Below are 72,089 nucleotides of genomic sequence, written 5' to 3' on the forward strand. Positions count from 1 at the left end.
ATTCTTCATTACCAGTACTTAAGCACCAGAAAAGTGCTTACAGAAATTCAAAAACACTATATCACATTGCATTAGTCTGTCACTCTCATGAGCTCCATGTTGAGCCTTCCTCTGCTTTGTGATTACACTAACCCTAACCCAAGTGGGACCTCTTGTGGGTGAAAATAAACATTGCATTGCAAAGCTTTTAGTCAACTTTGTTGATCCAGCACAAGATTATTTTAAAATGCTGCCACTCTGCGGTATCTCCTAGGAGGCTGTCGTAGCACTGACAGTTGTCAGTAATTTTATTCTTGGTATCTCTTGGCATCTTGAAATGTATGCATTTATGCTCTCATATTCTTCTTCTATCTCTGGCTCTCTCTCACAGCATGTCTTCTATCCTGTCTTCTTTCTCTCTCCATCTGCCATCTGTCCCAACCAGTTACGACAGATGGCTGTTCCTGTTAAAAGGGAGTTTTTCCTTCCCACTGTCGCCAAAGTGCTTGCTCATAGGGGGTCATATGATTGTTGGGTTTTTCTCTATATGTAATATTGTAGGGTCTGCCTTACAATAAAAAGTGCCTTGAGGCGACTGTTGTTGTGATTTGGTGCTGTATAAATAAATCTGAATTGAATTGAACTGAACTGAAAATTCAGTTTTAGTTGTTTAATGCCAAATCACAACAGTTACCTCAAGGCATTTTATATTGTAAAGTAAAGACCCCACAGAAATGCAGAAAAAATCTAAAAATCAAATGGCCTATATAAGAAAGCACTTGGTGACAGTGACAAGGAAAAGCAGGAAGAAAACTGCAGCAGAACCAGGCTCAGGGAGGGGCATTCATCTGTTGAGTGTGAGGGAAGAGAAAAGGATGAAAGAAGTACACAGGACAATTAACGTTTTCTGTGGATATAGTATCAGTCTTCAACTCTGTCTTTTGCTGTGTCATAGAATGTTTGCAGCCTGTTGTCAGTGTTTCATAGGATTAGGTTTCATTGTCTGGATTCTATATGGAACATTTTGTATTTTGCTTTTTCACATTTTTCAAAACAGGTTCTTACTTTAGGTTTATTTATAGCATTTATACTCGGGGGTTTAAGTGGCGTGGAAGGAGTGTGGGTGGAAGGAGAGCAAGCATAAAGTGAGCAACATTTTTGAAGTGTCAGGTAATTTCAAATGCAACGTTTCTATCAGCTTAACAAACCTCAGCAAATGCACAATCTGTTTGTATGTGGTCTGCAGTGTCTGCTAGCTAAAGGTACAGCTGCTGTATTTCCCAGGGAGGGGAAAAAAATGAGCTAACCTTACACAGAGGTGATGGAAGATGTAAGAAAACAGGACAAGAGAGGAGAGGAAGAAAACTTTATATTTATAGGTAAGGACTGCTCAGTGACACTTGACAAACTGTTTATCTGAAGTTAACAAAATGGCAACACTTCATGTATGTTCAGATTTTGAGACATCCTACAAAACAAACTAAGGTGCTACTTTGTGTTATTCAAATTTTACATGAAAATACTTAGTAGTTTTGCACAGGAAAAACAGGTTAGCATGCAGTACTGCAGTGAATTCTAAGTAAAGCACTGTGTTGAAATGATGACTGACTCTAATTTACTGAATGCCACATATATATCTTTATACTCTATACAGTAAATAAAGATATTTCTCTGTAGGAAATCAACCAAGATAATTCATGAAATGTCTGCAAACATCTTATTGATTTCAGCAGGTTAGCTGTTTACAGTTTTACCCAAAGAAAATCTACTGAAGCTAACATTAGAAATGATTGTGAGTTGAGCCAGTACAACAAGTTTTAGGGTTCCCCCACATGCCAAATCCTACTTTAACGACTGACTGTTTTAATTTCCCTGTTCAGGTGTGGAGGCCAGTGAAGGAAAAGTCACCCTCAGAAAAAAGCTTTGTTTTTTTCTTTTCTTGTTTTTTCAGTTCTCTTTCACTGTTTGTGTTCTGTGTAAGAGATTCAATCTGTGTTCATTCATTAGAATTAGAATTTAAATTGGAATAACATATTTATTTTCATGCTCAAATCATTTTAGCATCATATTAATGAAGCACAAGGTTCAGGTACCTTTGCATAAAAACAGATGGTGGAATTGTGCATGTGCAAGGTACTTTTTACCTTCTTACTTTAAGTACACTCTAGAGCCTGCACCTTTTTACTTTTATTAGAATAACGAAGTTCATTCAGCTTTTACTGGAGTATTTTTAACACTTGTCTCTGATCCTCAGAAAAAAATCAGAAAAGTCTGGACAGTGAGTTACTACTTTCTCAAATTTATTATAGTAATCGGTTACTTAGAATTATATGAAGATATCTCATGGTTAGATTTCTTTACACTATAAGGAACGGGAGTTTCACTGGTCTGGGTCACTTAAGGTCAAAGTGAGCTATATGAGGCCCAAATTGAGTTTACATCGTTGCCATTAACCAAAAGGTATAACAATATAGGAATGTAGAACCCCTGGTTTAATAAACAAAGACATCTCATAGAAGACAATAAGACTTTTCAGTAGCCTTTCCGTTTCCTGCTGAACTTTGGAGCCCCTACCTGATCTACACAGTCTTTTATACAGGTGAGAGGGCCGTTCAGGTCGTAGCAAATGCCAGCTTGATTGGGACAGCTTGACTGAGTTCAAAAGCATTATTTACAACAAAGATTTGTAACAGAAGGTGGTCTCGAAGAAGGTCTGAGTGGTCTGAGCTTCTGGAGGAGTAAACACAAGAGTATTGGGAACAGCTGATCCAAGTAGGCTATGGCTAGGACTTAGCGACAGTTGGGAGGGCCAGTGCCTGGACCAGGAGAGCCCATTGAATGGTATTTTCCAAGTCCCAGGTTAGTGCCCCCACAGTGCAGATTGATGGGAGGACTTTTTTAGGCTCCATCTTATTGTTGTTGTCAGCCAACTGGCAATAGTATCCGTTGAACCCAGGCAAAAGCATATGTTACATTTGAAAAAACACAAGGACCAATGTGCCTGTTGAGAGTTCAGCCTTTACTATTCTTCAAAAAGGTTAGATTCTTATGATTAGTAAATGACTGCTCGGCCAACTTTCAGTGTCGGCCAACGTTGCAGTCTCTTTTTGTTGTTACTGATTATGTAACATAGTTAAATAGAGTTGAAGTTAAATCCCGCTAAATGGGACATTGGCGCCACCTACTGTTGAAAAAGTCACCCTGCAATATTCACAAAGGGTCCAAGGTTCTTTATTTGTCACATGCATAGTTATACAAGTATAACACACAGTGAAATGTAGCCTGACACGCTCCTCGACATGTGCAAAAATCGGGGGGGGGGGGGGGGGGGGTGTAGAGGAAGAACATTATATATATATAAAACACCCAGCACGCCCCTGCGGGCGGTTTATCCTTCAAGATCGGGTCCTCTACCAGAGGCCTGGGAGCTTGAGGGTCCTGCGCAGTATCTTAGCTGTTCCCAGGACTGCGCTCTTCTGGACAGAGATCTCCGATGTTATTCCCGGGATCTGCTGGAGCCACTCGCCTAGCTTGGGAGTCACCGCACCTAGTGCTCCGATTACCACGGGGACCACCGTTACCGTCACCCTCCACATCCTCTCGAGCTCTTCTCTGAGCCCTTGGTATTTCTCCAGCTTCTCGTGTTCCTTCTTCCTGATATTGCTGTCATTCGGAACCGCTACATCGATATATATATATATATATATATATATATATATATATATATATATATATATATAATGGAATGCCCTTTAGGAAAATATTATATATATATTCCAACCAAAGTATGAATATATAGAATGATCTTTTGAATATATAGAATGAAGCTTGAATATATAGAATGAAACTTGAATATATAGAATGATCTTTTGAATATATAGAATGAAACTTGAATATATAGAATGATCTTTTGAATATATAGAATGAAACTTGAATATATAGAATGATCTTTTGAAAATATAGAATGAAACTTGAATATATAGAATGAAACTTGAATATATAGAATGATCTTTTGAATATATAGAATGAAACTTGAATATATAGAATGATCTTCTGAATATATAGAATGAAACTTGAATATATAGAATGATCTTTTGAATATATAGAATGATCTCTTGAATATATAGAATGAAACTTGAATATATAGAACGATCTTTTGAATATATAGAATGATCTCTTGAATATATAGAATGAAACTTGAATATATAGAATGATCTTTTGAATATATAGAATGATCTCTTGAATATATAGAATGAAACTTGAATATATAGAATGATCTTTTGAATATATAGAATGATCTCTTGAATATATAGAATGAAACTTGAATATATAGAATGATCTTCTGAATATATAGAATGAAACTTGAATATATAGAATGAAACTTGAATATATAGAATGATCTTTTGAATATATAGAATGAAACTTGAATATATAGAATGAAACTTGAATATATAGAATGATCTTTTGAAAATATAGAATGAAACTTGAATATATAGAATGATCTTTTGAATATAACTTGAATATATAGAATGAAACTTGAATATATAGAATGATCTTCTGAATATATAGAATGAAACTTGAATATATAGAATGATCTTCTGAATATATAGAATGAAACTTGAATATATAGAATGATCTTTTGAATATATAGAATGATCTCTTGAATATATAGAATGAAACTTGAATATATAGAATGATCTTTTGAATATATAGAATGATCTCTTGAATATATAGAATGAAACTTGAATATATAGAATGATCTTTTGAATATATAGAATGATCTCTTGAATATATAGAATGAAACTTGAATATATAGAATGATCTTCTGAATATATAGAATGAAACTTGAATATATAGAATGAAACTTGAATATATAGAATGATCTTTTGAATATATAGAATGAAACTTGAATATATAGAATGAAACTTGAATATATAGAATGAAACTTGAATATATAGAATGATCTTTTGAATATATAGAATGATCTCTTGAATATATAGAATGATCTTTTGAATATATAGAATGATCTCTTGAATATATAGAATGAAACTTGAATATATAGAATGATCTTCTGAATATATAGAATGAAACTTGAATATATAGAATGAAACTTGAATATATAGAATGATCTTTTGAATATATAGAATGAAACTTGAATATATAGAATGAAACTTGAATATATAGAATGATCTTTTGAAAATATAGAATGAAACTTGAATATATAGAATGATCTTTTGAATATAACTTGAATATATAGAATGAAACTTGAATATATAGAATGATCTTCTGAATATATAGAATGAAACTTGAATATATAGAATGATCTTCTGAATATATAGAATGAAACTTGAATATATAGAATGATCTTTTGAATATATAGAATGATCTCTTGAATATATAGAATGAAACTTGAATATATAGAATGATCTTTTGAATATATAGAATGATCTCTTGAATATATAGAATGAAACTTGAATATATAGAATGATCTTTTGAATATATAGAATGATCTCTTGAATATATAGAATGAAACTTGAATATATAGAATGATCTTCTGAATATATAGAATGAAACTTGAATATATAGAATGAAACTTGAATATATAGAATGATCTTTTGAATATATAGAATGAAACTTGAATATATAGAATGAAACTTGAATATATAGAATGAAACTTGAATATATAGAATGATCTTTTGAAAATATAGAATGAAACTTGAATATATAGAATGATCTTTTGAATATATAGAATGATCTCTTGAATATATAGAATGAAACTTGAATATATAGAATGATCTTCTGAATATATAGAATGAAACTTGAATATATAGAATGAAACTTGAATATATAGAATGATCTTTTGAATATATAGAATGAAACTTGAATATATAGAACGATCTTCTGAATATATAGAATGAAACTTGAATATATAGAATGATCTTTTGAATATATAGAATGAAACTTGAATATATAGAATGAAACTTGAATATATAGAATGATCTTTTGAATATATAGAATGAAACTTGAATATATAGAATGAAACTTGAATATATAGAATGATCTTTTGAATATATAGAATGAAGCTTGAATATATAGAATGAAACTTGAATATATAGAATGAAACTTGAATATATATAGAATGAAACTTGAATATATAGAATGTATGAACCTCATTTTTAGAGATGATGTGTTTCTGAATTCTCTGCCTTTACAAAATGGCATCAGCTGAACTATTTCAGTACTTTTTAGAGCTTGACAACTGTTTTGCGACAGCTGTTCAAACTGCAAATGGTAGAAATAATTTGGAATTTATACTACGTCACCTTGAAGAACACGTTTTCATTATTGCAACATTTCTAGTGCTCATGAATAATGTTCAACAAAACGTTTCTGGGAGAAGATTATGCACACTTCTTGAGGGAATTTATCAATCACTGATGGAGATGTCAACTGAGCTAACACTTCGAGCAGAAGCTGAAGCACATGTTATGGGCTCATTATATCATTCTACATCTCAAAGAGGAAGGCCAAGGTAAGTGATAAAAATGGAAACAAATTCATTCATAATGTGTATGGCACTTGAAAGAGTCAAGAGATGGCAAACAAGATAATGAATGCAAGAAATAAGAAAGAAGTTAACATATTTCTTCTTTTGTTTCTAACTCTTTTAGGTACAACATACCAGCTACTCAGCTGACTGACATGCGAGACTTGGGGTTTAGTTGGATGGCCATATCTCAAATGTTGTCAGTAAATGTTCGAACACTGTACAACCACAGGATACAACTAGGTTTAGTGGACTATGGAAATTTTAATAATATTTCAAATGTGGATCTTGATCATCTCATTACTGAGATTCTTACACATACCCCTGGCTCAGGAGAATCCTACATTAGTGGTAGTTTGAGAGGAAGAGGAATCAGAGTTCAGCGGTGGCGAGTGCGAGAACGTTTAAGAATAGTTGATCCAGTGGGAAGAGCTTTGAGAGGACGGAGAGCAATTCAGCGGAGGGTCTACAATGTCACTGTCCCAAATCAAGTGTGGTATGCCTTTTTTCACGTCTTAAATTTGATTAATGTTAATTATTACTTCCTGCATTGTAGTAATATAATATTTTGTTTGTGTTTTAATAAACAATGTTGTATAATGTCTGAGTTTAAAATATTGTTTATCTCCAGAAATAGTTTACATGACAGAAGTACAATGTCAAAGTCATAGACCTTTATTTTAATGTACATCTAGTGTCATAATAATAATATATTTCTTCTTATTCCAGGCATATTGACACAAACCATAAGTTAAATCCTTGGGGGTTTGTGTTTCATGGAGGAGTTGACGGCTACAGTCGCTGCATTACCTACATGAGATGCTGCACAGATAACAGAGCATCAACTGCTATGCAACTTTTCCAGAGTGCCGTTGATCTCTTTGGCCTCCCACAACGTGTCAGGGGTGATGCTGGCAGTGAGAATATTGATATTGCACGGTTTATGATTGAACATCGAGGGCCAAACAGAGGAAGCTTTATGGTTGGACGAAGTGTGCATAATCAAAGAATTGAAAGATTGTGGGGTGAACTAAACAGAGTTGTGTCAGCATACTTTAAAGACCTTTTCCTCTTTATGGAAAATGTTGGGATTTTAGATAGCACTGATCCATTTCATATTAGGGCTCTTCACCATGTATATCTTCCAAGAATTAACAGATCTGTGGATGAATTTGTAAATCAGTGGAACCATCACAGCTTAAGGACAATGGAAAATCACTCCCCGCTGCAGCTGTGGACTGTTGGAATGTTGCAACTTCCTCAGCATCACAGACCGCTCAGTCAAGTGCACTTCAGACATCGTTCTTACCATCACCAGCAGTTGACGGCTGACTTGAGGCAGATCGACCCCTTGAGTGACGATGGAAATCATGGGATAGAAGTTTTTTTGACAGCATGCCGCATGCTTCAGTTAAGTTATTAGTAAATTTGTTTGTGTTAATTAAAAAATTAATTTGAGTGCCAGACACTAAAAATTGTGAAATATCATGATACTGAAAAGGGTCCAAGACTATTATTTAGGTAAAAGAAAGGTAAGATAAAAAGACTGGTTTTATCTTCATATTCACTTGTGCCATTTAAATCATAAAAGTAGACAAATAAAGTGTTTAGACTACACTTTTCTTTCATGACAAACCATACTTGTCACAGTACAAAATGTTACAGTATATGTTACATATGATTGTATGATGTACTAATGTATCTGTTAATAAACAGGAATTATGATTCATTCATTAAATAAAATATGTTATACATTTTAAACTCTTTAAACTTTTTTTAAAGACACAAATTACATAAAAAGTAGAAACACAGAACACTTTATTTGTGTATTTCCAGTACCCATAGGAAGGAAATAATATTCTGCAGTAATAGGGCTGGTCTTAAAAAAACAAAATGAAAGAGGAAAAAAAACCCAAACAATCTACAATGAGCCTGTGTTATCAAGTAGTATAGTAAAATATGCAAACAAAATCCTTAAAACACTCCCTGCAAACCAGGTTATGTTTATTATCATTATCATTATTATTGTTTATAATACTTTGATAATATATAATAATTTGATAAGATTGTAATGTCATATAGTGTGATATAATGTTCATATTTCAACCTGTAACATAACCAGGTTTGACCTAACCAATGTCTGTCACATTTATAGACAACTTTGCTGCCAGTGTTGGAGATACTGTCTTTCTACCTTTTAGTATGTAGGGTTACTGTAATACTTTTCAAAACTTTACCAAAACCTAACAAAAACATTTTTAAACCTGTGAGTTAAGCTAAAAGTTAAATGATATTAATACAAAGTTCTGTGTAAAGCATAAATGTTCAAATGGGACACTGAAATAAAGCTTAACTCATCTCATTTGAAAATTCACATTATGTGGAATAGTTGAACACAGGAAGCATTTGAGAAAACTTAATTCTATATAACAATGAGATTGTGGCATATTATTTTGCTCACTGCAGGGGTGCTAAATAATGTAATGTTACTATGGGTCATACCAGAGACAAAACATGCCATATAAGCAGGAAAACAAATTAACTACAATCAAAAAACAAAAAAATGCCCCACATGTATAAACTGAAACAAAATTATTCTATCCATTCTCTTCGGCTTATCAAATCCATGTCTGATTTGAAAGTAGTGTGCACTGCATGAACTGGTATTTAAGCTGTAATTTGAAAGACACACATGAAGCTTATTTAGGCTATACAGTCCTACTGCTGTCCAGGGTGTACTCTGATGCGGGGTTAACAACATTAACAAAAACAAGAAAATAAAAAATGCATATGCAAAATAGAAAAAAACCCAAATCCTCATCATGTCACCAATCCTTAAGAAAACACATCATGCTCTTCCAAATCCTGGTGAATTCCGTATTGCAAAATCCATGTCTGATTTGAAAGTAGTGTACACTGCATGAACTGGTATACGAAGGATATTTTCACAAGTATTGGCCACTGGAAATCTGCAGTTAGTGACGAACTCAAGGCTTGGCTTTGGAGAAAAACCCAGGGCTGGTATGCTGTCACATCCAGTGCAGAAAACAAGAATATCTTCCAAAGAGACATCATTTTCAACTATAAGATAGAAAAATACAAAATCATAATGATATTCTGACTAAGACTACTGATGTACAGATACATTAAATTACCAAAAGATTAAATCAAAAGTGAAACATGTATATATTTTTAAAAGTAAGCTGTAATTTGAAAGACACACATGAAGCTTATTTAGGCTATACAGTGAAACCACAATGTCAAAAAAAGAAGTTAGTGGAGACCACAACATATTAAATGTACGTGGATGCAGCAATAGCCTATTATTTGTACTCAGTATACAGGATTGGTAATAATTTATTTATTTAGTTATCCTCCTATTTATCCTGTTATTTATTTATCCTGTTAATACACTGAAGTCAAACTGAAATCACATTTGGATACAATGTTCTTTGTAAACCCAGCACTTGCATCAGTACTATCTATCTACCTTTTTTGTTATGGCATCTATGTCTGTAATTTCATGATGCTGCTGCACAAAAGTGAGAATTTTGATTTATGGTCAAACAATGTGCCAAGTAGTAAACTCACATTCTGCCTCCTGAAGATAGTCTTGCCAGAAAGCCAGGGTCCGGCACTCATCTTGAAATGCATTACTCCCTCGTTCGGAGTGAATGATCTGGAATAGATTCTCCATATCAGTTGCTCTGAGAGCCATTCCAGCTTTCACGAAAAGGCACTTCATCTGAAGAGGGTATGTCTGTAGAGCATCTAGGACACCTAGAGACCTCAAGCCATCTCTGAACCTAGCCAAAATAAAACAAAATCAAATTGTATTTTATATTACTATTATTATATTTGTATTTGATTGGATTTGGAACCTGTATCATAACAAGAGGTTTTGAGGTTTTATCAAGAGACATTTCTGAACTAATTACATTTTACTTTCCTGTGGATTGCTGTATCAGAGGTGAAGAACATTTTTCCCCTTACAGGGCCAGACTGTGTTAGATACAGATAAAGAATGCCTATACATGGAACAACTGAGCTGAAATATGATACACAGGGACCTGTCATGAATTGGAGTAAAAGTGACAAATTGCTTTCAAATACATCTGGTCTCTTGTTCCATTGGCATACCTTTTCTGTCAGTCTACAATCAACCCAAATGCTACTCAATTTGAATCTATTTTTATTTACATATTTAAACACATGCCTACATCGGCACAGATACGTTTTATGTGAATTTTAATTTCATGAATGAAAGATATCTGTTTTGTTATGAACTGTACTAGCATGGAGCGCTACAGACCTGTACCACCCAAACAGGCTAATACCCGTTTCACAACACAGTGACTTTAGTTTGACAGGCTTAATTTTTTACCATTACAGTATGTGTTTAGACATACCTTTCAAAAGGTGCACGGGTCCGTTGAAGGACATACCAGTGAGCCAGATCCAAAGCAGTTTCTTGTTTGTTTTGAAGTGTTATGCAAACATTGTGACCAGCAAGACTGATCAAGCTGGCTGCCTGTGCAACTGCATCTTGCAGCTGTAGATCATTCTCGGCCTGTATGATCTAAAAACAATATGAGGAAATTATAAAATGAATTATTTGACTCTACTATTTAGTAGAACATACAAAACTAATAGCTTCAGTGTTTAATTAGTACATTAACCCTATGAAACCCCATAACCGATCAGGAGGCTGAGGTATAAGTTATTAAGCTGGAAAACAAGTGCAATCATTAAATTCTGAAAACTGAAACTTGGAGTTTCTTGGGCAGTAACCAACAGAACCATAACCTGCCACACACATTTTTAGTTCTTCCTTCTTGTAGCCATTAAAATGTTTGATCTTTTACTAGAAAGGTGCAGGACTCGGGCAAGAAAAATTAGGGAAGTGTTAGTAAAAATGTTGGACAAGCAAAAAAAGACCTACAATGAAATTGAAAGAACCAAAGGAAAATATGCTCACCGACTGCACTTGTGACCTTGTTTCCTCATCAGTAATATGATCAGTGCTGACTTTTACATTGTCTGGACCCTTTTGAAGACACTCATAGAAGAGTTCAGACAAGAAACATGGACTCTGTCCCCCGTGGGCAATTGACATTGCCATGATCTGGCCAGCATAGTAGTATCCATTATCTTTCATTGCTGTTAACAAATAAAATAAAACATCATCTCAAAAGCTTGCATCATTATTTTTGTTACTGTGGCATTTTTTATAGTACAAGTTACCAAATATTATTTCTGAAAAAAATATTGCCCATACAGTTGCACCCATAATAGTTTGGATAATAACAAAATCATCTTAATTTTGCTGTGCACCACCACCTTGGATTTTAATACCAAACAATCAAGATGATACTAAAGTGCAATTCCTTCGAGGTATTTTATTAAAAAATGGCACCAGCTGATTAGGAATTACAGTCAATTTTATACATTATCCACCATTTTTAAAGATGGTTGCTTTAGACAAGTGATTGAAAGCTAACACCATTTTATGTATTATTTTTAATACAAGGATTAAAATTCTTTACAATTCTTTACAGCCTTACAGTCAGATCAGGTAACTGAGCTGGCTTGTTATGCTTTGGGTTATTATCAATTTACACTGTCCAATCAATTTAGCATTTGCATTTGGCTGAATCTGAACAGATTGCCCTTTACACTTCACAAATCACCAGTGCTATCATTGACAACAGTAGTGGCTTGGTTCTATGGCAGCTACTCATGCCCGTGTCATAACACTGCTTCCACCATGTGTGACTTAAGCTATTCTTTTCTTTACTATGCTTTTCTCCTTCCATCATTTTGGTTAATCTTGGTGTCATCTGTCCATATCTTCATAGTAGTATAGCATAGTTCTTTTAGATGTTTTCTGGCAAAGTCCTTCCAGTTATTTACTATTGCACCTTGTTGTAAAACATCTGTGTTTCCATTCATAAGTGCATCTCTTGATTGTTGAATTACACCATATCAGTCATTTGAATAATTACTTTTGAGAAATGAGAGAGCATGTATAAAAATGACCAGAATTTCTAAATATGTAGTACTGTTTCAAACCTTTCAACTAAAGCAGACAATCTTCCCTTCAGTCAATCTAGGTTTAATTTTTTAAAATCCTCTGTGGTGGTACAAAAATTCTGTCATTGCCAAAAAAATGTGTTTAGTTAACTGTATGAGATACTAAACTCGTACATGTAATCACAAACCAATTGATGTATAATGTATTGATGTAAAATAAATCAAATGGCAACAATTAATAAAATCATAAGTACCTTTAGAATTGCACGTAAGAACTTTAGCATTGGGTGGACCTTCAAAGATGCCAAGTTTGTCCTTGACTTCACAGAGGCAAAGTCGGAAGAACTCCCGAGTAGGTCCTCCATTGTCAACAGCACCCTCAGATATTCCATAGTCATCAGTAAACTTCACATCTATTTTTTTCTCTGGTGAAAAATTGGATCTGCCCATGGCTCTGGATGCTCCATCCCACACATTTCGCCTTATGATGTTGAAGCGTACAGTGCTGTCATTATTTACTCTAGTAACAATCTGCTCCAAGATTCTCTCTAAGCTCTGGACGTCACTGAAACATACACACACACACAAAAAAAAACAGTAAAGAAATATACTAGTCTCAATGGCAATAACCCACCAACAGAATAATGATGTACCATTCTTAAGACTGTAATTGATATTTAACAAAAAAGAGATACAAATCAAGAATGTTTGTGATAATGGAAAAAAGATTAAGTTTAAGTTAAACTAAGTTTACATTTTTATCTTGTCATAAATACACTAGTATTTATAAATAGTATAAATACACTATATAAATACAAGCAGAACAAGAAAAACAACAAGATCCAACACTGACAACCAACCTCCATTCAAAAAAGTAAAAATAAACCAAAACATATATCAAGTAAAATATAAGTAATCTGATAGCCTTGGTAATCTTCAAATGACAACAGAAATCACAGGTTGCAGTTCGTAGTTTGCTTATTCAAACTGATCCAAAACTAGACAGTAGATGACTCCTTTTCCGCAACAAACATAAAATAATGGTTAATATGTTGACCTTTCAACATGTAAAAGTTTGTGTTGTACTGACCTTTCACTTGCACTTGAGTCTAAAGACCTTGAAATGGCTTCTTGGAGGTCGGGGTCATCTGACAGGTATTCTTCCTCAAACAGGCCAAGATATGTACTGCAAAGCCAGAATGTTTTGTAAATTATTTAGTTAAATTACATATAAATGATGTTGACAGAATTACATTATCACAATACATAGATTGGCCTCAGCATTATTAAAGTTGTGTGGGATCATCTTGACAGAGAACAGAACAAAAAGCCTGGAAAACTATTCCTGAACCATGCTTAAAGAAATTCAATAAAAAGAAGACATCACCATCAAGAAAGCTTGGTTAAGAGAGTTCAAGCTATGTTGAAGACTAAAGTAGCTCATATCACATTTTGAATTTTAAGCTCATTAAAATTCTACAAGTTTTGTTCTACTCTAATATACTGCGCTTCCATGTCTGTTTGTAGACAGAATTTTGTAGACTTCAGTAAATCACTGCGCTTCTTTCCTATTTTTCCAGCAAAATACAAAGAAAGCAGGGGTGGGTCATGACTTTTGCACAATATAGCTCAAAAGATTAAAAGATACAAACATGTACAAAACACATACCTGTAGGATGTGCTGGATAAACTTGGCTGGGTAGGTCCATTGGACACACTGGAGGTGTTACTAGAGAAGACACGTGTGTCACCAGTAACACTGGCAGAAGAACCCACTGATAAGCCAGGTGTGTTGTAACTGACAAAGGCAGATGTTCCACTGGAGTAAGGCTCATCCTCATCAGTAGCAACGACAGCAGGATTGGTGGACATTGTGAGGGTGTCAGCAGAGATGGAAGATTCAACAGTACAAACATCTTGGGTAGCAACGCACCAGATGACCTCATCATCAACAGACATGGACTGTGCGTTAACAATGGCAATGGCTGAGGGAACTTCTTTAGAAATTTCAACTGTGAGAACACAAAGAACAGGAGTTTAACTTTTGAATAACATCTAATCACATTTATAGCTTTTGCTTTTCATGTATTTAGGGGTACATTTCTTCCTGCTCAAAATATTAAACTAAATTTAAATATGATTTTAACAAAGACTTGACACTTAGCTAAAGACACAATGCCTAAGATGACTAAGTAACAGACACTGAACCAACTTAATTTACAGTTTTATTTGGAGCGACTTTTAGATAGGAATATTTACCGCATTTGTCAGAATTCAACGTTTCTGTGAAATCCTGCCTGCTTGTATGGCTACTCTCTCCATCAGAATATGTCTGTAAATTAAAACAGATAATACATTTCATTATACTGACAACAAAATGTCATAATAAATATTAGTAATATGTTTATGTATTATGTATTAAAACATAATACAAGTGACAATGTTTAAGGGAGTTTAAAATCCATCTTTGCCTTTTTCACTCTCATTTTATGAAAATACATACATTTGCTGAAATGATCAGGATTACTTACTGATTCATTGTCCTCACATAAGATGACCTTGTCAGGTCTGACATAAATTGACTTCTGATGAAACAGTTTTTTCACAAGGTCTCCATTCAAAGTCTGTTTGGAAGTGAGTGATGGCTCAACTAGTTTGGTGTGGCATGCCAGCAAAATCTGTAGCCTAGGGGAGGAAGAAAACATAGTGTATATGAAATTTTTGTTAAGGCTAACAGACTACAATACAATACAATACATTAAAAGGCTTAATTTTTGTTAACTCTAAAAGATATCAATCCAGTCATCTGATCGGTGCTCCCAGATCCTTTTTGGAAATACCCAAAGTTGACCTTTAATAGTATAATAATCTAAGTAACAAAAAATATATTTTTTTTTATAAAAAAGGATCTAATGCTTACCTGCATCCTTCAACAACTGGCTGGAAGGCAGTCCTTATTGCCTGCATTACTTTGTCTGAGTCCCAGTCACAGCTAAACTCCAGTGCAGATTTTATATGTCCATTTTCAAAAAGCCAAGCTTTTTTGTTACGCCTTGGCACATGTGTAGTTAGATGGTCTGGCAAGAGAATCACTTCTTTGGTGAAAGACTGAGCCACAGAATGTGACCTGCTTAGTTGTGCTGGAAACCTAATGGAGGATAAAGGCAAATTAAACATTTCTGCATGTTATATTACACTTCTCTGATCAATGAAGTACATTTAATTAAAAAAATACACCATGCTGTACACATGTCTAATCTGCATTAATAAACACCCTCTAGCCCCATGGTAGCTAGGATAGGCTCTTGGAATCCTGAATTGGATAAGTGGAAGAGAATGGATGGATGAATGGATGGATAGATGATGGAAGATAGTGGGATGGATGGGTGGAGAAACTTAACAATCACATAAACAAATGTCTTCAATTCACGGAGTACTTTTTGTTGCTTTAAAAAAGGTTTCATTAAATTATATACTGCCAACAACTATGTATTGTAACAACTGATGTGCTTTGCTTTTACACAATGTTTGCAGATTAAGCTTACGGGACGTGAAATATTATAGAAATGTTTCCACAATTAAACAAATTAACTGTTGTGCACAGTTTAGTCTCCACGTCCACACGCTGTCAGTCTATCGCACAGTTTTTTTGTTTTGTTTTTTTGTGATATTTTTGTTTACTTAGCTTCGTCGAGCAATTGAAACCTACGGGCTATTACTAACCTTCCACTAGTAATTTCAGTGCATTTAGTTCTGTTCTTACCTCTTCTGCCTTGGGCCCTTTCGAGTAAAAGGTCTAAGATTGTAGATGGGACCTGTTGTGGGGCACTCCTGTGATGTGGAAGGCACGTTCTCTATAACGTTAGCTGGATAGCCAGGGGTTATCTGACCGGAGAGGTTCACTGCATTTGGTCTTCCACGATGAAAAAGTGAATAAATTTCTTCATCAGTAGTACGATGCGGTACACTAGTACAAATATTAGGTTGGCCAGAACATGCATTTGCCAAGGTGTTAATTAGCTCCTCATTACTTAGAATTTGAGCCACAAAATTCCGTGCGGACTGGCTCATAGTGCCATTCCTCGCAGGTACAAACAAGGAAAACACTAGATGGCGCAAGCACCTCCGTGACGTCAAGCTTCATTCTATATATTCAGAAGATCATTCTATATATTCAAGTTTCATTCTATATATTCAGAAGATCATTCTATATATTCAAGTTTCATTTCATATATTCAGAAGATCATTCTATATATTCAAGTTTCATTCTATATATTCAGAAGATCATTCTATATATTCAAGTTTCATTCTATATATTCAAGTTTCATTCTATATATTCCAGTTTCATTCTATATATTCAGAAGATCGTTCTATATATTCAAGTTTCATTTCATATATTCAGAAGATCGTTCTATATATTCAAGTTTCATTCTATATATTCAAGTTTCATTCTATATATTCAGAAGATCGTTCTATATATTCAAGTTTCATTTCATATATTCAGAAGATCATTCTATATATTCAAGTTTCATTCTATATATTCAAGTTTCATTCTATATATTCAGAAGATCGTTCTATATATTCAAGTTTCATTCTATATATTCAGAAGATCATTCTATATATTCAAGTTTCATTTCATATATTCAGAAGATCATTCTATATATTCAAGTTTCATTCTATATATTCAAGTTTCATTCTATATATTCAAGTTTCATTCTATATATTCAGAAGATCATTCTATATATTCAAGTTTCATTTCATATATTCAGAAGATCATTCTATATATTCAAGTTTCATTCTATATATTCAAGTTTCATTCTATATATTCAGAAGATCGTTCTATATATTCAAGTTTCATTCTATATATTCAAGTTTCATTCTATATATTCAAGTTTCATTTCATATATTCAGAAGATCATTCTATATATTCAAGTTTCATTTCATATATTCAGAAGATCATTCTATATATTCAAGTTTCATTTCATATATTCAGAAGATCATTCTATATATTCAGAAGATCATTCTATATATTCAAGTTTCATTCTATATATTCAGACTTTGGTTGGAATATATATAATATTTTCCTAAAGGGCATTCCATAATATACATATATATATATATATATACACATATATATATACATATATACATATATAAATATATACATATACACATATATATATATACACATATATATACACATATACACATATATACACACACATATATATATATATATATATATATATATATATATATATGGGTAATTCCTGCGAGGTAAGGAATGCGCAAATGTCGTATCATATCACAGGCTGTTAAAGTAATACAGTCTGACCCGATTATTTTTGTTGTTTATACATCATTTGTTGCGGGTCATTTCTCCATTCTTTATGTTGAACTGAGTGCACGTTTTTGTGAGATTTATTTATTGGGAGGAGAGGAAACAAAATGGGAGCATAGTTAGCTAACTCTGTTGTTGCTTTCCCGTTTAGATTTTGTGCTGATTGCCCACGACATTAAAAAGAGAGCATTCTAACCATTGCCTTTTTGTTGTGAATGCAGGTATGTGACTGTGCCACACTGTTTAGAGAATTTACATTGTTTCATGTACAGCTGTTACGTAAGGCCCAAAATGGCCTCCGTACAAGAAAGTAGTAGCTCTAATATTGACCAGTAACGAACCACCACACGCACACTGTAATGGGTTACACAAGATTTATTTGTTCTTTCTCCGGTAAAACTACTGGCTGAAGACACAACTCTGGCCAGGAATCCAAGGCCCAAAGCCACCGCGGTCAGGGTTGTTAGCCTGGTTACAAACAGGGGAAAGGTGGTCACTTGGAAGAACAAGCAGCCAAAACGTATCAATCCTGCAGCTTCCTCAAAAAGGCTTGCCACCCACCTTTTCAGGCCTGACTTCGTTCGAGGCTGGGTCTCCACATCACATCCTGGGAGCTGGAACTTCCCCAAAACTTGTCCAGTTTCCTTGTCAGGGGCACAGAGAGTCTCCAGTCCAGTGTTTGTTTTCCTGCCTTCCAGCACATCCACTCACATCCCAACATCCTCAGTTTATTTTAAAAGCAAAACCAGGCCAGGTTAAAAATCTTTTCCATTAAAATGTGCACACTTCATCCTGGATCTTCGAGGCTTCCCTGCTTCACCAGTGTCCTACTAAAAAAAACAACGACAACCCCTACTTCCTGTTTCCTCTCCCCTTTATAGAGAAGGGCTCCAATCCTCCCCTATCAGCTGCTCCCTGTATTCAACTCCAAATAGCTGGCAGCTGGACTAGAGTAGAATCTCCACTCCCACATGGGTGTCGCCCACACCTCACATCAAACACAAACAAACACCAAAGCATGCAATTAATACAAAACAAAATCTAAAGAAATGCCTACCCAAAAGCTTAGTGGGGGATTCTCTCCATCCTTTTCCACCATGCTATACTCTGTAACACACACCCCAACTTTTTCCTAGCCTGTCCTCGGGCACTCTACTAACTATATCGAGATGGGGGTTTCCCAAAATTTTCACGGGCAGATCCCCTTAGACCCTCCTGAATTGCAGGGGCAGACTGGTAGGAGGGGGGATAGTGATCTGACCCTGGCCTCTGCTGTGCCATGCTCCATAGAAGCAACCACTGATCTGAGACTGTTGCTATGTCATGCGTGGCTGTCGTCTCTGGTTCTGGGGTGCCATCTCCTGTTTTATAGTCATCTGAAGGTAGGAAAGTACATATGCGCAGGCGATTGCGATGAACCACTCTAACAGGACCATCTTTACCTTCCGGCCGAATTCTGTAAACTGGGTCTGTAGGGTTTGGCTGACCGACTATAATTTGGATCTCTTCCTCCCAGTGTGCTGCCAATTTACCTTGTCCATCCCTTCTTGTTGTATGGACTAAAACCCTTTCTCCTGGGAGCAATGGAGCTGCCCTAGCTCCAACATCATACCTGCCCTTCATCCGGCTTGCAGCCTTCTGACTGCTCTTCTCCACCATTTGGTATGCCAGCCTCAAGCGCTCATGATGTCTCTTAACCCACTCTTGGGTGGTTGTTGGCTCTGTGGATCTCTTCATCCCCATAGACAGCTCAACTGGCAGACGAGCATTCCATCCAAACATCAAGTAGTGGGGGGTATAACCTGTAGATGCATGGACAGAATTGTTATAGGCCTGGAGCAGTTCTGGTAAGTATTGCACCCACCGAGTTCGCTTCTCTTCCTCTAGGGTGGACAACATGTTTATTAATGTCTGGTTGAAACGTTCGCAGGCCCCATTGCCCTGAGGGTGATAGGCAGTGGTTCGACTTTTCTGGCAATTATAATACTGGCAGAGTTCTTTTATGAGGGCGGACTCAAAGTTGGTGCCTTGGTCCGAGTGCAGTTGTTCTGGACATCCAATTGGCTGAATAATGTGTTTCAACAACATCTTAGCTGTGGTTGAAGCAGTCTGATCCCTGGTAGGTATTGCCCAAGCGTACTTTGTAAACACATCAGTAGCAACCAAAATGTACTGGTATGAGTCTGCCGGTCTACTTAGTGTAAGGAAATCAACCGCCACAATTTGGAGAGGTGCGTGTGTCAAAACAGGAATAAGCGGGGCCTTACCGTCACCACGGCCTTTATGACGTACACACCGTTCACAGGATGCTGTCCAGTCACGCACTCTCTTCTCCATTTGAAGCCAGTAAAAACTACGGCGCAACATTGAGAGTGTCTTTGCCACCCCCAGATGACCATTCCTTTCATGGAAAGCCTTCCATGTTAATTGCTGTTCCTGCAAAGGAACAAGGATTTGATAATAAGCCTCATATGTGTTGGAATCCACTCCCCTGCGGACCAACACACCCTCCAACAGCTCCAGCCGTGACCATTGTCTCATGTAATTTAAGACTGCAGTAGACTCCTGACGTCTCTCCTCCCCCGATGGTGTCCTTCCTTGGGCCATATAATGTCTCACTCTATACAACGTGGGGTCCTGCTCCTGTAAGCTTTTCCAGTGTCCTGGATCCCAATCAATGTTCACAGCCTGAACCCGTGCTCCTTCACCCACCCTCTGTGGGGACACCAGATCTTGGGGTTGCACCTGTAATGGCATTCTAGACAGAACATCAGCATTCACATTTTCCTGGCCGGGCCGGTACTTGATATCAAATTGATAATTTGCAAGTTGCGCTACCCACCGTTGCTCCACTGCGCCCACTTTTGCAGTCGATAAATGGACCAATGGATTATTGTCAGTATAAACTGTAAACAGAGACCCCCATAGATAGTCTTTAAATTTCTCAGTCACCGCCCATTTCAGAGCGAGCAGCTCCAATTTAAAGGAGCTATAGTTTGCATCATCTCTTTCTGTGGGTGCTAAGCTTCTGCTAGCATAGGCTATCACACATTCTTTCCCATCTTGTACTTGAGAAAGTACTGCACCAAGGCCCACTTTACTGGCATCCGTGTAGAGCCGAAAGGGTAATCTGAAATCAGCAAAAGCTAAAATAGGCGCCTCTAGCAGTTTCTGCTTCAGAAGATCAAAGGACTGTTGACAATTCTCATCCCAGTTTATGGGAATATTCTGTTTTTTATTCTTAGGTACTCCCACCAGCAATGAGTTAAGAGGCCTAGCAACACTTGCAAATCCTGCAATGAACCGCCGATAGTAACCGGCAAAGCCCAAAAAGGAACGCACCTGATGAATAGTCTGCGGGGCCGGCCACTTCTGTACAGCGGCAATCTTATCAGGGTCCGGAGCCACACCCTCACTGTTCACCAGGTGACCCAGGAACTTCACCTGCTGCTGGAAAAGAACACATTTATCAGGTCACAACTTCAGCCCATAGCTCTTCAATCTTGTAAACACTGCTTGCAGATGCTCTAGATGGCTGTTGAAATCCGGTGAGTATACTATCACATCATCCAGATATACAAAAGCAGACTCTGTGATTTGACTTCCCAAGCAACTTTGCATCAACCTTTGGAATGTTGCTGGGGCATTACACAAACCAAAAGGCATTCTTTCAAATTCATACAAGCCAAAAGGAGTACAAAATGCAGTCTTTTCTCTGTCAGCTTCGGAAACTTTCACTTGCCAATACCCACTTGCTAGATCAAGAGTGGAGTAGTATTTTGATTTAGTCAGCATCGTCAAGGTCTCTTCAATTCTAGGTAGTGGATGGGCATCTTTATGTGTCACTGCATTTAACTTGCGGTAATCCACACAAAATCTCAATTCCCCATTTTTTTTCCGTACCAGGACAATGGGTGCTGCCCAGGGACTTGTACTCTCCCTCACCACCCCTGATCGAATCATATTATTCAGCAACTCTCGCACTTCCTGATACATTTTAGGGGGAATTGGCCTGTACCGCTCTCTAATGGGAGGTGCCATACCTGTCGGGATAGAGTGCGTGATTACATCTGTGTTGCCATAATCCTCTTCGTCGGCAGCAAACACATCGCCCCATTTCCTCAAGAGACCATTTAACTTTTCTTGCTCCTCTATGGATAGGTTTGACTTCCCTTGTGTCATAACTTCAATATGAGGAGCTTTACCAGGTGGTTCCGAGCTCACCTGGTGTACACCAACTTCAACAATACCTGGCCTGGTTTGCTCAAAAGTAACTTCAAAAGGCTCCTGAATGTCAACATTTTCCGTGGAGAATGTAGCAAGGGCCTCGTAACGTCGTAACGTGATAGGAAAAGGGTTGAGGTTCCTTACTTTGATGGGGACTCAGCCTCTACGGACAATTCCTAGGGATCGAGCAACAGCAACTGTACTAGGCCCTTCCAGTGGCTCCACCAAAATACATTGTCCTTTCCTCAGTGTCTGTGGGGCCCTGGCCCAAATCACCTGCTCGCTGTGCTCAGGGACCATCACCGGATGGCGATAAGCTGGTCAAAGGGTCCCTACCTGTTGTACAGGGGCAGCTGCCTGAATTCTCTGACAGTCCTGAAAAGCGGATGCCCACGCTTGTTGAGTGTCTACAGTTGAGCCAACAGGCCAGGTCTGGGTCTGTATCTGAGGTTTCGAGAAAAGCATATCCCAGCATGGAACGATGATATTCATACCTAAGATAGGTAATGCATTAGGATTATTGGGATCATCCTTTGAAATCACAATTCCCATATCCTTCAAAGTAATGCCTCCCACCTGTACTTCAGCTAGCACATAGCCCACATAAGGAATAGCCAATCCATTTGCTGCCTTCAGCTTTAACCAATTGAGATCGCTTTCTTTTCCTGGCTCCTACTCACCAAACAATCTCCTAAAACAGGCTTGTGCCATTAATGTTACATTAGACCCAGTATATAGCAAAAATGTCACTTCCTTACCATCAACGAATACCTCTACTTGACGGCATGTCCCTAGAAATTGAGAGTGATTTAACTGGGCTGGACCACTGTCATCCTTTCCAGTCACCTGGCCCATAGTGACTGGATTTACTCATTTAAAGCCATCTGAGATGGAGTGCCCCGACACTCTCTTACCATGTGTCCACTGGCTCCACACTTACTACAGATGGGCTGCCCTTGTTCATCCCACTTATGCCGTGGTCGTTCCACCTACCGTGAGATTTGCTTTGTCGCTGGGGGTGGCTCAGACACTTCAGCACATCTCCTATACTGAGAGGAACTAAAGTTCCGCCTTTCTCTCTCACCTCTGGGAGCTGAACACGTCTGTGGCATTGGTGCTGGTCGAACAAATTCCCTCAGCTCCTCCTGAAGAGTATTCTTGAGATCCATAATTTGCTCCTTCATTTCTGCGAGAATCTCCACTTTAAATTTATCTTTCCAATTCAAGGTCAAAGGAGCTTGCAAAGAAAAGCGTCTGGACTTCTTTAAGTTACTTGAAGACTTATTTCCAATTCAAGGTATCCTGCCACTTTAGATCCCCTTTTACTACGGCACAAGCGGAGTCTTCATATAAACTATGCAGCGCATCTGCTTCCAATTGCAAAGCCTCTTTACGCACCTGTTCAAATGAGAGATTAGGGTCATGCCTTAACAGACGCCGTAGATCGTGCTGTATCTCACCCTCCCTGAGGCCCAAGACAAACTGATCACGCATGTGCAGGTCGGCACGCCGAGGGTCTTGTGGCTCTTTTGTTTGCAGGCGATGGCCTATCTCCCTTAAACGTAAAGTGAACTTTCTAATAGGCTCTTCTGCCCTTTGTCTGCACTCATAAAACATGGCACGCAAGGTACCCACAGCTGTTTTATCCCCATACAGTTCTTTAAGTTGAAGAAAGATCTTATCTGGCGTATCCCGCTCCACTTGCTCCAAAATAAGAATTTCACGTCGTGGTTCTCCTCCTAATGCACTCAGTACAAAATCACACTGCTGTTCTATCGACCACTTTTGAGCACGGAGCATTGCACTAATTTGGCTCGCCCAATCTTCATAATTCGTGTTAAGCCCACAAAATTTTGGTACCCAGGGCGCACCAATAAAGAATGGTGACACCATATTAATGGTTTCAGATAGCTCATCCGCCATATTAATCAGTCTAAGGCAGGTGGGTTTGTATACTGGTCACAAATCCTGTCGACAAACGCCAAATGTTACGTAAGGCCCAAAATGGCCTCCGTACAAGAAAGTAGTAGCTCTAATATTGACCAGTAACGAACCACCACACGCACACTGTAATGGGTTACACAAGATTTATTTGTTCTTTCTCCGGGTAAAACTACTGGCTGAAGACACAACTCTGGCCAGGAATCCAAGGCCCAAAACCACCGCGGTCAGGGTTGTTAGCCTGGTTACAAACAGGGGAAAGGTGGTCACTTGGAAGAACAAGCAGCCAAAACGTATCAATCCTGCAGCTTCCTCAAAAAGGCTTGCCACCCACCTTTTCAGGCCTGACTTCGTTCGAGGCTGGGTCTCCACATCACATCCTGGGAGCTGGAACTTCCCCAAAACTTGTCCAGTTTCCTTGTCAGGGGCACAGAGAGTCTCCAGTCCAGTGTTTGTTTTCCTGCCTTCCAGCACATCCACTCACATCCCAACATCCTCAGTTTATTTTAAAAGCAAAACCAGGCCAGGTTAAAAATCTTTTCCATTAAAATGTGCACACTTCATCCTGGATCTTCGAGGCTTCCCTGCTTCACCAGTGTCCTACTAAAAAAACAACGACAACCCCTACTTCCTGTTTCCTCTCCCCTTTATAGAGAAGGGCTCCAATCCTCCCCTATCAGCTGCTCCCTGTATTCAACTCCAAATAGCTGGCAGCTGGACTAAAGTAGAATCTCCACTCCCACATGGGTGTCGCCCACACCTCACATCAAACACAAACAAACACCAAAGCATGCAATTAATACAAAACAAAATCTAAAGAAATGCCAACCCAAAAGCTTAGTGGGGGATTCTCTCCATCCTTTTCCACCATGCTATACTCTGTAACACAGCTTTAAAATATATTTCTATATTCCTTTCATTTGGGAAATTTAACATGCAATGTTAATGGTGTTGAAGTTTTTCTATTTTGGTTGTATAAATTTACCACTATACGATCACACTGCAAGTGGAAATGTAATCCTCAGAATAATGGAGGATTCCTGCGAGATTTTGTGCTGATTGCCCACGAAATTAAAAAGAGAGCATTCTAACCATTGCCTTTTTGTTGTGAATGCAGACCAGAGAAGACACTACACAGAGGTCACACTTATATGTATATGTGTATGGCCTATAAAGCCGCAGACCTAGTTTCAGTACGGGAGTTGATTCTCCGAGCGGATGACAGTATATCTGAACGAACAGAAGGTTTCCACGTTGCAGCAGGCCGCTTTATGGACGAGTTCGCACTCGTCCATAAAGCCAGTGTCGTTATGCATGAGCGACGCGACACCCTAGCGAAGGCTAGTGGTGCTAGTGGTGAGCCAGACACAAGGGGAGAGGTACCTGTGCCTCGTCCCAGGTCAGACCGGAAATGTTTTTACTGTTTTAAATCTGGCCATTTAATAGCGGACTGCGAGGCCTACAGGCGAAGACAGCCAGCCTCAACACCACGTAAGCCAAAAGGGATGGGGCTGATTAAAATCGCTCCTCCTGTTAACAGACCCCTTAGCACTGAGACTCCTGATGAATGTTTTAAACCCTTCATTTTTAAAGGAGCGGTGTCGCTCTCTGGTGAGCCTGAAGATGAGCGTACTGTGACCATCTCACGTGACACAGGTGGCTCACAGTCCCTCATGCTGGCCAGTGCACTTGCCTTTGATGAAAAGACTGCCAGTGGCACTGACGTTATTGTGAGAGGCGTCGGGATGACTTATGTGCCTGCCCCCCTCAATCGAATTTGGGTGCGGAGTGACCTAGTAAGTGGTATTTTTCCTGTGGCTGTGTGTCCTTGCTTCTCAATTGATGGCGTGGATTTCATAATGGGCAATGACATAGCAGGCGGGAAGGTTTATCCTACCCCAGAGGTCACGAAGACTCCTGACCCAAGGCCTTTGTCAGATGCTTTAAGCCGGCAGCACCCGGATGTATTTCCTGTAGGTGTTCTTACCCGGTCACACGCCCATCGGCAGGGAGAAGTGGTTGACTTGTCAGAGTCGGTGACTGGCTCTATTTTGGAAAAGGATATGATGCCCTCCGAGGAGGAGGTGGGTCCTGATGCCAAGGAACTGGCTCAAGAGGTAGCTGAGCCTGCTCCTGAACCCGCAGCCCCCCCCCCTCCTCACACGGGGGGCCCTTATGATGCTCAGAAAGAGGACCCGTCATTAGCCAAATGTTTTGCCGCCATAGATGAGAGTGATGGTCCGACAGGAGACAGGAAGCAGACATTTTTTTGTTTGTGATGGATTGTTAATGCGCAGGTGGACCTCAAAGCCAGGGGAGGACTGAAGTGTAGTCCAACCGATAGTGGTCCCGGCTAGTCTCCGTCAGCATGTGCTACAATTAGCCCATGATCATTCCTGGTCAGGACATTTGGGGATAACTAAAACGTATGACCGTATTCTGCAGCACTTATTCTCGCCGGCAATGAAGGCAGATGTTGCAAGGTATTGTAATACCTGTAACACGTGTCAACTAGTGGGCAAACCAAACCAAACTGTGCCCCCCGCCCCACTATGTCCAATACCTGCTGTTGGTGAGCCATTTGAACACGTTTTGGTGGATTGTGTTGGTCCATTGCCAAGAACACGGGCAGATAATCAGTTTTTATTGACCATAATGTGTTTGTCCACGAGATTCCCCGAAGCAATTCCTCTGCGGAGGATCACCACTGCAAACATTACTAAGGCGCTAATCAAATTTTTTACCACCTTTGGTCTCCCAAAAACAGTGCAAACGGACCAGGGAACTAACTTCTTATCCCGAGCATTTAAATAGACTTTACACTCCCTTGGCATTTCTCGCTCTGTGCCCAGTGCTTACCACCCAGAGTCACAGGGTGCACTTGAGCGTTGGCACCAGACGCTTAAGGCGATGCTGAAAAAGTGCTGCCATGACACGGGCAGGAGTTGGGATGAGGGTGTCCCCTTTGTGCTGTTTGCGATACGCGATGCTAAGCAGGAGTCCGTGGGGTTCAGCCCAGTTACCCTTGTGTTTGGCCGTGATGTGTGGGGCCCACTAAAGTTGTTGAAAGAGGGGTTCCTTAGCGGTGGTGTTCCAAAAACTAACGTGGCAGATTTTGTGAAGACGTGTAGGGATCGCTGGCAACATGCTACCTCATTATCAAAAGAGGCCCTGTGTGCATCCCAATTCAATTCAATTCAATTCAATTTTATTTATATAGCGCCAAATCACAACAAAAGTCGCCTCAAGGCGCTTCATAGATACAGAGAAAAACCCAACAATCATATGACCCCCTATGAGCAAGCACTTTGGCGACAGTGAGAAGGAAAAACTCCCTTTTAACAGGAAGAAACCTCCGGCAGAACCAGGCTCAGGGAGGGGCGGCCATCTGCTGCGACCGGTTGGGGTGACAGAAGGAAGACAGGATAAAAGACATGCTGTGGAAGAGAGACAGAGGTTAATAACAGATATGATTCAATGCAGAGAGGTCTATTAATACATAGTGAGTGAGAAAGGTGACTGGAAAGGAAAAACTCAATGCATCATGGGAATCCCCCAGCAGCCTACGTCTATTGCAGCATAACTAAGGGAGGATTCAGGATCACCTGGTCCAGCCCTAACTATATGCTTTAGCAAAAAGGAAAGTTTTAAGCCTAATCTTGAAAGTAGAGATAGTGTCTGTCTCCCGAATCCAAACTGGAAGCTGGTTCCACAGAAGAGGGGCCTGAAAACTGAAGGCTCTGCCTCCCATTCTACTTTTAAATACTCTAGGAACAACAAGTAGGCCTGCAGAGCGAGAGCGAAGTGCTCTAATAGGGTGATATGGTACTACAAGGTCATTAAGATAAGATGGGGCCTGATTATTTAAGACCTTGTATGTGAGGAGCAGGATTTTGAATTCAATTCTGGATTTAACAGGAAGCCAATGAAGGGAAGCCAAAACAGGAGAAATATGCTCTCTCTTTCTAGTCCCTGTCAGTACTCTTGCTGCAGCATTTTGGATTAGCTGAAGGCTTTTCAGTGAGTTTTTTGGACATCCTGATAATAATGAATTACAGTAGTCCAGCCTGGAAGTAATAAATGCATGAACTAGTTTTTCAGCGTCACTCTGAGACAGGATATTTCTAATTTTAGAGATGTTGCACAAATGGAAGAAAGCAGTCTTACATATTTGTTTAATATGTGCTTTGAAGGACATGTCCTGGTCAAAAATGACTCCAAGGTTCCTCACAGTGTTACTGGAGGCCAAGGTAATGCCATCCAGAGTAAGAATCTGGTTAGATACCATATTTCTAAGATTTTCAGGGCCGAGTACAATAACCTCAGTTTTATCTGAATTAAGAAGCAAAAAGTTAGCGGCCATCCAGGTCTTTAAGACATTCCTGCAGTTTAACTAATTGGTGTGTGTTATCTGGCTTCATGGACAGATAGAGCTGGGTGTCATCGGCATAGCAGTGAAAATGTATGCTATGTCTTCTAATGATGCTGCCTAAGGGAAGCATGTATAATGTAAACAGAATTGGTCCTAGCACTGAACCCTGTGGAACTCCATAATTAACCTCAGTGTGTGAAGAGGACTCTCCATTTACATGCACAAATTGGAGTCTATTAGATAGATATGATACAAACCACTGCAGTGCAGTACCTGTAATACCTACAAGCATGTTCTAATCGCTCTAATAGGATATTATGGTCAACAGTATCGAATGCTGCACTAAGGTCTAGATGGACAAGCACAGAGATGAGTCCACTGTCAGAGGCCATAAGACGATCATTTGTAACCTTCACTAAAGCTGTTTCTGTGCTGTGATGAGCTCTGAAACCTGACTGAAACTCTTCAAATAAACCATTCCTCTGCAGATGATCTGTTAGCTGTTTGACAACTACTCTTTCAAGGATTTTTGATATGAAAGGAAGGTTGGAGATTGGCCTATAATTAGCTAAGACTGCTGGGTCTAGAGATGGCTTTTTGAGTAAAGGTTTAACTACAGCCAGCTTGAAGGCCTGTGGTACATAGCCGATTATTAGAGATAGGTTGATCATATTTAAGATCGAAGAATTAATTAATGGCAGGACTTCTTTGAGCAGTTTTGTAGGAATGGGGTCTAAAAGACATGTTGAAGGTTTGGAGGAAGTAATTATTGAAGTTAACTCAGAAAGATCAATTGGAGAAAAAGAGTCTAACTTAACATCAATGGTACTAAGAGTAGCTGTAGATAATATTACATCTGTGGGATGATTACTGGTAATTTTTTCTCTAATGATAAAAATTTTATTTGTGAAGAAGTTCATGAAGTCATTACTAGTTAACGTTAAAGGGATGGTTGACTCAAAAGAGCTCTGACTTTTTGTCAGCCTGGCTACAGTGCTGAAGAGAAACCTGGGGTTGTTCTTATTTTCTTCAATCAGTGATGAATAGTAAGATGTTCTGGCTTTGCGGAGGGCTTTCTTATAAAGCAGCAAACTATTTCTCCAGGCTAAATGATGATCCTCTAAATTTGTGACACGCCATTTCCTCTCCAGATTACGAGTCATCTGCTTTAGGCTACGTGTTTGAGAATTATACCACGGAGTCAAATACTTCTGATTAGAGACCTTAGTTTTCACTGGAGCTACAGTATCCAGAGTCGTACGTAGTGAGGAGGTGAAATTATTAACAAGATAATCGACCTCTGTTGGGGTAGCGTTCAGATAGCTGCTCTGCTCTGTGTTGGTACAGGGCATTGAAGATGATAACAGTGGGTGGATTATATTCTTAAACTTAGTTACAGCGCTTTCAGAAAGACATCTACTTTGATAAAGTCTACTTTCCACCGCTGTGTAATCAATTATTGTAAATGTAAATGTTATCAGGAAATGATCAGACAGGAGAGGGTTTTCAGGAAACACTATTAAATGTTCAGTTTCTATGCCATATGTTAAAACAAGATCTAGAGTGTGATTAAAGTGGTGGGTGGGTTCTTTTACATTTTGAGAGAAACCAATTGAGTCTAATAACAGATTAAATGCCATGTTGAGGCTGTCATTTTTAGCATCTACATGGATGTTAAAATCACCCACAATAATTATTTTATCTGAGCTCAGAACTAAATTAGATATAAACTCTGAGAAATCAGACAGAAACTCTGTGTAAGGCCCAGGTGGACGATAGATGATAACAAGTAAGACTGGTTTCTGAGTTTCACAGCTGGGGTGGACAATGTTAAGCATCAGGCTTTCAAATGAATTAAAAGTCTGTCTTGGTCTTTCATTAATTAATAGGCTGGTGTGAAAAATTGCTGCCACACCGCCCCCTCGGCCTGTGCTTCGAGGTTTCTGGTAGTTAGAATGACTCGGGGGTGTTGATTCATTTAAACTAACATAATCATCCTGCTGCAACCAGGTTTCTGTAAGGCAGAGTAAATCAATTTGTTGATCAATTATTAAGTCATGTACTAACAGAGACTTGGAGGAGAGAGACCTAATATTTAATAATCCACATTTCACTGTTTTACTCTTTGGTTCAGATGTGGATACTGTATTGTTCTTTCTTTGTAATTGTTTATGTTTAAGTCGTTTGTTGCTGTATTTTAATTTGTTTTTTGTCTGTTTGGGAGCTGACACAGTCTCTATGGAGATGGGTTTTTGGGGGGGTAGCAGGAGGAGAGAAGCTGCAGAGAGGCGTGTAAGACTGCAACTCTGCTTCCTGGTCCCAACTCTGGATAGTCATATTTTGGGGGGTTTAATAAATTTGTCCATATTTCTAGAAATGAGAGCTGCTCCATCCAAAGTGGGATGGATGCCGTCTCTCCTAACAAGACCAGGTTTCCTCCAGAAGGTTTGCCAATTATCTATGAAGCCCACATCGTTTCTGGGACACCACTCAGACAGCCAGCAATTTAAGGAGAACATGCGGCTAAACATGTCACTCCTGGTCTGATTGGGGAGGGGACCAGAGAAAACTACAGAGTCCGACATTGTTTTAGCAAAGTTGCACACCGATTCAATATTGATTTTAGTGACCTCCGATTGGCGTAACCGGGTGTCATTACTGCCAACGTGAATTATGATTTTACTGAATTTACGTTTACCCTTAGCCAGCAGTTTTAAATTTCCTTCAATGTCACCTGCTCTGGCCCCTGGAAGACAATTGACTATGGTTGCCGGTGTCTCTAGCTTCACATGTCTGAGAACAGAATCACCAATTACCAGAGTTTGACCCCCGGCGGGTGTGTCATCGAGTGGGGAAAAACGGTTAGACACATAAACGGGTTGGTGGTGTACCTGGGGCTTCTGTTTAGGACTATGCTTCCTCCTCACCGTGACCCAGCCGCCCTCTTTCCCCAGCTGCTTGGGGTCTGCCGGGGAACAGTTAGCGGGGCCTATGCTATCTTCGGCTGCACCAGCTACAGGGGCCTGGCTAGCTACAGGTGAATGAAGGGTGCGAAGCCGAGTCTCCAATTCAGTAATCCTGGCCTCCAGAGCTGCAAATATGCTACATTTGTTACAGATATCATTACTGCTAAAGGAGGCCGAGGAGTAACTAAACATCTGACACAATGAGCAAGAAAGTGCAGGAGGGACAGGTGAAGTAGCCATGGTGCTAACGAGTCGGCTACGAGCTAAGCTAAGCTAGCGAAACAGTACAGAGACAGTGAGTGAATACTTTGGCTATAAATTAGGTAGTGAGTACACAGAAAGTGTGCTTCGGATGAAGCACGTGAAAATTATACTATGAAAGAAGAATGTATTTAAAAGTTGTTAATTAAATTGCTAAGCAAATAAGCTACTCAGAAACACCACTGTGTTTGAGCAGGAACAGGAAGTGATACTCTACCGCAGAGCGAGCGAACACCAAGTGACAGCGCCACCTCCCAGGCAAGCATGAAGAATTTGTATGACAGAAAGGCTGTGAAAAGACCTTTTCAGGCTGGAGACAAAGTCCTAGTGTTGCTACCGTTGCCCGGTTCTGCTCTTTCGGCCCATGTTGCGGAACCATATGTTATAGTAAGGAAGGTGTCTGAAACAGATTATGTCCTCAGTACCCCAGAACGCAGGAGGAAAACTCGCCTTGTGCCACATTAACGTGTTGAAACCCTACCATGATAGGGAAACCCATGAGACTGTTGCCAGCGCAGCAACCCCCAGTTCTGTCTCTGCCATCGTGCTGAGCGTATAGTAGGGTTGCCAACCGTCCCTTAAAATACGGAATCGTCCCGTATTTCGAAACAAAAGTACACGTCCCGTATTGAGCTAATAAGGGACGCACTTTGTCCCGTAATACAGTGAGAATCAAAAGTAGTCTATAAATGTTAATGGAATTAACGCTTTGTTTGAAAACATAATTCCCAGCCCCTCTCCTGCTTTGTGACCAATGAGCTGACACCACACTTATGACAATTCGAGTATGACAATTCAGATTACCGCTCATCTCATTGGTCGAGGAAAGGTCGCTTACGGAGAAAATACCGGAAGACAACAGATGACCACAACAACAAGCATGGCCAACAGGGAAACAAACGCTGACACTGCGGTGCAAGTCTCGGACGACAGTACACCTAAAGCTGGGCAGACACTGTGCGATTTTTTCAGTCACGTTATTCAGCTCCTGCTCAAACTGCACGATTGACTCGCAGGGGTTAGAAGTTGGTAGGTCACGATGCAGGTCTCACACTATACCGCCCGATGCTCTGATGCGACCTGAGTGCTCACACTGTGCCTCCATAAAATGAAGGTTATAACAGAAAATCTGTCGCTCTCCCTCTCTCTGTCTTTCACTCACACAGACACGCCACCACCACCATCAACTTTGCTAAATTGCTAATGAAAAACATTGATCAGGCAGCTGTGATTGAGCAGCAATGTAAATCCAACTATTTTCACGGTTGTTGTGGTCGTGATCATTTTGTGAGGCCACATTGGAAAGCTCATCCGAGCCTTTTCGAAGTTCTACAAGTAGTGCCTCCATCGCTTGTGTCCAGATCACACGCTGCACTGCTGTGCTGCTCCGTCTTTTTCACCGACGTTTACGTGTTTGCGCGTGAGCAGTGTGAGCGCCTGTGGTGACACCTTCACGAGCGATTGATGATCGGGAGCTGGTCGTGAGGTGTTAATCACTTCTCGTTACCCCACGTATACTACACGACGCACGATGAAGGCCAAAATCGGTCCGATCACTCAAAAATCGGCTCAAAATGGGCCAAAAACCGCACAGTGTAAGCCCAGCATTAGAGCAGCAATGTTTGTTCCCCTCAGAGAAAGGGAAGAATGGGAAAAGGAAAACACCTGGCTGGAAAAAGTTAATATGGGCATGTGCAGTGAATATCAGCGCTATGTGGCCAGAAGTGTGATAATATAATTTATTTTGTGTAATAAACAACTGCAAGGATAGATGATTACAACAAATAGATGACTAATACATAAAAGTAATACATAGATGAATAATGATGATGAGTTAAGATGCGTAATCATGGGAACAAGCGGGTTTACAAACAGGAGCAGCTGATTAGCATTAGAAAAGCTGAAATAATACCTCAACTGAAGCCAATTGTACTAAATGCACTAAATGTGCACTGTTACAAGAATATTTTTCTTTCTATTGTTTTCTATTATTTTAAGTTAAGCAGGACAGAGTTCTTTTAAAGAAAGATTTACTTATATTCTCAAAAGTTAAGCATGACAGGCTTCTGTTTAAGAAAGAGACTTGTTTTACTGTGTTAATGTTGTCATTTTGAGCTAAAAATAAATGGCTAAATGATCATTTGTTTCACATGTGTTCATATCACAAAGAATAGAATATGCATGTACTTAAATCAACTTCAAGTCAAATGGTTAAAAAAATAATTTCACACACAAAAAAAAGAGCTAGAAAATTCACCACACTGGGAAGGGTGAAGACAACTGGGTCGCCCGGCCCTGGCCACGAGGTGTCCCTTATTTATTTTTCAGGGAGTTGGCAACCCTAGCGTATAGGCCAGTGCTGACGACAATCTGCATATGCTTTCTGAGGGACAACAGTGTGGGCGGTTGGCGAATTCAGCTTACTTAGCCGAGGTAACGGCCCACTTGTCTCATCTGTTCCCTTCACAATGCGAAGATGTGCTTAGCCTACTGCACTCTTACACTTCTCTCTTTGGTGATGTGCCCTCGCGTACTAGTGTCTGTGAACATGATATCAGTGTTGGTGATGCAACCCCAATCAAACAGCATGCGTACCACTGTCCCATGGGAAAGCGCGAGGTGATGAAGAAGGAAGTCAGCTATCTAGTAGAGAACGGTTTGGCACGACCCAGCCACAGCCCTTGGAGCTCCCCGTTGTGGAGCAGGGAAATTATTTTACTGCTATTGTTAAATAATCATCATTATTACCATTGCATTAATAATATAATCTGGAGTTTATATTGCATTCAGGGGTTGAACAGTGTGTGTCTTTCAGAAAGGCTAAAAGTCACAGGCTGACAGGAAACAGGCTTGCAGAGAGTTTGCAGAAGCAGGAAGTTATTTTGAGCAGCAGGCTAAGACGAGGCTTTAACAATGTAACAGATAGCTTTAAGATGGCCTTAAGATGTTTATGATGATGTTAATTTTGTATTTCAGATGCAGTTATAACTATTTTATACACAATGCATATCTGTGCTTATTAAAGAGTTGGAGCTCGGTCAATTAATTGGGGGTTGGAAGCTTTGTTCGGCGCGATGTCCGGACAATCTATTGTGCAAGTGACTTGGAGCTATAGAAGGTTAAAACTGCGTACATGCTTACAAAACACTTATATCAGGTCATTTTATATTAAGGTTTTAAGTAGAGGTTCTTGGTTAAAACATTTATTTAGTAGAAGACATACATATAGTCTCAGTGAGCCTCTGGTCTGGTGAAAGGTCAGAAGTGCAACAGGTGAATTGAGAAAGAGCATTTGAGGACGAGACACAGACAGTTAGTAGGTGAAGAGGTGACACAAAGAGCATGTGAGGTCAACACACACACACACATGAGTTAGATTTATTTAGAGGAGAGATTAGTCATGTCTCGGCAAGAAAGAGGAACAATTCACTTTAAGACAAGAACGGAAAGTACCAGCCATGAAAATAGAAGATGATCTTCTGGGTTAAAAGTCATTGTGGTGTTGATCTGATCTATGTATAAAATGTATCTGTGACGCATGAAGGGGCGTCAGTAAATCAAACCCTGATGCTATAAAATATCTGTTCATGCTTTGATTAAGTCGAAGCTCAATTGCTGTCTGCATACAGAGTTGTCTTCCCACACGTGTGTAGTCATTAAAATCATTGTTTGACCAAGACCTTCTGGACCAAGGGTGGTTTGTACTCTCCCTCCTCAATTTTGAACCTTAACATTTGGGGGCTTCGTCCGGTGGTTGAGGAGGGAGAATTGGAGGTGTAGATGGAGAAATTCGTGGTCTGAGGTGGTCTGACGGGCAGACATGAATTCCAGTGGTCAAAGTGAGTGGGCATAAGCCGGCTTATCGAAAGGTAAGGCACTACCTGTTGAATTATTTCCAAAGTGTGCCAAATTGGATATGATAAAATTTAAGTCTACTCACTGAAATTACTGGTGGATGTCTGTTTTGATTTTGATGAAAAATCTCATGAGTTGAAGCAGTTAGAGTTCTGCTAAGAAGAAAGAAGAAATGAAAGCAGTTAAAGTCTGCGAGAGCAGTTAGAGTCTGCCAGGAAAAGTTTAAATACTGGGTTGAAGTCCCAAAGAAATTGAGTTAGAGTCTCAAGTAGTTTGGTAGGAAATTTGGTCATTTTGTGGGTTAAAGTCCCGGTTGGTCATTAGGTCAGACCTTGGTTGGTCATTTTGTGGGTTAGAGTCCCCATTGTCCATCAGGGTCGATCTGCCTCAGTCATACACTTGTGTTGGGGTGTTGATTGTTGTTTCAAAGTATTATAAATTATTCTAGAACGGCAGTTAAAGTCTGCTAGGAAGCGCAGAGCCCGGAGGTTATGCTCCCTCCTTGTCGTGGACGCGCGACATTGACCTGTCGGCGAACAGGGTTAGTTCAGTTTGGCTTAACTGTGGGGTACAGGGCATCCTGGAATGAAGCTAGGAGTTAGAGTCTCCTTACCGTTTGGAACGGTACCTGCGCTTTTTTGGTCAGAAGAAGTTGGACTTCGGGCGTGTAACTTTAACTTAAAACTTCGGGGAAAGCCTTGGCTGTGTAATGCCAAAAATAGAGCTTCAGGCAAAGTTTGGGTTGGTTGACGCTTTTAAATTGAGTTAGGGATTTTAGAGATGAGGCCAGAAACAGTTAAAGTCTGATACTGGTTAATTGGTCGCAAAAAACTCAGGGAGTTTATCCGCTGGGCGGTTATTTTAAATTTGTCGAAATTGTGTAGGCGCTAAAGCTGACAGATCTGACAGTGGTTGTAAATATAAGATGTCTTTGTAATATAAAATAAGAGATCTCTGTGTGAAAGGAGTCTGAGGCAATGCTGGAGCTATTTTTAGACGGTGTGTGTGTGAGTGAAAATGCAAATGAGTAAGCAGTGAACTGTTTAAGCCACAGTTGGTTTTACAAATACTGCTGCAAACATTGTAGAGTGTGTGTTTAAGATACCATTTATGTTTATTAGAGGACTATAAATAAAGTATTGAGTTGCCGTAGGGGATGTATAGTAAGTGACTGAGTTTGGATGTAGATATATAAATATATTGAGTGCACTGTATATACTTAAAACTAACATACTACTTCTCTCTAGCAATAGTTGCTGGTGTGTTTTATTTTTTCAATTTCTTGTGTGTGCGGTGAGAATTAATGGAGGTTTCAATTTTTCGTTTGTTTGTTTTTGACTTGCTCTTTCTGATTATGACAAGCATGTCTAAAATACTCTTAGGAAAGTGTGTTTTGAGTTATATTCCTCAACTCTAGTCACAGTTTAAGTGTGTGAATGCGGTGACTAGAAGGTTTTGAATGATGAATAAAGGTGAGAGGTATTTGTTTGGTGATGTCAAGTAGGATGTTTTAAAGTTTGAAAGTGTTTTTAATTTAAGAAATGCATGAGTGATGTTATAAGAGTTTGAGTTTCTTTTTCTTTCAGTTTAAAAACACATAAGTACATACACTTGGTACACCTGTTTACTCTTTTACTTTATTAAAACAGACGGTGTATTTGAGTTTGAATTTCAGTAATTGTATGTTGATATGGTAATTTAGTTTTATGTTAGGTGAAGGAGATGTCCATCTCTGCGTCTTGCAGGATTGAAAGTGAAAGTTGAAAGTTGTGATGTGAATGCTGTGAGTACTCGATTTGAATGATTCTGTGTGATGTGTACAAAATACTAAATAATAATAACACTATGAAAGTTGATAGTAGAGTGAGTGCAAGGCGGTGTGTGAACAGAGGAAGTCTGAGAGAGAAGTGTGTGCGTAGGCAAAATGCAGAGTGTGTGCGTGAAATAAGGGAGTATTGTTTTTACATCAAGGTTTAGTAGAACTAAAGTAGAACGTCACAAACAAACAAAAGAAGGTAAAATGAAGAGAGAAAATAACTGACAATTAAATTAATGAATAGAAAACACACATACACAAAGTGCCATATGTGAAATTATTTTAGGAAGGAATCAGAAGTGAGATAGTTTAATATAAGATGCAATGAAGGAAGCAGCTTACACTCCTTTAATTTCCAGAGCCAGTGTGTTCCCTCCCCTGCCCACTTGGGCCCCGTATCAGGCGAGTATGGAAGGCTGGATAGCCCATGACGGGTAAGATCCCACCTCGAAACCCTGGGACAACCTAAGGCAGGCACAGTCACGATTACTCGGCCTCAGTAAGAAGACGGGACCTGACGGGTAAAGCCGCTGGGCTGAGGCAGAGGGGGAGAGTGGCAAGTGGAGCCCTGACTTCTGGCTGAGGAGCAGGAATGCTGTTAATAAGGTGGGAACTTAAAATTTGGGTTAGCAAATTTGGGAAAGACAACTGACGGCTTAAGTGGAGAATTGTGCAGGAGTCTGAAGCACTGAAAAAGCAACATATGCAAATTCACATACACAAACAGAAAATGCATTAACCTTATAAAGACAAGACAAGCTCATGGAGTTTAATGCATAGACACTGATTAAACCTGGCCAAGAACACAAACATATGCAATGAAGAACAGCTTGCTATTTTGTATGAATGATACAATGGTGTGAATGTTTAATAAAATACATTTGAGTTTGTAATTGAGGAATAGAAGAAGCTATATGACAAAGGGAGTTATGAAAACAAACGGTGATTAAAGTAGTTTTAAAAGAGTGACTTAGGAGTGCTCTCTCGTACTGAGTGATCAAGTAGTGATCACTGTAGAAAGAAATAAAATGATTTAATGAGTTGGTAATGTTTAAACATATGTTTCTGTTGTTACAGCAACTCATTGAGAGATGACTCAGTATGCAAATTAGTTGGAGTGAGTGGTGACGAAGGGACTTCCTGTGTGTGTGTGTGACTGAGGAAGTGACTTTCAGAAGAGGAAGCATGGCAGACAAGAGAAGTGCAGATTTGGGTAGGAAATTTATAGTTTAGTGATATGTTGTTGTAAGGGGGTCTTATGCTGAATGTAAGTATGTTAAAGAACATAAGGGGGTGATTTTTGTGTGCAAATTGTGTGGTTTTAATGAGGCTTTTGGTGTATTGAGGAGGTGAAATTATGTGGTGGCAAGACTTGTGTGTTTAAGGTTGTTGAGGTTGTTGTGGTGATGGGTTGATTCTGTCAGTTAGGTTCGGGTTGTTGTTGTTTTTGTTTTTAATAGAGGGAGTTTTAGGAAACATGGACATGTCTAAAAATTGGGCCCATTATTTTGTAACAGTGCACTTAAAGAAAACCTGTCAGGTGATTTTGTTTTGTTTTTATGAGCTAACAATCAGCTCTATTTTTTCATTTCTGTTTTAAGCAGGCCTGCAACAGTGAATAACGGCGCTGAAAATTCTCGGGAAGAGCAAATATAAGGGGGCTTTCCAGATTACAATTGGCTGAGGAGAAAGCTACCTGTAGGGACTATTCATAGTCCCTGTAAAAAGGATTTTATGCGAGTCAATCCAGTCCAAAAGCATAAAGAAATATTTTCCTATGGAAAATAAAAAATGACTGAGCTCATTTTGCTGAGGGTGGAGAATCTGACGCGGGAAGCTCCACTATTAGCAAAAATATGGAGTGAATGTGTGAGTGAATGTGAGGATGAATAAATGTGGACAAACAATTTGCTTTTACCAGAGAAAATTTCTGTTTTGTTTTGTTGACTGGGGTTAGATTATGGGATTATAGTATATTGTTGGGAGAATGCCAAATGCTAAAGGGGAAATATTTTTTGATATAACTCAGTTACCATTAATTGTAGAAACACATGACTGATAATTGTTCTGTTTTAAGTTTATTTTTATGATATAGATTGGTACATGAGTGGGGAAAACTGAGCATTTTTAAGTTTTGTATAGTATCTTGACACATGAAATGTATCAAGATAAAGGGGGGTTTAGGGTGTATTAATTTAATTGTTTAATAATTTAGGATCATTTTAGGACTTTTGGGGTTTTTGGTCATTTGGATATGGTAAAACTGAAACTGTTATTTTTATGTTAAGGTTAAAGGATTAAAGAACTGAATCCTGTTTAGAAGATACAATACCAGGGTTTTAAAGCTGTGTACAAATCTTAGAGGGAAATTGTGGGACACGTTGACAAAAAGATATCCTTAGGGGAAAATTAGTGAGGGTTGAAGGAGGAGAACAGGTTTGATTTCTTTTTTGATCTTTAGAAGAAGTGGTTATAATGTAGGCTTACACAGACAGATATTACACAGAAACACACATGACAGTATTGATTCCAGGCAAAAGGCCTCAAATTCATTTAGTTGTTAACTGAACTTAAAGAAGGACCAAAGAGGAAGGAAAGCATATATTTTGGTTAAGTCTGATAAACTAGAATTAGAAGGTATTGTTACATTAAAATGAGCAAAATGAAATAAAAGGCTATACCAAAAACAGGTGATAACATAGGAAATGTGAGGTTTTAAAATGAAGTTAGTGTTAACACACAGGAGTTGTTTCAAGGCAGCATTTAGCTATGATGAAATGTATACAGGAGTAATTGCTTATATGCTTAAACTTAATTGATTAAAGTGGTTGTTTTTCTTTTGGAGCTTTTAGTAGAATAGGCTGGTTCTAATGATTTTTTGTTAAAAAGGTGGACAGTTTGTGTACAGGATGTTGATGATCAGATAGGGAAAAATAGAGCGAGCAACCGGACGTGAAACCAGCGCTTAAAGAATTTTAAAGGGATGAGGAACGTTGAAGAATATATATAAATATAAGTCAATAAGTTAAGAAGATAATTAGGATCATGCTTTTGATTAAAGAGTCCCAGATAGGATAAGTTAGGGAGGTCCAGGAAAAGGTGTTTTGTTTCCTTTGCAGAAGATCGATCTCGGCGACCACAGGAGGGGCGAGGATCCTGGAGATCTCGAGGCCTGCTGAACAACCAGAGAGGGACTGAGAAAACCTAAGCTTACACATGGAGTGTTCTCGAAAGGGAGCTGGTGTTTATTACCGGACCAATTAGATGACATGAGGTTGTCTGATTTGCTGAGCCAGGACGCAATGTATTGCGACCTCTGGTGTTCCAGAGGTCGAGAGAGGGAGTGTGGAGCAGGGAAATTATTTTACTGCTATTGTTAAATAATCATCATTATTACCATTGCATTAATAATATAATCTGGAGTTTATATTGCATTCAGGGGTTGAACAGTGTGTGTCTTTCAGAAAGGCTAAAAGTCACAGGCTGACAGGAAACAGGCTTGCAGAGAGTTTGCAGAAGCAGGAAGTTATTTTGAGCAGCAGGCTAAGACGAGGCTTTAACAATGTAACAGATAGCTTTAAGATGGCCTTAAGATGTTTATGATGATGTTAATTTTGTATTTCAGATGCAGTTATAACTATTTTATACACAATGCATATCTGTGCTTATTAAAGAGTTGGAGCTCGGTCCAATAATTGGGGGTTGGAAGCTTTGTTCGGCGCGATGTCCGGACAATCTATTGTGCAAGTGACTTGGAGCTATAGAAGGTTAAAACTGCGTACATGCTTACAAAACACTTATATCAGGTCATTTTATATTAAGGTTTTAAGTAGAGGTTCTTGGTTAAAACATTTATTTAGTAGAAGACATACATATAGTCTCAGTGAGCCTCTGGTCTGGTGAAAGGTCAGAAGTGCAACAGGTGAATTGAGAAAGAGCATTTGAGGACGAGACACAGACAGTTAGTAGGTGAAGAGGTGACACAAAGAGCATGTGAGGTCAACACACACACACACATGAGTTAGATTTATTTAGAGGAGAGATTAGTCATGTCTCGGCAAGAAAGAGGAACAATTCACTTTAAGACAAGAACGGAAAGTACCAGCCATGAAAATAGAAGATGATCTTCTGGGTTAAAAGTCATTGTGGTGTTGATCTGATCTATGTATAAAATGTATCTGTGACGCATGAAGGGGCGTCAGTAAATCAAACCCTGATGCTATAAAATATCTGTTCATGCTTTGATTAAGTCGAAGCTCAATTGCTGTCTGCGTACAGAGTTGTCGTCCCACACGTGTGTAGTCATTAAAATCATTGTTTGACCAAGACCTTCTGGACCAAGGGTGGTTTGTACTCTCCCTCCTCAATTTTGAACCTTAACACCGTGTTTGCTTACGCCCAAGTCTGATGGCACCCCACGTTTCTGCACCGACTACCGGAAGGTAAATGCATCTCTGATTCTTTTCCACTTCCTCGTATGGAGGATTGCATTGACAATATAGGTCCTGTCAAATTCATTTCCAAACTGGACCTTCTTAAAGGGTATCGGCACCTGCCTTTGACCCCCGGAGCCTCTGACATTTCTGCATTTGTCACACCCGACCATTTCATACAGTACACTGTGATGGCGTTTGGCATGAAAAATGCTCCGGCCACATTTCAGCGTTTAATGCAGCTGGTGTTGGGGGGTGTGCCTCGGTGTAATGTGTACTTGGATGATGTTGTCTTCCCACACAGACACGTGGGAAGAGCATGTGGCCATTCTACAACCAGTGTTTCAGCGATTGGCTGAAGCCTCGTTAACTTTCAATCTTGCTAAGTGCGAGTTTGCCAAAGCAACAGTCACCTACCTGGGAAAGCAGGTGGGTTTTGGGCAGGTTCGCCCGGTGGAGGCAAAAGTCGAGGCTGTCCTCAGCTACCCGGCCCCAACCACTAGCCGGGAGCTAAAGCGGTTCCTGGGCATGACTGGATACTATCGCTGTTTTTGTAGGAACTTTGCGGTAGTTGTGGCCCCTTTGACAAAGCTATGTAGCCCCAAAATCCCTTTTGAGTGGTCAGGGGAATGCCAGCACGCATTTGAGTCTGCAAAATCTCTCCGTTGCAGTGCCCCAGTTCTGGCAGCCCCCAACTTCTCTCAGCCCTTCAAACTGGAAGTTGATGCCAGTGCCACCGGAGCTGGTGCGGTGCTGTTACAGGACGACGCAGAGGGTGTGTGTCACCCAGTCTGCTACTATTCTGTAAAGTTCAAGCGCCATCAGCTAAACTATTCCACCATAGAGAAAGAAGCTCCAGCGCTGCTGATGGCCTTGCAGCACTTCACTGTGTATGTGGGCTCTAGCTCCTTTCCAGTAACGGTGTATACAGATCACAATCCCCTTACTTTCCTCCAACGTATATACAACCACAACCAGCGACTAATGCGCTGGGCATTGCTGGTGCAGGATTATGATCTGGTTATCCAACACAAGAAAGGGACTGAGAATCTGGTGGCTGTTCCACTCTCGCACAGCGCATAATGATGCGTTTGTTCTGTGTTTTGTATAGTGTGAATGTAAGGGGGGGGGGGGGATGTTACATCCTGTGAGGCTGTGGGAGTGTGTGGGCATTGTGTTGTCCTCTCCCTCTCCTCCTCCTTCTTTATTGCCCCTCCCCTGTCTCTCTCTGCCCCTGCCTTCTCCTTTTAGGACACACCTGCTGCTCATCTGCCCTCGTTTACCACCAATTACCCTCAGAGGTGAATTTAACCTGGAGGAGAGCAGTGTGGAGGTGGGAGAAGCTTCTGGTGGATTTCCTCTGTGCTGGTCTGTGTGTGAGTCTGGTCTAGGTGTTGAAAAGGCCTGCTGTGTGTGTGTGTGTGTGTGTGTGTGTGTGTGTGTGTGTGTGTGTGTGTGTGTGTGTGTGTGTGTGTGCGCGCGCGTGCGAGCGAGACCAGCCCCACTGTGCGTGTGACCAGCCCCACTGTGCGTGGCTTGTTGTGAATAGCTCAACTGGGCAGTGGTTTTGCTTAAGTGACGGCGGCCTCCATTTCTTGGTTTGGCCTGCCTGGTTATTGCTAATAGCAGCGTTGCTGTCTTTTTCTGTTGAATCCTTGTTGTTTTCTTAGTTGAAGCGGCCACCATCTTTTTGGGTTGGCCTGTCTAAGTTATCATTAAAGCAGCGTTGCTGTCTCTTTTTGTTGTTACTGCTTATATGATTATTGGGTTAATTAATTATAATAAAGATTTATTTTGTGTTACACTCCTCTGCCTGGCGTCCTTTTCATTTCAACCCGGATCCAACTGTTACTATCCCCCACTCCCTTCACCTAGTTGTCATGTGGGGACGTAACAAAAGGGCAAACGGGCACTACCATAAAAGGAGATGGGGGTCAGGGTGTGAGCACCCTTGGCCACTGTACTAGTGTATTTCCATTGTGGGGGTGTTTACTGTAGGGGGGAGGAGACCAGAGGTTATAACTGTAACTGTTGTGTGGAGTTCTTTAGATCAGCCTTTAACATAGGACTGCATAGGAACGCAGTGTGCTGATCTCCAGATGCATCTGTAAGAATAATGGGTAATAAAAGGATTGTGTAAAACATGGAAACATCTGAGCATGATCTCTACCAGGACCAAAAGAATCGCAGAGACCGGTGTTGTCTCAACAATGTCCATACCTCTAGTTCATGTTCTCATTCCTAGTATTTGTTTCATGTATTGTAAATAAAACTTTCGTTCACATCTGCTCTTGGGTCCACTTCCGTTCTGGCTTCCAGCAGTACCCATATTCTTCTGTATTTCGTCCTTTGTCTCCCAGGCTGTTGTGTTTTTCACAGTCTCAGTGTCAAGCTTGTGTGTCCTTTTTGACTCTCAGTGTTCATGCTACTATTTTATTTTGGTAGTCCATGTTCATTATGTTTAGTTTTGCTTCCCCCTGTCCTGTTTTGTCAAAATTGTTCCTGCTGTGTTCCCAGCTGTTTGCCAAAGCAAAGGTGCCTTTGTCAAATGGGCTTACGTTTTCTTTTATAGTTCCCTGTTCAATTTTGGGTTGGGTTTTTTTTTTGTATTATTTCACAATCAGCCTTAACTGAAGGTGGGCCGTTTATTATCTTCTTCCTGCCTCCCAGCATCTGCATGCACACCTTGCATACTCTGACTTAATGCTTTGATCTGAATGGACCAAGTGGATGCTTTCATGGAGCTCAGTGAGGAGATGGAGAGACTGAATTAGGGGTCTATGGACCTAAAGACTGTCAGTTGGTTTGGCAGCCATGGATGCTATCATCAGGAGGGATGATGGTGGTTTCCAATAATTGCCAAAATGTATGCTCATTTAGGTTTCAGCTGGAGAGAGGTTACAAGCCCTAGAGTTGCTTCATTCCTTCAGTAGCTCCTCATCACAACACCCTCTTTCCCAAGAGTCTCTACCCAAGCTGACTGTTTCCCCTCCTCCTGGCCCAGCTCTCTTTCTGGCAAGTCAGAGAGGAGCCTTCCCAGACCTCTCCATCCTCAGCCAGAAAGAAAGATTCTCTCCTTCTACTTTCTCTCCATCACCGCTCGGCTCTCCAGCCTCACCACTGCCATTCTGCACCCCAGACATCCCGCTGTCTGGCCAGACACATGAGTAAGATCCTTTCTGTTAACACTGTTTTAAAAGATTCAGTATTCGTGACATTCATTCCTGAGCTTAATCAAGCAAAGACAATGATTTGCTCTTGCATCTGCCATTCATGAAGAAGGGTTGTGCAATGTTTCAGAGCCATTTGCAATTAAACAATTCTGCATTTCTGAGAAAACTTAAAATGAAATCGCTCAGGTTATTAAGACTGTGTAATGAAGTGGTGTCAGAGGTTTTTAAGCCAGCTGCTGTTTCCTGTGTTTCCAGCTCAGCCATTACTGATACTAAAGGTTTTATTAATGTTGACCTTAAGGACAAGTGTTTTCTGCCTGCTCTGATATTGAGTCCATGTTTTCTGTTTATAAGCCAACTTTTCAGTTGGGAAAAGTTGAGAGTGCAAATATCCAGTGTTGGGGAGTAACGGAATACATGTACCGCCGTTACGTATTTAAAATACAAAATATGAGTAACTGTATTCCGTTACAGTTACCGTTTAAAAAGGTGGTATTTAGAATACAGTTACTTTGTTGAAATAAATGGATTACACGGCGGTACTTCCCTGTTTCATATTGTCGCGGGTCAGGACTGTTTGAGTTTTGTTTGACAGCTATGTTCTGTTGTTTCAGGCGGCAGCGTTACGGTTGCCATGGTTACAGGGTGACGCTCTCTCTCTCTCTCTCTCTCTCTCTCTCTCTCTGTGTTGTTGTTGTGCTAAGCTAATAGGCAGAATGCTACAGGCATAGCTCTAAAGAATGTAGCATCATAGACAGTGTAGTCCGTGCTGCAGGGAAAATGGACTGTCATACACGTTATGTGTCTGTGAGCGAGGGAGGGAGAAAAAGGAAAAGTACGAGTTGTAATCAAGCAAAAGAAGAGTGCCTGACGAGCCCAGTTGTAAGTAAGCTATTAAGACTCGACTGTAAGCTGTGTTCGTGTTTTCCTCCGAAACAATAAGTTCCGTTGGAGCAGCCTTTCAATGCCTCTCTGTCTCTCGAAAGCAAAGTTGACCCAGAGAACAAAGTAAAGCTATTTTTCGGCTACGAGCCCGACACGGAACCCGACGTATTAGCCAGAGGTCCCTTTACTACGGTTCAGAGCCGCGAACCTTCAGTAACAGTAATAAATCACAGCAATCGTACATTCACGTAGTTGTAAACAGCATGATAATATATTAAGTAATCCAAAGTATTCAGAATACGTTACTCTCATTGAGTAACGTAACGGAATACGTTACAGAATACATTTTGGGGCATGTATTCTGTAATCTGTAATGGAATACATTTTAAAAGTAACCTTCCCAACACTGCAAATATCCCAGGCTGCCCAGACATAACTGTGTTTGTTCTGTGTCATCCAGTGTGTCATCCTGTGTGTTCCGAACCCATTACCACAATTTGTAGCAGGAGTGGGGCCAGTGGAGGATTGCCTGGTCCTCGAGTGTTTAAAAGTAGAGTGGGAGGCAGAGAGTTCAGTTTTCAGGCCCCTCTTCTATGGAACTAGCTTCCAATTTGGATTTGGGAGACAGACACTATCTCTACTTTTAAGATTAGGCTTCAAACTTTCCTTTTTGCTAAAGCATATAGTTAGGGCTGGACCAGGTGACCCTGAATTCTCCCTTAGTTATGCTGCAGTAGGTGTAGGCTGCCATGATGCATTGACTATTTCTTCTTCAGTCACCTTCTTCACTCACAATGTGTTAATAGACCTCTCTGGATTGAATCAAACATGTTATTAATCTCTGTCTCTCTTCCACAGCATGTCTTCTATCCTGTCTTCCTTCTTTCTCCCCAACCTATTGTTAATAGGGGGTCATATGATTGTTGAATTTTTCTCTGTATGTATTATTGTAGGGTCTACCTTACAATATTAACTGTTGTTGTGATTTGGTGCTGTATAAATAAAATTGAATTGTAAATTTAATTGAATTGCTGCAGCCCTCATGTCAGTGGGGGGATCCGGGGGTTTCAAATTCAAATTCAAATTCAAATTTTATTTGTCACGTACACAGTCATACACAGTACGATATGTAGTGAAATGCTTGGACAACTGCTCGTGACCTAAAGAAAACAAAAAAGGAAAAGGCTATGAATAAGATATGAAATAAATATGAAAAATTAAAAAGGGTAAATTTAACTAGGAAGGAATAAAATATAAATTAAGGTTAAAAATGAAATAACTGTACAAAACAAATTAGAATGAAGGGTAAATTTAACTGGGAAAGAATAAGATAAATTATATAAATTAAAGTTGAAAATAAAATAACTGTACAACAAAATACACAATACACAATATAGAACTATATAAGAATGTATGAAGAAATATTAATAAATATATACACAATAACAGCAGCTGTACAAGTATTAACTGGAAGTGAAGAATATAGTGACCAGTGTTGTGCAATCCACATTATGTCTTGTGCAGTGCAAATATGCTTAAAGTGATTTAAGTGATGAAGTGAAAACAATGTCCAGAATGTCCAGTGTGTGTGTAAGAACTATATGTGTGGGTCAGTACTGTGTGGTGGTGTGATTGAGAGACAGTATCGCCTGTGGGAAGAAGCTCCTCCTCAGTCTCTCTGTGTTGGTCTTCAGGGAGCGGAATCGCTTTCCTGACCTCAGCAGAGAGAACAGTCTGTTGTTGGGATGGCTGAGGTCCTTCACGATCTTCCTGGCCTTGGTCCAGCACCGCCTGCTGTAGATTGAGTGCAGGTCAGGGAGCTCGGAGCGGATGGTGCACTCAGCTGACCGCACAACCCTCTGTAGAGCTCGTCTGTCCTGCATGGTGCTGTTCCCGAACCAGGTTAAGATGTTTCCCGTCAGGATGCTCTCTATGTTGCACGAGTAAAAGTTCCTGAGCACCTTGGAGGGCAGTTGGAAGTCTCTCAAGCGTCTGAGGTGGTAGAGACGCTGACGGGCCTTTTTCACCACGGTGTTGATGTGACAGGACCATGACAGGTCCTGCGTGATGTGAACTCCGAGGTAATTGAAGCTGTCCACTCTCTCCACTGGGCACTCGTTGATGACAGGGGTCTGGTAGTTCCTCTCCTGCTTAGTGCTGAAGTCCACTATCAGCTCCTTTGTCTTACTGACGTTTAGAAGGAGGTTGTTCCTCTGGCACCAGTTCTCCAGATTCCTAATCTCCTTCAGGTAGGCCGTCTCGTTGTTATCAGAGATCAGGCCCACCACGACGGTGTCGTCAGCAAACTTGATGATGGTGGTGGAGCTGGTAGTGGCCACACAGTCATATGTGTACAAAGAGTACAGCAGGGGGCTCAGAACACACCCCTGGGGGGCTCCAGTGCTGAGAGTGGTGGAGGCTGAGACATGTCCGCCCATCCTTACTGCCTGTGGTCTGCCAGTTAGGAAGTTGGAGATCCACTGACACATAGATGAGCTGAGTCCCAGATGCTCCAGCTTGGTGGTGAGTGTGGAGGGAATTATGGTATTAAATGCAGAGCTGTAGTCTATGAAGAGCATTTTAACATAATTCCCCCTTCTAGTGTCCAAGTGAGTGAGTGATGTGTGGAGGAGATGAGAGATGGCATCGTCTGTGGAACGATTTGGACGGTAAGCGGACTGTAGTGGGTCCAGTGTGTCTGGTAGTGAAGAAATGATGAAGTCTCTGACCAGGCGTTCAAAGCACTTCATCACTACTGAGGTGAGGGCTACAGGGCGATAGTCATTGAGAGAAGCAGGGTGGGGTTTCTTCGGGACAGGAACAATGATGGACTCTTTGAAGCATGTGGGGATCACCGACTGAGATAAAGAGATGTTGAATATCTCAGTGAACACAGGAGCTAGCTGGTATGCGCAGTCTCTGAGGATACGACCTGGGATGCCGTCTGGTCCTGCTGCTTTCCTGGTGTTCACTCTCTTGAAGGCTCTCCTTACTTCATGCTCGGAGATGACGAGCACGTTTCCGGTGCTGGCAGTATCTTCCTGTCTGCAGCCGTTAGCGCCGCTAGCACTAGCATTGTTGGAGTCCTTAGCTGCAGCCTCGAAGCGAGCATAGAAAGTGTTCAGCTCGTCTGCCAGAGTCACGGCCGCGTTCGTCATACCGGTTGTTGGTGCTTTATAGTCCGTTATTGTCCTTAGTCCCCGCCACAGGCTCCTAGAGTCTCTCTGTTGGAGTTGTGACTCTAGTTTCCTCCCGTAGCGCTGCTTCGCCTCTTTCACCGCCCTCCGCACGTAATATGACGCGGCTTTGTACGGGTCCATGTCCCCCGTCGTGAGTTTCTCTGTGAATTTCACATTCTTCTGGCAACGTGCTAGGTGCTTGCTCAGATTTGAAGTTTTTTTCTCTAGAAAGTTTCCTTCCCATGCAGAGTGTACGGCAGACACTAATGTTTTTGTCACTTTTTACAGAATCAAACTCAAATAATGTCAGTACTTCCAAGCTTTAAATGCTGCATAGTCGTACTCTCTCCTGCACTCCATGTTATCCATTGTTGATCTGCACACTTCTTTTGTTGCCAAGGACGTCGCACACTCGTACGTCATTGTCATTCGACATTCTCACAAACAAAATCACAGTTTAGTAACGCAGCGTGCTTACAGGAAAGTATCAGTAATCTAATGACTTTTTTGCAATAGTAATCCCTTATTTTACTCGTTACTTGAAAAAAGTACTGCCCATCTCTGACAGTTACCTGCAATGCCATTTTCTGACTAACAGATGGCACTCTTACAAATACCAAATCTCATTTGACTGCAGTTTGTATCAGAGGAGTTCTTGTGTCCAGTCACAGGTATCAGTGACAGTGAGAGATGTGAGTAACTCATGATTCATAAAAATAAGGTGCCATTTGGTCTGCATAGCATAATAAACATGTATATTTGCTTATTTTTCAAAGGAAAGGTCCATGTGATTTCTGTTATCATTTACTGTATTTTTCTTTATTGTTCTGGATGAGGCATTGATTAAACTGAATGCCAACAATTTACTGCATTTTTATTATAAGAATATGGACTAACAGTGTATATTTACATTATGCTCACATCGCTGTACATTGTGCTTCTGGCATGCCAGAATGTCCCTTATTTGACAGTTAAAAAGTTGGCAACCTTACCCCACACACATTGCCAACTTCAGACTTCCCGAACAATTCTTTGCTTTAGGCTTTAAAGTGAAACTCTCAGCACAGACTATAAACCTTGTCTGATCTCCTGCATTTCTCACCTGAAAATCTACCACGTGAAAATTCCTGTCCAAAACCTTTTTCCCCATTCTGGTCTTCTTAGGCACCAAATGCCAATAATCACACCCATATGTCAAAGGGTAATCATCAGCCAACACGGTGGTTTCCACAGCAGGTTTCAGTTTTTGTTTATATAAGTAGTGTTACTTCATTATTAATTAATCATGTTGTGATTTTGTATCTCTTCCTGAAAGTTTTGTGTCTCTTTATGGTTATTTTGTGTGTTTCGTGGTCATTGTGCACCTACTATGGTGCACAATGACCACGTTTGGACTGATTTTGCATCAGTGTGTAATTTGCATTTCATTGTAGATGGTTTGTCTAATATTGGCCCTCCCTGTGGCAGTTTTGTTTATCTTTGTTTAGTTTTTCCATTTGTTTGGTTGGGGTTTTTTTTTTTGTTTGTTTGTTTTTCTGTTTGAACCTTTTAATCATTATTTGAATGACTTATCAACAACAGTGTTGAGAGGTTCAGGACTTGAGCCACCAACTCATTTGGTCCCTTGGTTAGGTTAGCGTCTGAAGGCCAAGTGTATATATTACCATGCGCCTTCACAATAGTCATGATAAAAGAAAAAGGGTATGGCTCTGATTAAAGGAGGGTCAAATACACCACCCCAAAACTGTTATAGTGTGAGTAGTGTGACACTATGTCAAAGTATGTCGCACTAGTGTCACACTATAGTGTGAGTAGTTAAGTATACATAAAAATGGAGGCATACGTATTTGAACTACATTAATAATAGGTCTTTGATTACTCAGTAAACTCAACAGACAAATTCAACGTATTCATTGGCATAGCTATGTAGGTTTATGACCTTCCCTACTCTTTTCCAATCATGGAATATATTTTTGTGTAGTCTCTCTGTCATTGAGGTCATACTTCTTTAGTTTGGTGCATTTCAGGAACCAGAACTGAACCAAGACGAAATGGTATAATGTCTACAAAACCCTAATGATGAAGAATTAAGTTCCCCAAAAAAGCAATATGTATTAGTATCACTTGTTGTTTACAAAGTATTTACAGTGGTAAAACTGTAAGTTATTGCAAGTACATGAGCACTCAAAAGTTTCAAGGCTGTTTTTCATATACTAGAAACACATACTGCAAAACTAAATCCCATGCCTCGCAGGACCGGTTGAACTAGTTTTAATCAGACCTGAAATAAGTAAGAATTTGCTCCCACATGTGAATAACAACAAAGTGTCCTATGCTCAGTTCTCACATGCACAGAAAGTCCTCCGGCTATAACGCCTGTGCACTTCAACTGACTTGTTTTACTGTTTTAGTAAAGTTTTAGTTAAAAACATTCGATTTAGAATGTGTTATGTTATTCATAAAAAATAGCTAAAATTAACAACTCTAACTAACTAAAATCTTGCATGTTCTGTGCAAAGGTGATTGCTGTAGAAATGGAGTGTTTCAATGACCTCCTCCACAAACTGAAGGAGGTCCACGAGCGAGAACTAGAAGGTAAGTGGAATAAAAAAAAATTAAATGATTGCAATGGGTATCCAAGAGTTCCATAAGATAATTCCAACACATGTGCTCCTTAAAAGGTCTTTTATATTTTTTTCTTCAAGGATGGCAGGTGAAAGTTCAAGAGCTGTCCAACAAGAAAGGCTGGTGAGTCATTGTGATATGGGCAATCACATTTAGACAGTGCTGAAAATATGTATAAAAAGGTTCATCCAGAGTAGGCCTCAAGTCTTTGTTGACTAGACAGGCAGGTAATCAGACAGGTAGGCATGCTGGTCCTATGCCCCCCGCAAACATCACATTTCACAAACTTGGAAGGAAGCTCATGTTGCAACAAGTTATTCTGTGAGATAATGACTCACAAAATATTTGCTTAATTTCTGTGGAAAAGTAAGTAAAGAGAACTTTTTCTTTTAAAAAAAACAAAATATTCGTATATGTATTTGTTTATGCAGTTTATTTGTTTATTTTTGTGATTTTTCAAAAGTATGGCTGATTGTGTGGTGATATATTCAAAAATGTGACTTTTATTCTTTTTTTTCCCCCCTTAAAATGCTCTATCTACTTGTCTTGAGACACTTTAACATATAAATATATAATGTTCATACATACATTTTTGTTAACTGGCAGGTCATTCTCAGGCACACACTGAGTTCTTTATTTTTCAACACCACGTGCAATATATACAAGGTGGGGGGAATAGTTCCAGGGGTCCATGGGTAGACAGGGAAAAAGGTGTTCCACTCGCTTCATTCCTCTCACTCTGCTTTCTGCTCACTCACTGTGCTCCTGAGATCCTCTCCCCTCTGTACTGACACGTTTTGCCAGACTGTCACACTCACGTTCAGGCATCCAGGGAAACAGGGGTTACAGGCCGGTTCCAGGGAATCTGCTCTGGAGCAAGGCGGCCCAAGTGGCTCACCAAGCGCAGCGGCACCGGCAGAGGTTATGCTGCACAGAGGTGACCCTGTGCTCCTATTTCCGAGAACAGGGGGAGGTTGGACCCCCAGGAATGCTTCAAAGGGCGACATCCCCATGGCAGATGGGAGGCTATTGTGTTCATACAAGAGCCACGGCAGTTGTTCACTCTAGGCGGCTTGGTTTTGAGAAACGACGATAGAGCAGCCTCCATTTCTTGATTGGTCCACTCTGTCTCCTCCATAGTAGGTGCACAATGACCACGTTTGGACTGATTTTGCATCAGTGTGTAATTTGCATTTCATTGTAGATGGTTTGTCTAATATTGGCCCTCCCTGTGGCAGTTTTGTTTATCTTTGTTTAGTTTTTCCCTTTGTTTGGTTGGGGTTTTTTTGTTTGTTTGTTTGTTTTTCTGTTTGAACCTTTTAATCATTATTTGAATGACTTATCAACAACAGTGTTGAGAGGTTCAGGACTTGAGCCACCAACTCGTTTGGTCCCTTGGTTAGGTTAGCGTCTGAAGAAAAGTATAAAAACTCTGCACTCACCCTGTGTTTGGTGTATAACAGCCATAATCACATCAGAATTGGTATGCCTCTTCTCCCTCTCTCCACATGTTTTTCTTCTGTGCGATCTTTCTTCAGAATGGGAGGAGCTCATGTGGCTCAGTTCCAAACTTGATGGCAATACCTGGAGGTTGCTCAACTGCTTCCTAGAATTATATTCTTCATTCATTGGTTTTTTTTTTTACATTCAGATTGCTGTTCTTTATCTGACTCTCTAGATTTGAGGATAGCTTTTTGTACCTTCTTCTGGGCCAACTGTTGATTTGAATGGATGTACATGCTGATGTTTGATAAAAATGGAACAACAGTGAGTATGAATGTTTCTGTCAGTTACCAAGCATGACAACACTGCTCTGCATGCAGATGGGTTACGTTTTCAGTATGAGTATGAATGAGCTAAATGTCAGCATTAGTCATCCAAGTTTACAGGCCTTAATTAAAATTTAGGTTTGCATTGTGGTTTTCTCCAGAAAACTTTCACTGAAATGATTAAAAATCAAGAGTTTTAAAGGCACCACCACATGTGGCTGCAGTGTATATTATTGAAAACGGACAACAGAAATCAGTGTTAAGTGTTACATGTTGATATTTATGGTACCTGGGGCTGCAGGAGTGGCAGCTTGTAGGAAGAGAAACTTGACAATGATGACGACGTTGATGAAGATATCCATCGTAACCCAGTCAGGCCAGTCATAAGGAATCTGGTTTGGGAATCAGGAAGTGGCATCGCATCTAGTTTCCGAGACGACACATGGGCCTTCGCTATTGTCTGTTGTTTGCCATCGAATTTACATACCAGTACCACTGTCAATGAGTCCACCACACCCTGCTGCTCACTTCACACACACAGCTGCCCATGTGTCATTCACAAAGGCACCATTCAACATCGAAGTTAGAACAATGGACACTGCAGACTGATCAAACTTCCATACAGCTGTTAAGAAGTTCATTTACAGGTTCTGCTATACTAACAACCTGCTATGCTATGCTTACGAACCATGCCTTTTTTTTCCTGTTTATTTGTATAAAAACTCTCAAGTCTCTGACTTCTGCTTTAAATATACAACCGCAGGTGTCTGCATTGGACATTTCTGTTCTCGAGTTAGTTGTCCCTCTATTACCACAGGGCTTTAGGGGACCGGTTTAGCCGGTTATGTGGGATTTCAGCAGAACAGGAATATCAAGGGAGAACTTGCCCAGGCCTCTCTGTTTCTGCTCCTCAAGGGGACGACCGCCCTGACCGGTTTTCTGGGGTGGAGAGAAGAGATAGAGGCAGAGTGTGAAGAGGAGGAGGGTGTATGTGGGGCGTTCTCTTTCAACTCATTCTATTCTCATTCTTTTCTTTATCACACTTGGTCTCCCGCCGCCTGCATTTCACTACGTCCAGCTGTGGAAAAGAAGCGTTGGCGGCTGAGAGAGAGGCAGTCACTGGCTGTTTTGGTAAGTGGGAATTGATTTGGCTCTGAGTTGTTGCCTGAGGACGAGGATAGACTTGCTGACAAGTGAGCGGCTTTGGCAGGGATTGAGCCAACACAGAGAACAGGAAACAATCATGACCTTACTTTGGGGGCAATTACACATTTACTTCACATTGTGTTACACAATGTATTCATTTACAACCCATAAATATAAATAAATACAAAGGCACAGGGTTCTTTCATAAGGACACCTCTAGGGTTTATTTTAGGAGTTCAGAGAAAAGATATGTATTTAGAAGCTTTGTGGTCTTGAATTAAAATGTCTCTGTAATCATTCAGAATTAGTTCAATCTAAGTATATGGTCTTATTACATGCACGGTTAAAGCTAGCTTAGCAAGCAGAAACCCTGCCTGCTCTTATTTGTTTCGAACAGCATCAGCTGACATTGTGCGACAGCAGTGACTGAGGACTGAACCACAAAACTTCCTGTCTCTCTCACACACACACACACAGCTCACCTCTGGTTTTGAACAGAAAATGTCCTGTGCTGATGGGAGGTGTTTTTAATCCCTGTGTTAAAGCTGCAGTAGTGAAATGTGCCTCCAGTGTGCTCTTTATCTCTCTCTTAAGGTGTGTGCCATCTAGAACTACGTGTTTGCACATAACGTGCTAATGCTTCTGTCAACAGTCAGAAACGTGTGATGCAGTTAGCTCGTCAGAGCTAGTAGCCTGGAAATTCAGTGTAATTTCATAAATAATAATTTGTGTGTGTGTGTGTGTGTGTGTGTGTGTGTGTGTGTGTGTTTACATGCATGCGTAGGTGTGTGCATGTAGGGGTGTGTGTGTGTGTGTGTGTGTGTGTGTGTATGTGTAAGAGTGAATAATGATCTACCGATAGCAGAGCAGGAACATAAAAGCAGACAGGTCTTTTCTTGCTCTGCTGAGGTGATGTGAACAGCCAGTTGCCTAACATATCCTGACACGTTGAGAGAGCCGAATCCACGCCGATCAAAATGCTAAATCACAGTATTTGTGCTGTTAGCGATCATGTCTATGCATCTGCATAAATATGCAAACTTGTATGATTCATGTTAAATCTTTTCACACTCACTGTGCCAGTAAAATGCAGTGAGGTAAATTGTGGTATGAAAAATGGGTTTGATAATAGGGTTTTTGTTAAGGTCCCAGGTCTAAGGCTAGGGTTTTTGTATTATTAAATGAATAAGCAGAGGGAGAGCCGAATGTCTGCTGGACAACAGAGTCCTTTAAATGCATCCGTTTTAAATCATCAGACAACCGAGGAAAGCAAACCAAATTTTTACAAGGAACTGGAAGAAGATACCAACAGACTCTTCATCAAATCAAGGATAACCAAACTGACGTATTTGTTTTTGTTTTAATGCTTTAAGATCTTAGACTCAAGCTAAAGGTTTGATTTTTGTTTGTTTGTTTTTTAATGTAAATGGATTTTGATCTATGTCACTTGCCATGACTGCTTTCTTTGTTTCTTGGTTGCCAAGACTCAGGAGAACTTCTTTTTGAAAGAAAATGTCATATTTAAATAGCCGATGGAGTTTGAATTGGGGTCATTGCTAATGATGCCCTAGGCCTCAAGGAACTGTGCTATACTGGAAATAAAAAGATTATATGAAAATGTTGGGATATGCAGATTGATGGCAAAAGGAAATTTGTTTTTAAACTTAGTTTGCAGCATGTCAGCTTTGAATTCCATCAAAAATATCAGGAAACTTTTTTGAAAGGACAGAAGAGATAGCCACCTAGACAAGTATGTATAGGTAGCTATCTCTTCTGTCCTTTCAAGTTTAAGTCTGACTTTTGTTTCAGCCAAAAGATGAGCATCTCATTTTGTCAGTTAATAGCTTTCATTCCATTTATGTGGTCAAAGGGGCAAATATTCTATAAAAAGATGTGTACATTTACCTAACCCTAACCCTATGATAGACAGGTTAGTGGTGACCTGAGTAAATTTACTACAAAGTAAATTTACATAGTCAGGCTTTCTTATCTGACTTTCATAACATGACTTGACAAAACCTAAAACTCTAGTCAGAGGTAACGGGTATTGCAGTCATAGTTGTTGGTTTCACTGTTCAGCTTTTTGCTTCAGGCACTGTCACATCAAAAAGAGCTTCTGCACAACATGATCCCTATAAGTGCTGCCTACGCCAATCAGATGGTAATTAAATGATGATAAAAAGAACAAACATAATAGTTAATTGCAACACTTTGACAAATAAAGTAATGTTGCAGCGATGTGTTTATCTTGGGATTTAGAGCACAGAGCAATAAAAAACTGTAAACTTTTTAACGCTGCATATTTATTTCCAATGTGGTTGTTGTACATTAGACCTCTGCAACTTTAAAATCATTTATATATTTTATGCATCACCAACAGACTGCATACAAACTCCTGTATGCAGCTGTAACATTACAGCTGAGCTTCATTTACCTCATTTTAATCAGGTACGGCTTATCAAGTTGCATTTTTAAAAAGTGCTCCTACAGCAGGGAATCTATAACTAAATCAAACTTCAGACATGCTGCACAAAAAAATAATTAATTAAAACATGGCAGTTCCAGACAATTTTAAACTGAAACTTAGAACATAACCAGCTTTTGACCAGTTCATGCGTTCAGCATTAGAAACCAGGGTGATTTAGCCAGGTAAAAAAGGAACCAGCTTTGATGATACAGAAAACTTGACTTTAACCCAGCAAATCTAAGAAGTTGAGCCCATTTCCACCTACTTGGCTCAGCTCGACTTGGTTTTTAAAGTGGTGGCACCTGGTACAAGGTACTTTTTGAGTACCTATTCAGCTCCAAATAGTCGGAGACCATCCGAAAAAGTCACATCCACAGACTGCATGCCACCAATTGGCAGTGACTTCACTCAGTGAGTCATGAGAGCGATTCCTTCACAAAAATCAAGACCGCCATTTTTAGGCAAGGAAATGACGGAAATAGCCGTACAAAAAGCAACGTTCATACTCTGATTAATGATTAATGCATTAGAGAGCAACTTGGGGTTAGTATCTTCCCCAAGGACACTTGGCATGCAGACTGGGGGAGCCAGGAATTGAACCACTAACATTTCGATCAGTAGATGACCTGCTCCCGATCTACAGCCACCATAGCCACGCACTAAAGCATACACAAACTGCTTTATTATGTTTCATACTCTTAATAGGAGCATCATGTACAAAAATCAATACTACGTTATATTAAAGAAGACTTAAAATAGGTAACTGAGATCACAATCTAATTTAATACATAATCGACATCTGTTTTTGTACTAAAGACATCGATTCTTGCTGGCCATTAAAAAAATGCTCTTCAAACACAGAGGCTATGACCCACCACCCGAGTAACTTTTCTTGGTCAGTTTTTTTTTTCAGAACCTTTTACAATGACCTCCCTATCATGTTTCATAAAAAGCTAAATATCTAGCTAAGCTAACTTTTGTAACCTATCACAAAAATATAACCAGAGATAACCAGTGCTAACATCTAATAATTCACATACTGTTCATAATATAAAGTGAATGTGTAAGGTAAGAAATCTCTGAGTTCATGTGTTGGGGAAATTACTTGGTAGTTTTATAAACTACGAAATTCTTCACACAAAAGTTAATCTACAGCTACTCCAGAGAAGTCTAGTATGCTAATGCTACTAATGCTAAAATTACATTGCACCATGAAAATTTAAATGAAATGAAGCCATGGGGCAGAGTTGTTGAAGCTATGTTAGGAAAATTGGTGACAATCAGTGAGCAGCAATATGGCAGAAAGAGTTTTCTGGGGTCTATGATATTTGCAGATGGCATTGTGATCTGTGGTGAGAGCAGAGTCTGGAGAGGTGTTGATTTGCAATAGAAGCGCAGGAGTGAGAGTGAAAGGGAACGTTTATAAGACACTGCTGAGTCATGCTCTGATGTATGGTTTAGAGACGCTGGCACTGACAAAAGAAAAATAGGAAGCAGAGCTGGATGCGGCAGACTTGAAGGTTTTTTAAGGTTTTCATGTGGTAGTAACCAGGATGGACAGTACTAGAAACGAGTATATCAGAGGGACAGCTCAGGCTGAATGGCTTCATATACGAGTTTATTCATTAAGTGTCCAAGCCCACCTATGTTTGATCCACTCATAGAAAGCACCACTAACACTGGATACCAGCAGCTAACAGTGGAAAAGCAGTGCTTACCAAGAGAAGGTCCTAAACAACAAATATCAGTATCACTGTCACGGAACAGAAGTGAGCTTCAATGACTCCTTTCACAAAGTTTTACAGCTTCCTGAAGACTAAATAGATGTGGACACATACTGACAGCTGAGGTAAACAGTGGACTGACAGCATACACTTACTATAGATAAACCCTCAAAGGCCAAGTGTATATATTACCATGCGCCTTCACAATAGTCATGATAAAAGAAAAAGGGTATGGCTCTGATTAAAGGAGGGTCAAATACACCACCCCAAAACTGTTATAGTGTGAGTAGTGTGACACTATGTCAAAGTATGTCGCACTAGTGTCACACTATAGTGTGAGTAGTTAAGTATACATAAAAATGGAGGCATACGTATTTGAACTACATTAATAATAGGTCTTTGATTACTCAGTAAACTCAACAGACAAATTCAACGTATTCATTGGCATAGCTATGTAGGTTTATGACCTTCCCTACTCTTTTCCAATCATGGAATATATTTTTGTGTAGTCTCTCTGTCATTGAGGTCATACTTCTTTAGTTTGGTGCATTTCAGGAACCAGAACTGAACCAAGACGAAATGGTATAATGTCTACAAAACCCTAATGATGAAGAATTAAGTTCCCCAAAAAAGCAATATGTATTAGTATCACTTGTTGTTTACAAAGTATTTACAGTGGTAAAACTGTAAGTTATTGCAAGTACATGAGCACTCAAAAGTTTCAAGGCTGTTTTTCATATACTAGAAACACATACTGCAGAACTAAATCCCATGCCTCGCAGGACCGGTTGAACTAGTTTTAATCAGACCTGAAATAAGTAAGAATTTGCTCCCACATGTGAATAACAACAAAGTGTCCTATGCTCAGTTCTCACATGCACAGAAAGTCCTCCGGCTATAACGCCTGTGCACTTCAACTGACTTGTTTTACTGTTTTAGTAAAGTTTTAGTTAAAAACATTCGATTTAGAATGTGTTATGTTATTCATAAAAAATAGCTAAAATTAACAACTCTAACTAACTAAAATCTTGCATGTTCTGTGCAAAGGTGATTGCTGTAGAAATGGAGTGTTTCAATGACCTCCTCCACAAACTGAAGGAGGTCCACGAGCGAGAACTAGAAGGTAAGTGGAATAAAAAAAAATTAAATGATTGCAATGGGTATCCAAGAGTTCCATAAGATAATTCCAACACATGTGCTCCTTAAAAGGTCTTTTATATTTTTTTCTTCAAGGATGGCAGGTGAAAGTTCAAGAGCTGTCCAACAAGAAAGGCTGGTGAGTCATTGTGATATGGGCAATCACATTTAGACAGTGCTGAAAATATGTATAAAAAGGTTCATCCAGAGTAGGCCTCAAGTCTTTGTTGACTAGACAGGCAGGTAATCAGACAGGTAGGCATGCTGGTCCTATGCCCCCCGCAAACATCACATTTCACAAACTTGGAAGGAAGCTCATGTTGCAACAAGTTATTCTGTGAGATAATGACTCACAAAATATTTGCTTAATTTCTGTGGAAAAGTAAGTAAAGAGAACTTTTTCTTTTAAAAAAAACAAAATATTCGTATATGTATTTGTTTATGCAGTTTATTTGTTTATTTTTGTGATTTTTCAAAAGTATGGCTGATTGTGTGGTGATATATTCAAAAATGTGACTTTTATTCTTTTTTTTCCCCCCCTTAAAATGCTCTATCTACTTGTCTTGAGACACTTTAACATATAAATATATAATGTTCATACATACATTTTTGTTAACTGGCAGGTCATTCTCAGGCACACACTGAGTTCTTTATTTTTCAACACCACGTGCAATATATACAAGGTGGGGGGAATAGTTCCAGGGGTCCATGGGTAGACAGGGAAAAAGGTGTTCCACTCGCTTCATTCCTCTCACTCTGCTTTCTGCTCACTCACTGTGCTCCTGAGATCCTCTCCCCTCTGTATTGACACGTTTTGCCAGACTGTCACACTCACGTTCAGGCATCCAGGGAAACAGGGGTTACAGGCCGGTTCCAGGGAATCTGCTCTGGAGCAAGGCGGCCCAAGTGGCTCACCAAGCGCAGCGGCACCGGCAGAGGTTATGCTGCACAGAGGTGACCCTGTGCTCCTATTTCCGAGAACAGGGGGAGGTTGGACCCCCAGGAATGCTTCAAAGGGCGACATCCCCGTGGCAGATGGGAGGCTATTGTGTTCATACAAGAGCCACGGCAGTTGTTCACTCTAGGCGGCTTGGTTTTGAGAAACGACGATAGAGCAGCCTCCATTTCTTGATTGGTCCACTCTGTCTCCTCTGGGGGTGACAACCAGAAGATAGACTGACCTTTGCGCCCAGGGTGGAGCAGAACTCCCTCCATACCCGAGAGTTAAATTGGGGTCCTCGGTCTGAGACGATGTCCTCTGGAATGCCATGGAGCTGAACACGTGTGTGGTGAGCAGCTGAGCCATTTCTATGGCTGTGGAGAGCTTTGGGAGGGCGACAAAGTGGGCAGCTTTGGAAAACCAGTCGATTATTGTCAGAATAGTGGTGTTACCTGCGGAGGGTGGCAGCCCAGTGATGAAATCGAGAGAGATGTGGGACCACGGTCGGCCAGGCTTGGGAAGAGGCTGAAGTAATCCGGACGGAGACTGCTTGGAAAGTTTGTTTGGAGCACAGGTGATGCAGGCGGTCACATATTCCCTGGTGTCCTTTGCCAGTGTGGGCTACCAGAAGTAGCGCTGGACCCCAGGGTGGCAGGTAAAATGTGCTGTGTGGGCCAGACCCAGGGTTGGGGTTAGTTTCTTGTGCCTCCCACATAATTGACTCGATCTCCCAAGTTACTGCTCCAACCGAGCAAGAGGCGGCTTCAGGATCAGGGATCAGATCCTGCGGAGGCATCCAGTTTCACATTCCACGAGCCAGATCTGTAAGTGATAGAAAAATTAAAGCAGGTAAAGAACAGTGCCCACCTGGCCTGTCGAGAGTTAAACCTTTTGGTACTCCATGTTTTTGTGGTTAGTTCAAACGCTAAATGGCTGTGCAGTGCCTTCAAGCCAATGTCTCCATTCCTCCAGGGCGAGCTTAATGGCAAGAAACTCCCCATCTCTGATGTCATAATTGCTTGCTGGGGAGAGATGATGAGCGTAAAAATCCCATGGGTGGAGCTTACCGTTTCTCTATTGTAACAGTCTGATGCATCCACCTAGTTCATGACTTGAGGACTGAGATCTGGCTGTCGTACAATGGGAGCCATGGGAAACCACTCCTTGAGATGGGAGAAGGCTTTTCGAACAGGCTGAACCCACTGAAAGGAAACTTTGGGAGAAGTATACTAGAATCTAGTAGAGCGATTTTGCTAGAGTCCCTTATAAACCAGCAACAAAAATTGGCAAACGAGAAAAACCGCTGGAGCTGTCGGCAGTTAGTGGATTCGGGCCATTCAAGCACAGCTTGTATCTTTACTGCGTCAGGATTCAGGTTCCCCTGCTCAATAATATACCTGTCATGGTCTGGGTGGGTACCTGCAGGTCTCCAACAGCGGCCCCTCCTCCTTTAGGCGGAGTTCGGTTGCTCCTCCCTGGCTGACCACCTGTGAGCAATTATTCCGGCAGTATATCAGACCTGCGCTCTCAACCATTCATCGCCTGAGTATCTGCTATCCCCATAGGTAGCATCTGGAGTGGAGGTCTTGTCTCCCTCACTCCCGCCTTCCTGGACCTGGGCCGCTTGCTGCTGATACGACGTGGCCTGGCGGCCCACCACTCACTTGCCTGCCTCCCCACGCCTCGACCGCTTCGACCACGACCACGCCTTCCGCCCCACCTGTCACCTCCCCCTGAAACCAATGCCCCGGCCCCTACCTAGTCCTGTTTCCACCTCCCCGCTGCCTCTGCTGTTCAGCCGTCTCCTAGAGGTGTCTAGGTCACCCTCCGTTATCTTAGATTATCCTACGCCACCACACTAGTGGCGCGTAGTTTTCTTGCTTGTGTTTGCCTGTGGGCGGAAATAAATCCTTTGTTCCCTTATCGTCTCGCTTCCGGGTTGGTTTCTGCACCTGTGTCCATCTCTGTTCCCTCGTGCCGCTGGGCCTTGACAGTACCCCAGAAAGGCCACCAAGTCCACATGAAATTCACACTTCTCCCCCTTCACATATAGCCTACTTTCCAGTAGGCGTTGGAGGAATTGCCTCACATGGATTTCTTATTTTCTTATATCTACATTAGGTTACTTAATAAAAAGAGTTTGTAAATATAAATTCACATCAACATTAAAAAAAAATTATACAACATTTTTGTAATGTTCAACCTTACATTTCTGAAGCTGTAAATAGTAACATTAAACAAAAGTAAAGACAATGACTCGTTTAATAAAAAGAAACAGAAATCATTAATATTTGTGGATTTTAGCTCACAATTAGCACAGTTGACAAAACTGTGTCTTCCAACAAAGGCTTTCAAATAATGATCATGTTGGATGCAGTGCACATGTGGAATATTTAATAGAATTCAAATATATTTTTTGAGCCAGTCAGTGAAAATACAACACACTATTAATGTTAAATCAGTACTCTATCAACACATGGTGCAACACAAAACAACACTATATCTACGTTATTACATGACGACAAATATTAACAAGGAACAATTATGTTTCTGCAGTTTCTTTGCATTAAAACACACAGGCGTTAAATTTAAAGAAAACAAGAAATGTTTCCATGTGGCTGGTAAGCTGCTGAGGGTTCTAGTTAGCTAAAACATAAGTAGAAAGGTCCACACTGCAAAATGTTATAGATAACAAAAACATAGCACTGGCATCAATGCATTGACTGCTTGGGGGTATAACCCAGCCATAACTAACATATGCAACATTAGAGCACTAATTTTATTGAATTTGATTTTTCATGTGGTGAACCTAAACAATCCTGCTAACTTGGTAAACATCTCCTGATCTTTCACTATGACCGGTATTGAAATAGTTTATTACTTTGCTCCATTCTGCTCCTTATTCTCATTTGAAGTTAAGCCATCATAGTTTACCTCTATTTCTTCTTCCAATGTTCTTTCAATGCATACTGATGTTTAAGTCATTGAAAATCATAACATGACTGTCAAGTTTTGTAGATCGGACTCACGCGCAGACCACTCGTGTCTTCAAAAGGTGCATTTATTTGTAGTGTTCCTCTACAGTGGAATTCATATATACATATAGTGATGTCAAGGGGAAAAGGGGCCGGGGTTCCAGGGTCCAGGAGTGAAAGAGGCAGGAGTCCAGGAAGGGAAGGTTTTCATTCAGCCCTCGCACATCTCCTCTCCTTTCCTTTATCTCTCTTGCTTCCGTTCAGTCGCCATGCACAGGGAAAGAACAGGTCCAGAGGCGATCTATACACAGGCAGAAAAAAAACATTAGTTTCCTGGTTCAGACAGGCTCACAAACTGACTTTACAAAATACAGGACGACTGACGCTGATGGCTCAACGATCCAGCGACGAGTAGAGCAGACTCGCCCTCTTAAGAAGGGTTCCAATCTCTTATGATCAGCAACAGATGTGCTGATCACCTCCAGGTGTGTAGGCCAGGGGCAGGAGCCCATACTGAGCTCCGCCCCGGCAGGAGAAAGAGAGAATGGAAGAGGGCGAGAGAGAAAGGGAAACAAAAACAAAGCACCTGACAGCTGTCAGCTGTCGAGGAGCGGAGACCATGACAATGACACTGTATAAGATGGATTTCCTTCAGTATTCTAGATAGGTGCAGCAATCATTTTATTTCAGGATGTGCAAAATAATTTATGTCACTATGTATGTGACTGTACTTTATGTACTTTTCTGTGAAGTATTTTTGTTATTTTCTTGCACAAATTAATAAATACATTGCTAAATATGCAGCATCACAAAAAGAAATTCAGAATTATGAAAAACTCAAGGCCCTGCCTAACACTTTCCACTTTATTTGTTTATTTATTTATGTACTTTTTTCGCCTGTCTCGTTTGGTTCTTTTGCCATCAGAATTATTGTCTAAAGGCAAAGAAAGATGCCAAACAGATTTACTTTACCAAATGGACCATCCCAGCCTTGCCGTATTGGTCTATTTGATTCACCTTTGCTTTTATTGTTTGTTTTTTTTGTTTGTTTTTTTCACTTGCTGCACACGGGACAGACATGACTGGGGGAAAGAAAAGGGAGAAAGAGGGAAAGAAAAACAGCGGGGAAGAGAAATGGTGATAAAGGGCAAAAAACAAAAACCAACAAAATAAACAGACAAAAAATACATTTATCAATCACCTGGATCACCTGTTGAGAAAGAAAAAAGAGAAAACAAGCAAAAAAAAACAGAGCAATATAATAAACAACATCATCGCGATGATCTGTGTGAATATAACAGTAAATACTAAATATTGAATATTATTGTGCAGCATGCAGGATTGACAGCGCACAGTGTGCTTTGAGGTAGGAGCCAAAAAGGGTGTAGTTTGTGTCTGTGAGCACCCGCGTGTACACCTGTGAGCATGAGTGCGCTTGTATTTGAAAGGTTCCTTCATGTAATGAAACAGCAAATTGTATTGATATGACTGCAGTATTTAAAAAGACAGCTGCTTAGTTTTAATGTGAGCATCATTATTGATCAATTAGCCCAGTGGTCTTCCCCACATTCTCCAACCACACACACCCATATATAAACTGCAATAAATTACAGATAGCAATAAAATAAACTATTAAGTCTTTTACGCTATGTCCACACCTACACGGGTATTTTTGAAAACGCACATAACACACATAACCAGCGTTGCGAATCACCGAAAACTGATATATTTTTTTCAAACTCCTGCCAGGTTGGAGATTTTCAAAAATTTCTTTTTTGCGTTTACGTGTGGACAATGAATGCGGAGTTCGTCATGCAATGTCAAAGGTGTGTGCTTTTTTCACATCAGCTGTGCTCCACATTATTGTTTACATGAGATGAATTTCTAGAACGGCGGATATACAAAATACTGTTACTGTTAATTCTACTCTCTGCAGTTTTTACACGCTTACATATACACACTCAATTACTGTCCCTCCATTTAGAAAGACAGAGGCGTCATGGTGTAATTAGTTTATGTGTAGCTGTTTTTTTCCTGTGTAATAATATTCAAGATTGCCATCAATACTTTTTCCTCAAAGAAGCCCCTCTGTGAAAAACTGGGTTCAGAAACATAAACAACTGTGGGATACTGTTTGTCTGTGATTTGGAGAGCCCAGCGTGTGCTCCTGACGCAGGGAAACCAATTCTGCCGGGGATCACTACCTTGGCACTTGTGCAGATGAAGCCAAAGGCAAGATATGCTTCATCATATTTTGTAGTCTTTGGCTTGGAAGGAAGTTGGTTTGGAAACATATTTGCAAACCCCCCCCCCCCAGGCAATGGCTCTGGCCACAAAGGGACCTGCCCCCCACTTTGGGGACCTCCAAATTAGCCAATCTAATGGCAATTTTGGTCTGCATCATTTATAAAAAACAGCAGTTTCAAAAAAAAAACATAACCATGTGGTGGCACTTACACTAGATGATAAAGGATCCAATTTCTGTATCACAATCTCTTTCTTATTTGGTAGTATCCTGAACCAGTCGCTCTGCAATGTTTCCCCATGGCACATCCATGTTTCTGCCTATAGTACTACTCGCCCTTGAATGTCAAATATTTAGAATGAAGATACAGACCTCTCTTATGAACTACCTACACTGCTTCAGTGACTGGAACACAAGTAAAGAGAGATGTAACATAATGAAAGACCATTGTTTCATCCACCTCCATAATAACCTATATGATGCATATACAACTTACATTTATAACATAACTACCTTTCACTTGGAAAGAGGAACATTATGTAGGCTGGTACGGAAATACAAGCTTACGATAATATTTAAACTATGAGGAAATACAATCTTTCTGAAACACATTTTTTTAGTATTGAAGCCTAACCACCTTGTGTTCTTTTGCGTCAATAGTGACACAAAAAGAATGGAAGAACTTTTTACCAGAAACCAACAGATGAAAGAACAACACAGATTACTCACCGAAAACATTAAGGTTCTGGAAAACAGGTATCAATGTTACATTGCATTTTTCTTTTCTTGTATAAAACACTAGAAATAAAGTTGTTTGCTCACTAACAAAAAGTGATCTAATGTTTATGGTAATTTCTTTTTATTGGAAAGAGATCGCATATAACATAAAATTAGCATCAAAATTCAACAGGTACTTATTAATTACCTGTAACTGTAAGTTATATAAAATTGTTCTCTCTAGTTTTTGTGTAAATTGATTAATATAGACTGATTAATACAGAAAGGCAACATGCTGGATTTAGACTCATGACCATTTTGCTATGAAGCTGCAGTCCTAACCAGCACTCCACAGGGGTGCCTTCTGCTGGCTTACTTCCATAATCCAAAGACATGCTTGAGGTTAGGTTAACTGGCAATTCAAAAACCAACTAACCCAACTAATGACTAATTACAGCTGTTTTTAGTTTTGTCAAAGAAAAAAAACTCATTTCAATTGTTGCATAATGTGAGCTACTGTCACATCAGCCTAGTTATTAGGTGTGCTACTAAGTGACTTCTTCCTGCCTGCGCAGGCTTAGGGCTGGGCTGTGTGACAGATGTACGGTCACTCAAGAGGTAGCCAAGAGAAGACAACAGGAATTTGAAGCCTCCCAGATTCAGAGTCTCCAGCACATCTCTCTACTTGGTATTCTGTTCTTACTCAATAATCCATCTATCCATCTTGCATCTCTACGAAACTCCTTTACAGTGAATTTCCTGTCTGTTCTTTAACCTTTGACACCATTAATGTTTCCCCAGTTTATTTTCTACTAAAAATGCTGTTTAAGGACAATTCTATTGATGTGTACTCTGATCATGTCGTTTGCTTGTGTTGCAGCTGGAGAGATGAACAACCTGAAAAAAGAGAACAAGAAACTTAAAGATGAAAACAGAAACTTAAAAGCAGCACTTGAGTGAGTAGATGCTATTTAACGATATGGTTGTTCTAATCTTTAATTTAAAACTAATGCTGATACATCTTATATTAGTATTTTCTGTTTATGAGGAACATTGTTTTAGGCATATTTGTATTTTTTGATGCACGACAAAATTTAAAACCGTCGTCATTCTGTGCCTGTGTGTGTGTTTGTGTAGCAAAGGTCACAGTGACAACTCTTCTAATAGTAGCACCACCACAGAGGTCAAGCCCAACTCTTCCCCTGCCCTTTCACCCGCATCTGGAATCCTGTCCAATACAACAACCAGCAGGCCAAGCAACAAGCCAGCAGATGGCAACATTTCAGTAAAGCCTGATGTCGAACTGAAAACTGAAGGTAAAAATGAACAATAGTGGTGATTATATTCTGTCATCTTACTTAATAAATACATGCAGTTTCTGGCTTTGATCAAACAGAAACTGAAGGCAGACAGTTAAGAGGAATCAACCGAAGCCAGTTTGTAAGTTTGTTTTTTCATAATTTTTTATCATACATTTGTTTTGAATAATAATCAATTTCAGTATTCAATTAATTGCTAGTTGCACTATTCTATTAAGCAAAACGATTCAGATCACAACTTGTAGCACCAAGTGTAAATAATCCAAATTTGCAGATAGGTATGAAAGAATAAGATATAAGATCTAAAATAATATTAAAGTGAAGAGAACAAATGGGAAACAATTACCACCAGAAAAATATGTATGCTTATTTTCCATCATCTTAAGGGACAGTGATGCCATTTGAATTACATGAGAGAAGCATGTGGCACAACCTAAAACTTGTTGTGTTTTTCTACGGAATTTAATGATATTTGAGCTCAAAAGAAGCAAAATGTATTTCTGCTAAAATCAAGACACACATGTTTAAGTTGTTTTTTGTACGATTACACTGTTAGTGACAACAACTTACCCAGTAACCAGTGATGGAACATTAGCTCTAAGATGTCATAAAAAGCTTTCAAGTGTTATTATTGTATCTATGATTCTATGCATACATGATAGATAAATAAGAGATGTAGAACTGCCAAACATCCCTCATCTTACCATTGACCAACCATGAATGGGTTATAATCAGAATCAGAATCAGAATACTTTATTGATCCCTAGGGGAAATTCTTTTTCGTTACAGTGCTCCATTATAAACAGCCATTAACAAAGACAGACAATACACTAACTAAGAATAGCACAATATATACAGGCATATATATACATAAAGGTCACTTATTAATAAATAGCTGAAAAAGGAAGAACATGTGCAAAAAGGGTGTAGCTGTTGCCATAAACAGTGTGTTAAGTGGATATGTTGTACAGGGAGATGGCCACAGGCAGGAATGATTTCCTGTGTCGTTCAGTGGTGCTTTTCAGTCTCTCACTGAACATATAAAACCCTACAAGAAGATGTATTGTTCACCTTAATTATTTTTTCATTAAGATGAATGCTTAAATTTATCATTATTTATATTTATATTGGTAATTAGTTTTTTTCCTCTGCACCAGTTAACATCAACATTTTTCTCAAGCCTTTTATATTACAAATTAAAACCCCTACAATACTAAAGAGCACTTGGCAGTAGTGGGGAGGAAGAACCCCCTTTTAATGAAAAGAGACATTCAGCAGACACTTGGTCAGCCATCTGCTCTGACTGAGTGAGGGGAAAGATCAGCTATGTTTCTTTTTATCCGTCAGTATTAGTCTGTTTTCAGTGGATTTTCCAAATCATTTGAGCTACAGATGTTGATAGAGCCACATGTCAAAAAATGTGTTGCTTTCATATCACCATCATTATACTGTATGAAGGAACTTGTAAGACTGTGTTGTACCTAACCCCTCTATGTGGAGTTTTTCTTAAGCTTAGCTAACATTTTAGTTACAGGTTCCAAAGGACATTTTGGCAATAGGCTGGTTATTATGATAATATAAGGTTGTACTTGGTGACGCAGCTCAGTAATGAAAAAGCAAATACAGAAAAGTCCATTAGTCCATTTTCACACTAACAATGACACTTTAAATAAGAAGCTGCCTATACACATGTACACTGCTTCTTTACAACACTCCGTCATTGAGTCTCATATCATAGATTTATGATTGTTCCCTTTCTTTCTGGAAGTTCCCATTGCCTTTTACCTGCAACTTGTACAAGCTTAGCACATGAAATACTATGAATCAGACTGATTACATTATATTTTCTGGTCTCCTCTGTAAAGCATTATTCTCAAAATCGAGCCAAAATGTTGCTTTAGGTAGTGCACACAGTAAGCTAAAGACTGAAAATAGTGAAATCCTAGCTCTCCTCAACCTTAAATATTAACATATTTTGTCTTATTCTATTTATACTGTGATGGGTACAAAGACAGCTACCTAGGTAGCTTAGTTTATTTTCTTTCTTTTTTTTACTTTATGCTAAGCTAACTAGCTACAGATTTTGCATTTACAAATTAGATAAACCAAAAATGTTTGAGGATAATTCAAATTGTTCTCTGAACTGACAAAACATTGGTTAATGTAATATGGTGACTTCTTTTGCTGCATGCCCTTCTCTGCTCAAACAGGATGCTCTTCCATTGTCAGCCCTCACATTGCCGTCATGGAAGAAAGAACACTTTGTGACTCGTGCTGGAGAGAAGAGGTAAGACATAGGAAATCACGAAATGGGCTAATCTGCCACTGTATGAGGATATGTACTGTGAGTAACAGCAGATTCATCAAATTAGTGATTATGTGCTCCAAAGTCAATACTTTTTTCTACATATAGAGTCTGAATATTACACTTTCCCACATTTCTGCACCAGTATTGATCCATAAAGGTTAAGGAGAACACAAAACTTACAGTTTGCATGCTTTACTTGCCAAAAATGAACAACTACATCACCTTTCAGACATTCCCTCATTCACTCCACTACAATTTTGTTCTTGTATTGAGTCATTATGCCAACATCTGTATGGGGTAATTTAAGCTCAATTTATTTTCCTTTCTTATTTTAATAACAAGAGTCTTGCTGCTGTTTTATAAGGTTTATTCTACTTTGCAATAGAACCTCCCCCCTCCCAACCTCCCACCACTGCCTTATCTGACACTTTCAACCAATCCAACAAATAATCTTTCCACTTCTGCTTAAGATTCGGGACTTTAGTTGTCCAAGATTTGGGCCTCTTTAGTTTTCCTGGCCTGAGCAAACATCTTCCCTCAGATAACACATTTGGGCTTGGGACAGTATACTTGTGCTCCCAGTCGGGGCTATTGATGTGTCACACAAACCTAATTCTTACCATCTGAGAACTGTGAAAATGAAGTTGGGTTTCATTTTACAGGAGCTCCTTAACACATTAGTTATTTTATTCATGATGTGCACCTGTTGCAACATGTTACGGCCTCATAGCCTCATACACCAAACCATTTAGGAACCACTGTCCTCATCCAACCATCCATCCATCCATTCATCCATTTTTACAGTAATTATAGCTATAACAAGGCAAGAGGCAGCTTCTGCTCTAATCATTACTGAAGAAAAATAAGTACTGCATCACATTACCAATTAAACCTTAACTGCCAAAAGATTTTCCTACAGACTTGACTTTCTTTCTCATACCTTAGAATTCAAAATGTTGAAGGACTCGACCAGTGTTCCTCCATGCCTACTAATTCTCTGCTTAGGAGATCTTCTGTCCCAGCTGCTGGAGATGTGCGACCCGGCAGACATGTTGTCCATGCTCCTGTCGCCCGACATCCTCAAGCAATCAACAGCAACTCTGCTTCTCTTCGCTGGTCTCTATCTGAATCATCTGATTGGATTACTGCCGGCACCAATCCAGTAGTGCAAACTTCACCCAATCCACACTCACAACATTTTCACAGCTTGAACCCAATGAGGCAACAGGCCAGCCCCAGAAGGCAGGTTTTTAGTCCTCCGTTTCCTAAGCAGAGCAGCGTTCAGCCCCCTGCCAGAGAGCCAACTGTGGTTTTCCGATTGACAAATCTGCCAGAATATGTGGAGATTCAAACAAAGCCCACAGAGAAAACAGAGAAAAAGGAAAACCTGCTACCCAAGGTTGAGAGGGTGTCTGAAGAAGGGTTAAAAGAGTTAAATGATGGGCCTTTGGACTTATCTGATCGGGGGAAGTCCATATCCAGTCAAGTGCCAAAAAGTGATTCATCCTCAGCCTTACAAGATGGAACAAGAGTTCAAAAGAGCCCTGAATTGGAGGTAAACACAAATTCTTCTGCAGACATAGCAGAATCATCATCTTCATCTATTGTCATTCCTTCATCATCGTGTGCAACGACAGAAGAGCAAGCACCTGACAAGGATCCTAACCACAAGGTAATTTAAGGTCTTCTACTTCTTACAATAAAATTAG

The 72,089-nt window shown here is 40.0% G+C and overlaps 2 protein-coding genes and 1 long non-coding RNA gene across 7 annotated transcripts in view; 1 reads left to right on the forward strand and 2 right to left on the reverse strand.

Annotated features, from left to right (window-relative positions):
• Nucleotides 1-8,369: 8,369 nt before the first annotated feature.
• LOC309697539 (G2/M phase-specific E3 ubiquitin-protein ligase-like) lies at nucleotides 8,370-14,528 on the reverse strand. Its single transcript, XM_082519512.1, has 7 exons — nucleotides 14,229-14,528; nucleotides 13,650-13,745; nucleotides 12,814-13,124; nucleotides 11,505-11,686; nucleotides 10,936-11,105; nucleotides 10,118-10,332; nucleotides 8,370-9,607 (listed from the first exon to the last, which is right to left on the reverse strand). The coding sequence occupies exons 1-7, from the start codon at nucleotides 14,516-14,518 to the stop codon at nucleotides 9,375-9,377; spliced, it is 1,497 nt and encodes a 498-aa protein (XP_082375638.1). The 5' UTR covers nucleotides 14,519-14,528; the 3' UTR covers nucleotides 8,370-9,374.
• Nucleotides 14,529-18,260: 3,732 nt separating this feature from the next.
• Nucleotides 18,261-18,619, reverse strand: LOC309696573. Its single transcript, XR_014273546.1, has 2 exons — nucleotides 18,462-18,619; nucleotides 18,261-18,368 (listed from the first exon to the last, which is right to left on the reverse strand). It is a non-coding gene; the product is annotated as an uncharacterized lncRNA (long non-coding RNA).
• A 35,769-nt stretch (nucleotides 18,620-54,388) lies between these two features.
• Nucleotides 54,389-72,089, forward strand: part of rbbp8l (retinoblastoma binding protein 8-like) — a 23,139-nt gene continuing 5,438 nt past the window's right edge. For 3 of the 5 annotated variants that reach the window (XM_082519348.1, XM_082519349.1, XM_082519350.1), the window contains exons 1-10: nucleotides 54,390-54,533; nucleotides 59,787-59,862; nucleotides 59,973-60,015; nucleotides 66,697-66,792; nucleotides 67,329-67,441; nucleotides 67,634-67,709; nucleotides 67,891-68,069; nucleotides 68,150-68,193; nucleotides 70,283-70,359; nucleotides 71,326-72,052. In XM_082519348.1, the coding sequence (XP_082375474.1) occupies nucleotides 59,802-59,862; nucleotides 59,973-60,015; nucleotides 66,697-66,792; nucleotides 67,329-67,441; nucleotides 67,634-67,709; nucleotides 67,891-68,069; nucleotides 68,150-68,193; nucleotides 70,283-70,359; nucleotides 71,326-72,052 (1,416 nt within the window). In that variant the 5' untranslated portion in view covers nucleotides 54,390-54,533; nucleotides 59,787-59,801. Of the gene's footprint in view, nucleotides 54,534-59,786; nucleotides 59,863-59,972; nucleotides 60,016-66,696; nucleotides 66,793-67,328; nucleotides 67,442-67,633; nucleotides 67,710-67,890; nucleotides 68,070-68,149; nucleotides 68,194-70,282; nucleotides 70,360-71,325; nucleotides 72,053-72,089 lie in introns of all 5 variants that reach the window. The other 2 variants (XM_082519351.1, XM_082519352.1) reach the window with 2 other exon arrangements.

Source organism: Aulonocara stuartgranti (genome assembly GCF_965226115.1).
Source record: "Aulonocara stuartgranti genome assembly, chromosome: 20".
NCBI classification, from domain to species: domain Eukaryota; kingdom Metazoa; phylum Chordata; class Actinopteri; order Cichliformes; family Cichlidae; genus Aulonocara; species Aulonocara stuartgranti.

Bases quoted from the DNA above. Each gene is read 5' to 3' on its own strand.
- LOC309697539 (XM_082519512.1), bottom strand. From the start codon at position 14,518: ATGTCTGTTGATGATGAGGTCATCTGGTGCGTTGCTACCCAAGATGTT. The intron at 13,746-14,228 runs GTATGTGTTTTG...CTGGCTTTGCAG, and splicing joins TTATCCAGCACATCCTACAG to TACATATCTTGGCCTGTTTG. The intron at 11,687-12,813 runs GTACTTATGATT...ATTTGTTAACAG, and splicing joins TCTTACGTGCAATTCTAAAG to CAATGAAAGATAATGGATAC.